This window comes from Lathyrus oleraceus, chromosome 6, assembly GCF_024323335.1.
Source record: "Lathyrus oleraceus cultivar Zhongwan6 chromosome 6, CAAS_Psat_ZW6_1.0, whole genome shotgun sequence".
In the NCBI taxonomy this organism is placed as follows: Eukaryota; Viridiplantae; Streptophyta; class Magnoliopsida; order Fabales; family Fabaceae; genus Lathyrus; species Lathyrus oleraceus.
In genome coordinates this window covers 81472655-81544743 of record NC_066584.1, presented here as the reverse complement: position 1 = coordinate 81544743, position 72089 = coordinate 81472655, and the positions used below count along the sequence as shown (strand labels likewise).

General features: G+C 37.6%; 2 protein-coding genes across 2 annotated transcripts; one reads left to right on the top strand and one right to left on the bottom strand.

The window, feature by feature from the left end:
• Window positions 1-3821: 3821 nt before the first annotated feature.
• Window positions 3822-6104, bottom strand: LOC127094127 (suppressor protein SRP40-like). Its single transcript, XM_051032991.1, has 5 exons — window positions 5966-6104; window positions 4881-4948; window positions 4736-4807; window positions 4219-4647; window positions 3822-4148 (listed from the first exon to the last, which is right to left on the bottom strand). Exons 1-5 carry the CDS (start codon window positions 6102-6104, stop codon window positions 3822-3824), a joined length of 1035 nt encoding a protein of 344 aa, XP_050888948.1.
• A 14960-nt stretch (window positions 6105-21064) lies between these two features.
• LOC127094126 (uncharacterized) lies at window positions 21065-50201 on the top strand. The gene is made up of 9 exons (XM_051032990.1): window positions 21065-21143; window positions 21222-21436; window positions 21533-21865; window positions 21949-22171; window positions 22264-22359; window positions 24074-24435; window positions 24552-24654; window positions 24745-24817; window positions 50018-50201. The coding sequence occupies exons 1-9, from the start codon at window positions 21065-21067 to the stop codon at window positions 50199-50201; spliced, it is 1668 nt and encodes a 555-aa protein (XP_050888947.1).
• The last annotated feature ends 21888 nt before the right edge of the window (window positions 50202-72089 follow it).

The window sequence follows — 72089 nt, the reverse complement described above, 5'->3', positions numbered from 1 at the left end:
TTAGAGATTGTTTTGCTTGGGATTATAATGAAATGCCTGGTTTAAGTAGAGATTTAGTGGAGTTAAAGCTGCCCATAAAAGCTGGAAGAAAGCCAGTGAAGCAGACGCCTAAGCGTTTCGCCCCGGAGATCATGGCAAAGATGAAAACAGAAGTAGAAAGACTCCTGAAAAGCAAGTTTATTCAAACTGCAAGGTATGTCAAATGGTTGGCCAATATTGTGCCAGTCATAAAGAAAAATGGGTCTTTAAGAGTATGCATTGATTTTAGGGATCTAAATGTGGCCACCCCAAAAGATGAATATGCCATGCCCGTGGCTGAGATGCTGGTCGATTCGGCCGCTGGTTTTGAATATTTAAGCATGTTAGATGGTTATGCTGGATATAACCAAATTTTTATTGCAGAAGAAGACGTGCCGAAGACGGTGTTTCGATGTCCAGGAGCCTTAGGGACATATGAGTGGGTTGTCATGCCATTCGGTCTGAAAAATGCCGGAGCAACATACCAGAGGGTAATGAACTCAATGTTCCATGATTTCATCGAAGATTTCATGCAAGTCTACATTGATAACATTGTGATAAAATCCAATGGTCAACATACTAACGTCGAACATCTTCGAAAAGCCTTTTTGAGGATGAGGAAATGTGGATTAAAAATGAATCCATTAAAATGCGCTTTTTGTGTGCAGGCAGGCGACTTCCTTGGTTTTGTGGTGCATAAAAAGGGTATTAAAGTAAACCAAAGTAAAACAAAAGCCATTATGGACGTCAAGCCTCCGTCGACCAAAAAGGAGTTGCAATCTTTTTTGGGAAAAATAATTTTTTTTAGAAGATTCATATCAAATCTAAGTGGCAAAACAAAAGCGTTCTCCCCACTACTTCGACTTAAGAACGAAAATTTCAAATGGCAGGATGCACACCAAGAGGCTTTCGACAAAATCAAAGAGTATTTGACTAGGCCTTCAGTATTGGCCCCTCATGTTAGGCATAGGCCAATGAGACTGTATATTGCAGCCTCAGAATCAACTATAGGAAGTATGTTATTCCAAGAGGATGAAAAATGCATCGAAAGACCTGTGTATTACCTTAGTCGAGTGCTTAATGATCCTGAAACTAGGTATAGTGATATAGAAAAACTATGTCTATGCATGTATTTCTCTTGTACGAAATTAAAGCAATATATCAATCCTGTTGATGTGTACGTATCTTCCCACTTTGATATTATTAAACACATGTTATCTAAACCAATTTTGCATAGTCGAATTGGAAAATGGGCTTTAGCGTTAATACAATACTCCCTGACATACGTACCCTTGAAAGCGATGAAAGGGCAGGTAGTAACAAACTTTCTTGTCGACCATTCAATGGTCGAAATGGCGCAGAATTACGTAGATTTAGCACCATGGAGGCTATACTTCGACGGGTCAAGACATAAGCATGGATCTGGGATAGGAGGAGTCATAATTTCTCCAGATTGAATTCCAGAAGAGTTCAAATACAAAATCGAAGGGATATGCACCAATAATGAAGCAGAGTATGAGTCACTGATCGCCGAACTTGAACTACTGCTAGAATTGGGGGCAAGGAATGTCGAAATTATGGGAGATTCAGAGTTAGTGATTAAACAAGCATCGAAAGAGTATAGGTGTGTTAAAGAAAATTTGATCATGTACTTCATGGTCACCATCAGACTACTCAAGAGGTTTGAGCAAGTCAATCTCCAACACATACCACGGCAAGAAAACCAAAGAGCAAACGATTTGGCGCAAGAGGCTTCAGGGTATAAAACATCGAAAGACCAGGACGAAGAGATCCAAGTAAGAGAGAAAGTACGAGCGACAGTGTTGTCACCGTCAAATCTGGCGATCGTGAAGTTGGGGAAGACGAGGGAGGGAGTGATTGGCGTAAACCGCTAGTCAATTACTTACGTAATCCCGTGGGGTCGACAGATCAAAAGATAAAGTATATGGCCCTTAGCTACGTCTTGGTAAATGATGAATTATTCAAAAAGACAGTCGAAGGAGTGTTATTAAAATGCCTGGGAGAAAGTGAGGCGTACGTGGTTATGTCGAGCATACATAGCGGGGCGTGTGGGGCACATCAAGCAGGTTTGAAGATGAAGTGGCTCTTGATGCGTTCAGGAGTTTATTGGCCTTCAATGCTGAAAGATTGCATTGAATTTGCTAAAGGCTTTCAAGAATGTCAATTGCATGGGGGCATACAGCATGTGCCTGCAAGCGAGCTACACACAATTGTGAAACCCTGGCCATTTCGAGGATGGGCTCTGGACGTTATAGGAGAAATAAAGCCAGCCTCGTTGAAACAACAAAGGTATGTGTTAGTCGGTATCGACTATTTCACAAAATGGGTCGAAGCCGTAGCATTAACAAATGTGGACCAAGAAGCTGTGATAGACTTTGTCCAGAGTTACATCATTTGCAGATTTGGCGTCCCAGAAACTATCACAACAGACCAGGGGTCAGTTTTCACTGGTCGAAAAGTGCAAGAATTTTCAAAAGAAATGGGAATCAAATTACTGACATCTACCCCATATTACGCACAGGCGAATGGCAGTATGAAATACCTTCTGAAGATTACTGGAGTATGATGACAGACGAATTAGTCGACGTAGATGAAGAAAGAATGTTAGCATTAGACTATCTACAAAGACAGAAAGAGAAAGTTGCCAGAGCCTACAATAAAAGGGTGAAAGGGAAAGTGTTTGCCGTCGACGATCTGGTTTGGAGGGTAATCCTGCCTATGGACAGAAATGACAGAGTTTTGGGTAAGTGGTCCCCAAATTGGGAAGGACCATTTAAGGTTTTGCAGGCCTTTTCTAACAACGCCTACGAGGTCGAAGAGTTGGCACCAGAGAGGCGGATTTTAAGAGTGAACGGAAAGTATTTGAAAAAATATAGGCCTCTCCTTCAAGAGGTCAAAATTTTGGCAGACTAAAATAACTGTTGAAAGAATAAGGTTGGAGATAACTATGTTAGAAACCAGCTGCAAAGGTACAGAAAATGAACATACAATACAAAGTAAGAAAGATAACATTAATGTGGCAAGAAGCCATTGTTTAAATATTACAAAAAAAAACAATCAATAAAAAACGGTCAAAGCTGGCCGAACTTGGATTGGAAAGATTTAAGTTCAAAATTATAGTGCAAGGACACAGGCTCCAAGGTGTCGGCATGAGCTTTGAGCTCTTCAAGCTTCCCTTCGACGGCCATAAGCTCTTCGCTGACCGCTAAAGCATAACTGGTGGTTTGCTCCACAGTGGCCTGGGCAGGTTTGAGCACTTCGTCGATGAAGCGTGATTCCTCTTGGGTAATTGATTCCAATTCACCGTCCAAAGTAGCAATTTGACTCCGAAGGGCATCAATTTGTTGGCGTATCTCAATAGCCCGTGTTTGTTTGGAAATCAATTCTTTCTTCCGCTCCTCCATAGCCCCCAACATACTAGTGACTTCCGCGTCGGCATGCATCACCAACTCCCATTTCTCCTTCACAGAGGCCTCAGTATCAGCAATCTGGCACTCAGTGTCCCGAACGTTGTCAATATGGCGCAACATAGGCACAAAGATCTGTTCTAGAGCCGCCATTGCACGTTTGGCATATTTAGAGAGTTGGAGATCTTTTAGTTGGGCAAGTGCGCTAGTTTTCGTCGCCTCAGGGGCCATTTTGCCAGAATGGAACTGCTCAGAGTCTGAAGAAACATCACGCCATCTCACCAGATTGCGGAGTCTGGTAATGGCTTCTAAAGCTGAAGGCTTGATCGTCAGTACCGGGAAGGGTGAAGGAGAAGCTATTTACGGAGAAGCTATTTACGGAGAAGTAATCTGAGGAGGGGGAGAAGCAATCGACAAAGGAGTAGTCTGAGAGGTTTGTTGTTGGTTGGTGTCGATACCTACTGCCCCCCGTGGATCCTGCAAGGAAGCTGAAGAGAGACTCGAGTCAGAACTAGTCGAACTGGAGTCCGGATGCGTTGCAGGACTAGTGACTGAGTCAGAGTCACTGTCACTAATCTGGAGAGGAAATTCAATGGACTCACCAGCGGTGTCGACAGATTGAAATGGGCGAGTTGGAGAAGAAACCGACGATGCGGGAGCGTAGTCGGCAACAGGTTGAGTCGACTCAGTAGAGGCATCATCCTGCAGAAAGAAAATGTAAGGAAAGCACAACAAAAAATTCAAAGAAATAAATAGGAAAATGGGTAGATACCTGTGTCGATGCAGGAGAGACTGCATCCTGATTTGTGTTCCCCAAGGCAGTAGCGGGGGAGAGACCAATCGACGGTGAATCTCCCACGGCTAGAGCAGGGACCGTACTGGGGATGGAAGTGTCGACCACAAGGGTGTCGGCATCTTCAATAGGAGCCTCTGAAGGAGGCATTGTATGGTGCCTCTTATTTTTGTTGTCGCCACTCTTGGAAGGAGAGTCATGTTTCTTCCTCTTGTGGCCATGGTGGCTTTTGGATTTATGCTGGGAGGTGTGTTGGAGACACGAGGAGAGGTTATAAGCAGATAGTCTAGCCAAAAGAGAAGACAAGCCGACAAGAAATACCTCAGAGCCCGCGGGAGTAGAGCGTTTGTGTTTTTTGGATTTTTTGGAGGTAGAAGGGACAGTAGGTTCTGTCGAACGTGGTTGACCCTGCACATAAGTGAAACATTAGCAACCACGTAATATTCCCTTTAAGAAAACACAAGAGCAAATAGAAATGCTTCAGAGAGGGGCATACAGAAGAACTGGGTTTCCTCAAGACTTGAGAAATAGGGCGCCCATCATCGTTAGAAGATTGCTCAGGAGCAGCCTGCAAGAAAAAAGGATGGTTAAGAATAAAAAACAAAAGACCAAAGCAAACAGTAATTCAGCTAGAGTCGAACCTGAGCCTCCTGTGTCGAAGGAACGGGTTGGTTAGCAAACGTAGAACCTGCAGGATTTAGAAGGAGCGCTGCAAATAAATGAAAGAAATGCAAGTGAGCAATGAAATCCAGGTAGAAGAGAGGGTTAAAATTTCCAGAGAAGTGTTACCAAATTGCGTGGTTTCGAACATGCTAACATATCGAGGATCAATATGGAGCGGCCCTGAGTAGTCAAGCAGATAATACTTCGTTGGGACCACTCTGTCGGCCTTCTTTCTCTTAGAGGCGTTTTGTACGTATGAAATGGGACAATAGAACCACACCGGAACCAAATGACCAAAGGCCAATGCCAAAGGGCTAGATGGCAGAGGAGGGAACTTGAGTTTTCCGAAGTGAAGGGCGTAAAGATATTTGTCTTTCACGTAAGCAGGGATTTTGAGTTTTGGAAGTTGGTCGGTTATTTTCGCTTTTAGTTCGACCGCAGCCTCCCAGATGGTCCCACGAAGATTATCTGGTCAATACACAACTTGGAAATAATTCTAGAAAGCACGAATTTGTTTGACATGAAAAGCCTTACACTTGGTCGACTTCGCCTGCAAACAAATAAAAGCCTCAGTCAATTCAGAGAGTTTGGCATCAGGAGCGCCAACATAAAGGGTAAAATATGACTGCCACCAATCATGGAATTCATTGGTACAATAATAGGCTGGTCGAAAGGGAAGAGAAGGAAGACGTGGTCGGTTTTTCTAAATATTTTCAAGTTCCTCTTCGACCTCGCTCCAAGGTTGACCGTAGAGGATGTTGGCAAGTAACTCCTGAGAGGAGAACAAAGACTTGGGAATGAATTGGCAAAGGCCAAATTGCCTGGCCTCAAGGTTAGGCTGATAAGCCACTAGGCCAGGATTGCTGCTGGCAGTCTCAGCCGACAAGAAGCGGGGAACCATAAAAAGCCTCTAAATGAGGAAGGTTTCATCCCTATGTTCCCCGTCAGCCGGAGGGAAAGGTCTGGTGAGCCACTCAGGACCCTCAGTTCGACGGTTAAAAGGGGCCATAGAAGGTAGGAAATCGACACGAGTCAACATGATGTTGAATATGAGACGAAATACTTGAATCTCTAGAAAGTTTTTGTCGATAGGCGTCAGAGGGATCAACCGCTTCCAGATAAGATGTCGCTCTTTTGGGGGACACACAACTCTCCTCATTCCATAAGGGGCTACATATTTGGAGAAAGTGGCATTGAGCCATAATTGCAGAAACCCAAAAGGGCCATGGACCAACACGTTTTTCTTTCTGGAGTTCTAAGGGTAGAAGAGCCTGATCTAGCAGACAACCTCAGATAGAGACTCGTAGAGAGAAGCTAATATCAGTTGGCCCAAAGCAATGTCACGCTCTTGGTGCAGTTGAGTTACCAGAAGAGCAAAGTGTTTGGCTACCTGCATAGATCTAGAGCAGAAGACAAAGCGGTACAGCCAAGGGTCAGGAAAGCCACATGTTCCTCGTCGGTCATAGGGACTGTAGAAGTGGCATGATGATCAATAAAGTTGTTGTATGCTGGCTTGCGAGAGTCACCAACATCGAACCTCAAGGAAATTGGCGCTACAGCTTCGTAGTCAAAAACTTCGCCAGTCGGTTTCAAGTCAGTGATGGCAACAATGTCCAGAAGTGTCGGCGTGATCATGCCACACTTAGTATGGAAGGAGTTGGTCGAACTCTCCCAGAATTGAAGGGCAGCTAATAACATGCCACAAGACTGAGGAGGGCCACAACGAGCAATCTGTAAGAGGGTATAGATGCCCGTCCTTTTCCAGTGGTCGATTTTGTTTGATTCCAATCGGTCCATCCAAGCGCAAAACTTAGGACAATTTATGGGAGGAGCAGTCCTGAAGATCCTGTCGACGTATCGAATGGAAAAGGGTTGTTGAGCGGAAATCACAAGTTCAGAAATGTGACTGGAGGGGAAAAGGGAGGAGTCATTTTTGGTAACCTCTGGGTGTCGGTTTTCTGGGAGAGGACCTAAGAGCGCTAGGGGTTCATTAGCCAGAGAGAGAGGAATCAATACCTGAGAACGCCAGATCTTCTCCTTTTCTTCTACCAATGGAAGCTCAGGAACATACTCCCTGCCATCAATGCTGATGGGGCGCGTGAGTTTAGCAGCAGAAGGTTTGTTAGAGCTTGCCATGGAAAGAACAGAAGGTTTTTTCGTTGTGGAGTAGAACAGTTTCACAAAAAAGGCAGAAGACAGGTGAATGCTGAATCAAGAGAGCGAAAAAGAGAAGAAGAAGAAAGAATGAGGGTTTTATAGCCCTTAAACCCTGAGCAAAGAAGAGGGAGCGGTTGAACTTCCATGGCCGACACGTATACCCATGTTTCCACGCATACAGACACGTGGAGGGGAGAGGGCAAGAGAAAAGGCAAACACGTTCAGTCATGAAGACGTGAAATGACGTAGACTTGATTTTGTGCGGCTCGAGGAGAAAAAGAAACGTCATGATTGTATGACGTCACCCACGTGGGGTAAACAGAGGTCCCACTAAGTAGAAGCGGAAATAGTATTGGGTAAATCGACAGTTTCAGAGATGCCATCATCTCATCAACATCGACAGTCGAAAATGGCATCTCTGGGGGGCATTTTGTTACCACGGAATATTTCTAAGGCATGCTGAAAGCATAATTAATGAAAGAGTCCTGTGAATGTGGGGGTCATACCCTACCAAAAGATAAAGAGACGTCGGGAGCAAGAAAGAAGGAAAAAAACACAAACCAAAGGATGAAGCCGATGGGGAAAGTTGGCCTCGTCGACAGGCCATTCTGTCGACCGACGCAAGGTTCGGGACTTAAAGAATTATAGTCAAATGGGCAGAAGACACCTTCGCCCTAACGTCTGAGCGGGAGAAAGTTGAAATTCAATATAAATAGCAGTTCCAAAAGGAATAAGAGCGCCATAATGTGGAGCAGTTAGCAAGACATGGGTGCGGCGGTTGTGCAGATCGTGTGACATAACACCTGCTAGTTTCTAGGAGTTTAGCTTATGAGTAGTTCCTCTAGTTTAGTATAAATAGAGTGTCCCATAAGGGGTTCGAGGTGTTCATTTTGTACTGAGAAATCACTTGTAAGAAAACTTCCCATTCCCAGCGCGAGGAAGCAAGAGTTTTTCTGAGAGTGCTATGTACGTGAATCACCACATTTATTTCAATGCAACTTCCCTACTTTTCAATTATTCCAGTTGAACATTTTATCTTAATTTCATTTACTTTTGAGTTATCATTTTACATTGTCGTTTACGCTGTCGACATTGATTCTATTACGATAATAGAGTTCACCAAAAGCGTGTTCGTCGTATACCTCTTTTGAATGTTATAGCACTGTCGGTCACGAGTCACCTATAGGCGATAACATTATCTGAAACCGTTCGTATGGAAAAACCCTGCGTTTGTTCGACACTTTGTTAGGAGCCGTTCCCCACAAAGTCATTCTGTTGAAGGTTGGACAAGCCTCACTTGCACTAGCGCATGTCCTAGGATCAACTGGTCGATCCTGCAAGTAACCCTTCGTTTTAAAGCCTATGGAGGACCATCGGTTGTTTACCAATTTCCACAGTAAACACATTCTAAATCAAAATGACATGAAATTGGTGACCATTTTGAAGGTATTTGAAATAGATACAACTTTAATGAAGACACATTTCTCATTTGAAGCTCACATAAAAAGTTAAGCAAGGTGGAACATTGAGATATATGGCTTGACACTTAGAAAAAATTTCAACATGTTGAAATTTCCAAACTTCCACCTCAAAATTCTCCATATTACAAGCTCCAAATGAAAAATTGTTCAACATCAAACTTGTTCCCCTTGATCCAAGCTTTTCAAAGAACCCAAGTTCATGCATTTTGGGAAAAGATTGCTAGGTCTGCGCATGGCTTTAACAAAGTTGTATCATTGGAAAGAATCAATTGTACAAACTTCAGTTCACAATGCCTTGCCATTTAAGCTTCATTCAAATTTCAATTTGAATCATTTTTGGACCTTAATGCATTGCATCATGGGCATGTACATGCCCATGCACTCGTGCCATCCACATTACCAATTTTGGACAGATTTTGAAGTGTGCAAATATCATTCCCTTTGGCTATAAATAGAAGGCTTATGAGCTTACTTGAACAACACTTTGTGCGCCAGCTTTGCCCCCCATTGAAATCCTCTCACTCTAAAGGAAAACTTGAGAAATTTCAATTTGAAATTTGAGTTTGAATCTCAACTGTTGGAGATTCAAGAACTCCAGGATCCAAAGCCTTGCAACCTCTCCAATCACTTCCTACTAGCTTCTCAAGTGTGATCAGATTGTGTTTGGAGCAAGCAACATCAAGAACTACATAGCATTGGAGGTAATTTTCAGAAAACTTCATCTCTTCGATTCTCACTCAATTCTACTCAATTCTCTTGGATCTTTGGTTGTCTGAAGTCCTACCAATGTAGGGAAGAAGATTGAGTTGCTTAGAGAATAAATCGAAGCAACTCAGTTGACACACCTCAAAATTCAACTCCTCATATCTTTCTATATATGTGAAGTTAGTTAAAATTGAGGTTAGATTCGTGCTCTACGCCATTTTTTCTTTCAGATCATGTCCTCCTTTTTTATTTTGGTGATGGTTGAGGGTGGACCAGTCCGGTGAGGTCCACCAGAGAAGAAGACCGGAGTTACAGCTCCGGCAATGTGTTGGCATCTCTCCAGACCACAGGATCCTTTTCAAACGTTTTAATCTCACGCGTTGGTTTTGATTACCATCCCTGCAGCGCATTGACTAGTGTCCATTGTGGAACGCGCGCTGAGGATCACTTGATCTGCCACCTTAATTAATTAGGGAGGTCAAGTGGTCCACATTTTTTTTGTTATTTTCTAATTTTCTTTTAATCCTTTTATTTTCATTAATTCATATTAATTTTAATATTGATCAAAAAAATATGAGAGTTTCACTAAACATTTTCAAATAATTTCCTCTTTCATATTTTGAATTAAAATTATTGTTTGGATCATTAATAATATTTTTCATGATTTAATTGATTTTGTATTTTTTTTAATTGTTTAAAAATATTTTTAAGTCTTTAAAAATTCTGAAATTTTTTCTCCAAGTTCCTTTGACCTTGTTTGACCTATGATAAATTCATGGCCATTTCTTTGGTGTTTTGATGAGGTTTTAGGAATTTGACAAACCATATTTAATTTAAATGTATTATTTTAGTCTTTTTAATTTTAATTAATTCCAATTAATTGTGTTGACCAATTGTGATGACTTGTTTGAGTTTGACTCTTATTGTTGGGCCTTGGTCAAGGTTGATTTGACTTTGTCAAGTTAATATCATTGGATTGGAATGTACATTCCATCTCCCAAAATGAATGGATGATATTAATTTGGTAAAAGTCCTCCTTTGACCAATTTGAGTTTTAATCCACTCCCCTCCCTCTTCATCTTATTCCCATTCTTTATGCATTCATCTCATTTGGCCTATGATATCTCAAAATCCTAAGGCTAGTTGATTGAAAAATCAACATAAGTATGGATGAGATTAGGCCACCTCTTGCATATTCTTTTTGTGTGTGGTATGTTTCATGAGCATAGTCCATTATACTATGTCTCTAACATGCATTAACATCAAAATTTTAATGCCCGACCTCAAATAGTTGTGACTTCTACATAAGTCCAATTACAATTGCTTAACATAGCGCTAAATTTGTGACACAAAAGGCATATCATTCTAGTTAGTGAGATTGTAAGTCTCCCCTCTTTCATGGTATTGTGTGGAAACTTGGCCTCTTTTCCTTCCTTTGGAAGATGTCTTGACTCAAGGATCCATGCTTGTGATAAGTGGGTTGAGTGTTCTCCAAAGAATGACTTAAAAATGAAAAGGAAAACAATACTAACTTCTAACTCATTAACAACTAACTTTTGATTTCAAGCCATTTACTTTAATGTCATTTAATTTTAGTCTTTATTCATTTTCCATTATTCATACCATTCTAATTGTTTATGTTAATGTAGTTTTCCCTTTGTCCATTTGGACCATAGTATGTGATATATCTTACTTGTTTATACTTTGTTTGTTTGTGTGGTCTTTGACCATTAATGTACATAATAACAACAAAAATTCTAAAATACTTTTGTGTGGACTGTTGACTTGATCTTGGACAAATGGACTTAGAACTTAGGCAACATTTCTATGCTAGAGGACTTGGCCAATGCCAACTTTCATGTAACCAAGTGCTTGCAATTTGAAACTTCATCTGATACATCATTCAAGATCCCTTTAAATTCATCTGCAACATGATCATTGTGAAGCTGTTATTTTGAACCTGTGACTTGTGGAATTCATCTGTTACATTGGGCTAATTTGAAGAAGATCATGATGTGGCTAAGCTTGGATGTAGCTATCTTTATTTGATGCCTTGCTCTTCAAGATTGATATAATTATGAATTTGTGTGTTGCTTGATTCTAATATCCAAGGGAATTTGGGGTTTCTATTGACATTCTTGTCTATTGGATCGCTACCCATTGGTCAGATCATTTCAACTCTTAAATTTTAATTTTGTGCTTAGGATTAGTCTCTTCATCTCCTCCTCATCTCTTTAATTTCAAAACCTCTCCCTCCTTTTAACAATTCTTCTTTGCTTGAACTAGTTTTGTTCTAATCTTTAACCACTTTACAAACTAGAAACTTTGGCCTTATGCCATTGCATTTTCAAACTTCTTTTCTTGATCAAACTTGTAAATAAGCTTAATTATACTTGACCTAAACTTTCAAAAATCCAAAAAGAACTAACTCATTCAAACCATTTTTAGGCCTTTGTGCCTTTCAAACTTAATTTTTGTTAAAAGCAATGCATCCACTTTGAAATTTATATCACGAACTACGAGGTTTTGATCCCTCATTTTTATGTTGGTACGTAGGCACAAGTCCGAAGGTCTTGTCAAACAAAAAAATATAATAAAATGAATTCTTTTCTCATCCCCCAATTCTATTTGTTTGTAAACATCACTTTGTACAAAATACATATGCACACAAAAAAGGGCCCCCTAGGAGTACCTAGGACACTTTGGGTGCTAACACCCTCCCTATGTGTAACCAATCCCCTTACCTGTAATCTCTGACATTTTATTAGTTTTGATTTGAAAACTTCTTACTTTTGAGTTTTGTTCGTACTTTTTCCCTTTTCCCTTGGAAATAATAAAAGCGCGGTGGCGACTCTTGTTATTTGATGTCTAGCTTATCCATAGCCTGATGATCATGTATTTACCGCTACAGAAACCCAAAGGCTCGTAATCATATATGGCGTCAAGCCTCTGGCCTTGCACTTCGTCTCGAACCTTATCAGGTGGTTCTAGGTCAAAGTCCTTACCCGGACCCTCTAAGTGAATTTCACTCTTTTTGGCTTCGACAACCATGTATTTAACTTCGGCCTCTAAGGCAGCTTTTAATTTGTTTTCGGCTATATAAGTCAAAATCCTTTCTAATGTCTTTGGATCATACATCATCATCGAATTCGCTTCCCCACCCCGTTGGTTGGATACCTTTCATACCTCCATAGCCCAAGTCTTCTTTTCCTACAACTTCTCTATCCCATTGAAACCCATGGGTTAGGTGTAGATAGAGGAAGCAGAATGCATTATCTGCAGGTGTGAAGTCGAACCCTGCTGGATTTCAAGGTGCTATGTGAGCCCGGTTCTTCTCGAAGTTGCTTTTGTCCACATGATTAACTTTGGCCATGAAATAGCTCTGGTCCGCTTCTATGTTTTTCATGATCCCATCATTTCTCCAGATGGTGATCCTTTGGTGCATTAAAGAAGGGACCGTACCTATTCCATGAATCCACTCTCGACCTAGCAACAAATTATAATTGGCCTTTGATGTTATCACCATAAACATTTTCGGCCTCGTTATTGTTCCTATTATGAGGTCTATTTGTATTACCCATATTGTTGTTTTGACTTTCCCTTCATAGTTTGACAAAACCATGTTGTGAGGCCTTGTATCGGTATCATCTTTCCCAATCCTTTTCAGCATGTAGTGTATCATCAGGTTAACTGCTACTCCACCATCGACAAGAATCTTATTTACTCCCACATTTCCTACTTTACCTCTGATAAACAGAGGCTTCATATGACTTTCCATTGATTCATCAGAACTTTCGAAAAAGGAATTTTGTTCTTCTACATAGCCATTGTTCATTATATAATAACAAACAGGCTTGTGTCTAACCATCTCCATTTTAGTTAAATCTTCTGGCTCTTCTACATTCATGACTTGATCATACTCTCTGGGAAGTACGGATACCACATTGTAAGCAATGTCTAATAAGGCATTTGAATCTGAATCGAATACATATGTCATCATGTCCTCTTCATGATTAGACTTCTCTACAGGCACCTTCTTTTGAGGAGAAAACAACTTCCTCTCGACAGGCTTTCTTTCTTACTTCTTTTCCTGCTTTAGTGGCACGTTGCTACTTGACTCAGGTTTCTCCTGTTCGGCAACCTCCCTTTCAGCTTTTCTTTGTCGTTGTTGCCTTCTCCACTAGGACCTGGACATTCAGTTCTTCCCCTTTCAATTTTTGGAACGATACACCAATTGTTTTGAAGCATGAAACTCCTTTCGGTATGCTATTGAGGACCCCCTTTCGACTTCAAATATTTTCCATTTTTTATGGAATTGTCCTCTTCCTTTGACTGGTTTCACCCACATACCCCTAGGGGCGTCAGCAGTGGGCCTGTAGGTCGAAGGCCTATTTACTTGAATAGGTGGGTCTCTTTGGTCTCCCCTTCTAGGATCCCTTCTGTCGTCGAACATTTGGTTACTTCTGGGGTCTCTCCAGTTTCTCCCTTTCTTGGCCAATCGAACTCCTTCAAGGTTTTCTGCATCTTTCCTATCAAAAACTGAACTGCACCTTGGGCATAATACCACCTCCGATCTTTTCCTCTGGCACCTGTGGAGGAATTTGACCAAACTTTCCTCTTGCTTGGGGTATGCCAGTTTGTTGTATTCCTCTTGTCGGTCTTCTGGGTTATTTCAACCATGTTAACCCCTATGTTGGCACCTCTATTGCAATAGTCTTTTGGGTTATTTCAACCATGTTAACCCCTATGTTGGAACCCTTAGTGATGTCCAACTTCTGCAACCTAACCCTAAGGCCCTCAGTGGCCTCAGTCATGTTTATGTGTATGAAACCTTCAGTGGTTTCATTCGTTGTGAAACTTACAACAGTTTCCTTATTGAGATCCTCAATTACCTCTTTGTTGAAACCCTTAGTGGTTTATGTTGTGAAAATTTGATGGGGATCCTCAATGATCCCTTTGTTGCAACCTTCAGTGACTTGATGAACGAAACCCTGAGCGGTCTCGTTGGTGAAGTCTTTAGTAGCTTCCTGGTTGAAGTTATCAGCAACTTCGACCATCTCAGCATTCTTTCCAGAACCTTCAGATATCTCCACCATATTTACCATGGATGGTTCAATATAGTGAGCATTAACGATCTGAAGAGGGTCTGAATCAATCCTCATTGGAGCGTTCAATTTGTCTCAAAATTTGAGCCTTCCATCCCTAATAGCATTTTGCACCAGATCCCTAAAAAAAACATTGTGAAGTTTTATAGCCCAAAAAATTATGATATTTACAAATCCCCCTCTTTTTTCTTTGTTCTAGAGGAGGCATTTTAGCGCCAGGAGGCACTATCATCTGGCCATATGTTTCAGGTTCATCATCACCTAATTTGGCATAAGTTATTCTATCTTTCCTATTATTTTTCTTTGCTCTGGCTTTCTTAGCCTTCAAACGTTCTACCTGTTAAACTCTATCAGCTAACTGGGTCATGTCTCTTAGTTATTGGGTATCCAATTTTTTCCTAAAAGAGTAATCAAGGCCGCCAGCGGCCATTTCGACCAACTCATGCTCAGACACTTGCGTAAAACATCTTTCCTTAAGCAAACAAAACCTATTTAGGTAATCATCTATTAACTTAGTAAACTTTTGTTTGATGTTGGCCAATTCTTTTAGACTTACCTTCAATTGTCCCATGTAGAACTTCTCATGGAATAATCTCTCCAAACGAGTCCAAGTATCAATGGAATTCACTGGTAATATGGTGAACCATGTGAAGGCATTCCTTGTAAGGGAACTTCAGAAATATTTTATCCTAAGACTCTCATTATTTTCAATTTCCCCTACCTCTATTAGGTATCTGGCCATGTATTCTACAATGGACTCAATAGTGTCCCCAGAGAATTTAGTTAACTTAGGTACTTTCCATCTAGCGGGTAATTCTGATTGTAGAACATACTCAAATAAATATGGTGTGTAATTTGGCCTATGGAGGCCAACATCTAACCCATTTCACGTCATGATTCTTTCGACCATGTCTTCTAGATTATTATCTGCTGCCATATCATCATGTCGAATTTGATGTATGACTTCGTCAGCATTTTGGTGTGTATTTACCATTACTACCCCTGGATCTCTTTCCCTTGGGATTTGTCGCTCAGCCCTAGGGGGTTTGAGTCTTAGGGATTCGACCCTGGGTGGTTCTATTCCTATTCCCTGATTCACCACATTTGCTTGTGGTGCATTTCGTAGGACTTGGTTAATGGTAAGGTCATCCTCGATGGCTAATCCTTGATTTTCTCTTATCCATTCCCTTTGGGGGGTGTCGAGGAGGTTGTGGGACACCAAAGAAATCTACTATGCGCGTCATTTGCATTGCCATTTGTTGGTTTGGTTGGTTAATATTTTAGATCAACGGGTTAAATATTGTATCCGTCGTTTGGGCTAACATCTAGACTATTTCATGGTTATTTTCGTCCATTTGCTGCCTCAACACCGCTACAAAATTATTGGTCAAATTGGACATCTAGGTATGATGACCCATCCCTAAGGGTTAGCTTCAACCCAAATTGTTAACACCGGACCCAGACCCTTGTAATGGCGAAGATGCATTCACCAGTGGGTATGCATATGTTGGCGTCGAATTGTGTAAATTTTCCATCATCGAAGTTGGCATGCCAAATGGTTATTCGCGACCATTTAAAGGCATTGAAAAACCACTCACATAGGGCCTAAAGAATTGATTTCCCCTTGGAGGGGGTCCTTGGTGGACCATGTATTCCTAAGGGATTTACTGGTGGACCTTGCGGCCCCATATAAGATAGAATAGGCGCACTTTAGGCCATCGATTTCACAGGCATCGAATTCGCCGTGGATGGTACAAGTTCCGCAGCGGATGCTGCGACCGCACTTCCCATTGGCGCAGATGATAAGGTTGGTTCTCCATTGCTATTTGAAGGATTTTGGTTAATTGATGGATTCACCATTCTCCATTACTAGTGTTTCAACATGCTAGATACATTGAGTAATTCTGAGTATTTGATTATCAATTGGACACACTGAAATCCTAACACTAAGACCCATATATATACTAAGTCGAAACAACCGCTATCAACGGCTTTTTTCCAAGAAATGACACATCACACTCGGCATGTCTTTAATTCATGATAACGTTCCACGCGTTTTTCTTTAAAACTAGATAAGAATGAAATACCGTTATCCCTCTTTCATTCAAATTCAAACATATGCGTCTAACACAACCTTAAAGTTGCCTCAGTCGAATTACCATTCTAAACTTAGAAGTATTTCTAAGTTTCACAACAATTCCCTCTCACACAAGGTAAACTTTGACTGACTTTCTCATACCATGTTCTTTATGTCGAAGTTCAAAATATCTTCAAAGGTATTCTCTCTTCTTCGCTTATTGGCTCCAGCCCGACGTCGAAACTTCCAGCTAACACATACCCACGACCCATACGAGCTAACTCTAATGGATAGCGGGGTTTTTTTGGTCGGAATAAAAAAATTCTAAAAAAGTATGAACTTTAATTTTAAAGCTCAAGTCCTATAACTTTTTGGACCTGACAGGCCGACCCATATGGACTAACCCATTTTAAAAGCTTACTCGCATTGAACCATTTACTCCTCAATTATGAGATGTGGGATGGGAGGTTTATAAGAAATGTGTTGGACGATAGGGTTAGGTGGATTTGTCAATTTTATGTCCAAGACTCTTCTTTGAAAAATAAACAAATTAAAGAAGTTAATGTGAATTCAAAGGATTCATATAGTATTTGTATATGTCACTGGCATATACATCCAGTACAATGTTTAATTTAGTTAGCTCAATTGATAATTAGGCAATATATTAATTGTAGATAGGGATGTCAATTTGCATTTGTTAACAGGATCTCGTGGAAATTATCTGTTTAGAGTTCTTAAGTCAGGGATTTTTTCCTCCGCGGGGACGGAGATGAAGGGAAAAGTTTCTCCTATGACACTTTGAGGTGAGGATCGGAGAAGTACCCTCCGTTCCGTGGATTCCCCGACCCCGACCATATTATTTAAATTTTATACATAATATATTATATAATATATAATTATATAATTTTACATGTTTACTTTATATAAAATTTATTAATATATTAGGAAATGAAGAGTATAAGTTGATCATTTTTGTTCCGTTTCATTATATAATGGATTGTTTCACTATCCAAGTACCTAATCCTAGAAAAGTGCACTCAATACATTTAGTGTACACACCCTATCCTCTTCTTATTTTCTCAATTCTCTTTGTCTCTTCCATTTCTCATCTCCCTTGTTCTCATCATCATCAAACAAACTATTCTCCTTTATTTATTGTTCTTATGATAATTACTCTTCAATTTCAATATACTTCAATTAGCAACTTGATTTTTATTCAATTAGTAAATTAGTGATTATATTTTTGTAACTGCAAGTGTTTTTGCATTTGTTTGTTATTGATGCAAGAAGTGTTTTTAATTTTTATTTTTTAAAAGAAAGATGCAAAATATTTGTTTTTTTAAAAAAGGAAAAAAATAACTAAATACTAGTGTCATAATTTTGATCAAAAAATATATAAACTTTTTTATAATTCGATCTCTTTAGATCTCCGATTCTCTATGGAAATCTGTGGGAATGGGGACGAGGAAAAATATTCCCCCGTAACAGAGATCGGAGACGGGGATGAAAAAAATATTGGGCGGCAGGACAGAAAGTGAAGAAGCATCCTCCATACATTCTTTGCCACAAGGACATCCCTAATTGTAAAAATGTGAATTTAAATTTGTAACATACTTTTTTAAACAATGAGCATTTTACTTATGATTGATTTTTATTTTTAAAAGCACATCTTAATTAGAGTATTTATACTTTGAAAATAAAATAATGTATTATAAATTTAACAATATTTTGATTCAAACAAGAACTTATAATTTAATTTATTAAAACTTTTAAATTATTTCAAAAATAAATGGACAATAAATTTTAATATTCACTATAAGAAAAAACTTTGTCGTACTGATGTAAAATGATATTAAACAGGTTGGCCAGTAGAAGTCGCATGTGCGCTAGAATGGTGGTTGTAGAGAATAATAATAGAGATTGTGCATTATGCAACGTTGTCGAGGAAATTGAGTAGCATTACTTTTCCGGATGTCAATTTTTTTTTATTTGGAGACAAGTGTGCAACTGGATTGGCTACGGGTAAATGTTTAGTGAATAAGGTTTGATCATTTTGATAAGTTTTACTGTCTAATTAGAGAAAGATGCACTAAAAAGGTGAAAGAGTTGTTATGGCTAGCCACCATTATCTGTCTAATTAGAGAAAGATGCACTAAAAAGGTGAAAGAGTTGTTATGGCTAGCCACCATTTGGAACATTTGGCTAGTGAAAAATGACATCATTTTCAGAGGAGGTAAAATCAATGTACCAAGAGTTTATAACTGTTAGATGCAATCTAAAAGAGGGGATGGGTGAGTTAGGTTTGCTGAATTTTTCTCGCTTTTGCACAACAATTCTTAACTTGTTGTTTTATTGGAAGCAATGATTAGAATGTTACTTTAAAATGAATGTAAAGTGCAAAATTTTAAATGTATAAAGTAAATAATACAAGAGATTTATACTAGTTTCCGTTACCAACCAATGATACATCTAGTCTCTCTACTCCTTAGAAGATTTTCCACTATGTTTTAGATTCTTGTATAAATCTTCACCAGGACCTCTTTATAACCTTCTAATACATAAACAAATATCAGAATGGTGGACTCTGAATCTCCCCGACTCAAAGAACCTTCAGTTACACTTGGATTTTTCAGCTAGTAAAAGGTCAATAAAGAATGTTAACGAAAAGACATTTGTTGTGAGGAAGCATTATTGGAGTGTTTTAAAGAGAATTAATGATGAAGCATCGGCAGATTAATAACGAGGGATCGAACGAGCCATCGGCATAGAGAAATATGGTTTGGAGGAATCTCAAGGATAAATCCCCAAGGCCTAGATCGCTGGGAAACATGACTAGAATCTCAAAAAGGATAGTCGAGAAAGGCCTTTATTTTAGCAAGAAGACCAGTCGACTGAACCACGTAAGGTGAAATACTTAGTAAATTTATAAGTCCAAAGTCCTTAGTCAGCATCGATAGCACGTTGGAGCAGTTTCCATCGAGGGTTCGTGAGAAAGTTGCAAGCACTTACAATTTAACATGGGTTTCAAACACATAGTGACGTGGATGACATATAAACACGCAAGTGGGAGCTTTAAGATTGAATGTGAAGTGAATGCAGTAGTCCCTTAGTGGTCATAACTGTCGTCGACGGTTACTTTGTAAATATAATAAATAGTATGTTAGAAAAATATTTGGTTATGCGTCTATATCTTGAGTTTTGATGATAACAATGTTGTATTTGTTTGAGAATAATTTTGGTACCCTAATGGTTTATTATTATGTAGCTTTAATAGCCAGTTCTGATTCTGAGTATATGACGTGCAACATCATCAGTTTGTGAACATTGTGTTCCAAATTCCGCTTATGCGCTAATCATAAGAAATTCCGAAAGACATCAAGTTGTTGCTGCAATGTTCTTTCTGATTTTATGCTGATTCACTCTTGAAAAGTTTCTAAAGAGACGCTAGATAATTGATGCAACGTTCTCTCCACTTTTGCTTATGGACGTGTCTCTGATAAGTTAAGCTTCTGAAGAATGGCAAGCTTCTGAAATTTTGTTACTTAGTTGAAGATTTTGAAGATCTCAAGCCAAACGTTGAGGTTATCAAGGTTCTGACTGTAGACTCTAAAAACTCTAAAGATACTAAAGATCTCAAGCCAGATTGCTGACACTGTCAAGGTTCTGACCAAAGATTTTGAAGTTTCTGAATCCAGTTTTATGTTTGTTCATTTCATGCTTCATCAATTTTCATCAGAAGCCAATGAACATGAAGATAAGATCAAACGGGTACATGATCAAATAGTACATAGTATAAATCAAATATTCTTTCCACTACCTAATATCGTGGGTAAGGACAGTATTATACATCACACTTATCACTTAATTTGTGGGCAAAGGACAGTACGCAGTATCACTCCTTTCATCATCCAACAGTGGAAAACCGCTCAATTTGTTTCCCCATTTTTCCCTCCAACAGTTTTCTTCTTATGCTATATAAGTAGGACTTGGAGAGTTGAAGAAAAAAAAGAGAATGTTGAAGCGCTACAACAATTTGACAAGTTTATTATTTTGTCAAAAGTTATCAAGTTTATATACAATTTTTATTTAAGTGTTTGTAATTTAGTTGTGTAAAATTTGTTTGTGTAGAAGCAACTTATAACATACAAACTATTATTCAAATTGTTTGTTTGATTCCTTATGGAGACTAGGGTATAATCAGATCCTTGAGAAGACAATGAAGGGTACTCTTTGTGATTCCTTAAGGAGACTAGGTGATAATTGGATCCTTGAGAAGCCAAAGAAGGTTATTCTTTGTGATTATTGTAATAAGTTGATTATAGTGGATTAAGTCCTTGTGTATAAGGCAAAATCACATTGGCGGGTGGACTGGAGTAGCTGTGAGTTTCAAGCAAACCAGGATAAAAATACATGTGTTTTTATCTATTTGTTATTAACATTTAAGTGGTGTTTTTGAGTTGGTAAAAAGCTTTTGTTTTTAAAACCCAATTCACCCCCCCCTCCCCCATACACACACACATACACTTTCTTGTGTTTTTCACACCTTCAATTGACATCAGAGCTCTGGTTCTGATTATGATAAAAGATTTATCAACACTTCACCGTGTTCAGTACCGGTCCAGTTTGTCTGAGAAACAATGGTCGCTGCTAATGTTGTTAACATTGTTAATAACAATGAAAGAGATCACTACAGTGCAAAACCATCAATTTTTGATGGTGAGAAATTTGATTATTGGAAAGATAGAATATAAAGTTCCTTTCTTGGTTATGATATTGATCTTTGGGATCTTGTAGTCGATGGCTACGTTCACTTAGTTAATGCTGAAGGAAATACTATAGCAAGAAGTGCTATGACTGATCAACAGAATAAGTATTTCAAAAATCATCCTAAGGCCAAAATTATTCTGCTAAATTTTATTTCTTATACTGAGTATGAGAAGATAACAAACAAAGATTTTGCCAAATCTATTTTTGACTCTATGAGGATGACTCTTGAGGGGAATGCTCAAGTAAAGGAGACAAAGGCCTTGGCCTTAATCCAGAAGTACGAGGCATTCAGAATGGAGGATGATGAAACAATTGATATTATGTTCTCAAGGTTTCAGATGCTTGTTACAGGACTAAAAGTTCTGGATAAAGGATTCTCTACAGTTGATCGTGTCAAGAAGATTATTAGAAGTCTCCATAAAAAATGGAGACTTATGGTAATTGCTTTGAAGCTAGCAAAGGATATTAATAGCACCAGTCTTGAAGAACTTGTTAGTTTTTTAAAAAGCCGCGAGATTGAACTTGAGGAAGATGAATTTCAGAAGCGAGGTAAATCTGTTTCTTTAAAGTCCAAGCCTGCGAAGACAAGAGTTTATCAAGATGAGGAAGAATCAAATGGTTCTGATGAAGGCTCAGAAGATGATGATGAGTTATCTTTGATTTCTAATAGGGTCAATAGACTCTAGAAACCCAGACAGAATGGGCAACGGAAGTTCAGCGGATTGCTAGTCATTCTGATTCTTCGTCTGGACAGAAGAAGCAAGGTTCTGCTAAAGAAGTTACCTGCTTTGGGTGCAACGAGCCAGGCCACTACAAGAATGAATGTTCTACGTTGAAAAAGGACAAAAGACCTAAGAAATTTTTTTCTAAAGGCAAGAAGGGGCTGATGGCTACATGGGATGACTCAAAATCTGAAGAAGAAGATTTTGACGAAGAACAAGCCAATGTTTCATTGATGACAACAACTGATCCAGAAGGTTCTGAAGAACCAAAATACAAAGAGTTGTTAGAATTAGAATCGGACTCCGATTATGAAGATGTATTTCTGAACTATCTCGCTCTGATTTAGAATCATGTCTCTCTGAAATATTGGAAAAGTACAAGAGTCTTCATAATAGGTACAAGGACCTTAAACAAGTCCAAGTAGCTTCTTCTGGAACTCGCAGTGAGCTTGAGAAAGATATTTCTTCTCTAAATGAAAAAGTATTTTCTTTAGAAAGTAACAACTATGCTTTGAAAAGTAAAATTTCAAAACTAGAGGACGAAATAGTCTCATAAGCTTTTGATACTGATTGCGTCATTAGATATGACAAAGCATTCCAGTACTTTCTGGCTAAAAGCATAGATAGAAGCAAAATGGCTTCTTTGATCTATGGAGTTAGCAGAAAGGGTAAGAAAGGTTTAGGTTGTATACAAACAATAAAACCTGACGAAAGTCAGAAGGTTAAACTAAAACCTCTCTATGAGCATTTTGTGCCTGTTGGCACTGAGCTCGATGTGTCTGCACATACATAAAAGTATACAAAGGGTAAGAACTCAAGTCTAAAACCTAAGTATCATGCATAAATTCCCCATGATTATCCTTCTGCGTAAAGACCCAACGTTGTAAGAAACTCTGGGAAAACTAACAAGAGAGGACCCAGAAAACGGGTATCTAAGGATAAAATAATTTATGTTGCAGAAATCCTTAGCAGCTCAGCTGAAACACCAATAATGGTACCTGGACAGTGGATGCTCATGACATATGACAAGCAGAAGGTCTATTTTCTAAGATTTGGAACTTAAGCATAGAGGCTTCGTTGGTTTCGAAGGAAACCATAAAGGAAAGATCATTGGCTCTAGAACCATTAGTAACGATAAACTTCCTTTTATTACTAATATTCTTTTAGTCAATGGTCTGATGCATAACATATTGTCTATTAGTCAACTTAGTGAGAATGGTTATGATATCATCTTTAATTAAAAGTCTTGTACGACTGTCAGTCTGAAAGATGGTACAATCCTTTTTAACGGAAAGAGAAAGAACAACATTTACAAAATCAGACTTGCTGATATTGAGGATCAAAATGTTAAATTCTTAATGTCTGTTAATGAGGAACAATGGGTATGGCATAGACGTTTGGGCCATGTTAGCATGAGAAGGATTTCTCAGCTAAATAAGCTTGGATTAGTCAAAGGCTTACCCAACCTGAATTACGCTTCAAATGCTCTTTGTGAAGCATGTCAGAAAGGCAAGTTTTCTAAAACTTATTTTAAAGAAAAAATTGTTGTTTCTACCTCTAGAGCGTTAGAACTTATGCACATTGATTTGTTTGGGCCAGTGAAATCTGCCTTTATCAATGGTAAGAAGTATGGATTGGCCATCGTTGATGACTATGGTCGTTGGACATGGGCAATGTTCTTGAAACACAAGGATGAGTCATATTCTATGTTCTATACTTTCTTTTCACTAGCACAAACAAAAATGGATTGCAAAATAGTCAGAGTCAGAAGTGATCATGGTGGTGAATTCGAAAATAAAAATTTTGAAAATCTTTTTGATGCAAATGGAATTTCCCATGATTTATCTTGTCCTAGAACTCCACGGCAAAATAGGATTATAGAAAGGAAGAATAGGATGTCGCAAGAAATGGCCCACACCATGATCCAAGAAACTGACATGGCTAAGCATTTCTGGGCAGAAGTAGTTAATGTAGCTTGTTATATTTAGAACAGGATTTCTATTAGACATATTCTGGGTAAAACTCTCTATGAATTATGGAAGAATAGAAAGCCCAACATTTCTTACCTTCACCCTTTTGGCTATGAGTGTTTTATGTTGAACACTAAAGAGAATCTTAGCAAGTTTGATTCTAAAGCACATAAGTGTTTATTGATAGGATATTCTGAACGCTCTAAAGGCTACATAATCTTTAACACTGAAACACGAATCGTTGAAGAATCAATTCATGTTAGATTGGATGATAAACTTTACCCTGAAAAGTCAAAGCTAGTTGAGAAATTTGCAGATATGAAGATTAACTTCTCAGAATCTGAAGATAAAGACTCAGAAGGAAAATCAAAAGACGCTGAAGCAAAAGACTCAGAAGCGACTCAACCAGAAGCCACTATTGGGTCAACTCATCAGAAGAAGAGTATATTAAAAGCCTCTCATTCTGAAGAATTGATTCTGGGAGTTAAAGATGCATCGGTCAGAACTCGATCCTCATTCAAACCTTTTGAAGAAACTCTTCTGGGTTGGGTATCTCTGGTAGAGCCACATATATTAATGAAGCTCTTATGAATAATGAATGGATTATGGATATGCAAGAAGAATTGGATTAATTCACCAGGAATGATGTCTGGTATCTTGTTCAGAAACCAAAGGATTTCCATGTCATTGGAACAAAATGGGTTTTCATAAGAAAGCTCAATGAGAAGGGAGAAGTCATCAGAAACAAGGCTCGATTGGTAGCACAAGGTTATAGTCAACAAGAAGCTATAAACTATACATAAACTTTTGCTCCAGTTTCCAGGTTAGAGTCTATTCTTCTTTTAATTTTTTTTGCAGTCAATCATAATATCATCGTTTATCAGATGTATGTTAAGATTGCAATATTAAATGGATACATTTCTGAAGAAGTGTATGTGCACCAACCCCCTGGCTTTGAATGTTCTCAAAATCCAGATTTTGTGTTTAAATTTAAAAAGTCGTTATTGTTAGAACAAGATTTTGGTTCAGCAATTTATCTCTAAGTTGTGACGATAACAAAGGATGAAACATTTTGGTACCCTAATAAAATTCTCTAAGTGTGCAGGGCTCTAACGATAAATGAATCTGATGAAATAACCTCTAAAGTCACACAAGTCCAGAACAGTTGACTCAAAGCTAAAAGTATTGGCTCTGACATTTGAAGACTCAGATATTCTGCATCTGAAGGATCCCACACCTAAAGTATTTAATGATCACTACATTTGAGGAACGTCAAGTTAAAGATCAATCAAGAACTTCTAAACAAAACTCATTAGGAAACTATCTGAAGAATACGTGATCTAAATGAAGTATCTGAATTCCGTGCACTCTGATTCACGCCAAGCCAGTCAGATTAAGACTTAACAACGAAGTATTCCAAAAAGGGTATAAATCTCTATATGGAGAAAATTGAGTACTCTCCTAAAACTGCTATGAAAGGACAACATTTTTAATGTCATTAAGTCCCATTATTGATAAGATATCAACATCAATGCTACATTCAACGATATCATCTCCAAGCACTATAAAAAGGTCCAACCATCATCATACCAGTATACAAAGCTAATCTACAAGAATTATTTTCATAAAAAATACAATCATTCACCAATTCTTATTCTACTTTTTCACACTAGTTGTTGCTCTTAGTGTGAGATTCAATTGTTCTTACTGTACTTTTCTTACCTAGAAGCACTAAACACTTTCTTGTATTTTTATAATAGTTGTTGTAAAGTTCCTCAAGTGACTTGTGAAGTCTGTAGATTTGAGAGGGCTAAGAGACCATTGTAATCTTAGACGTTGTTGTAATCTTTCAAGATTATTGAATTAAGTCCTTTTTGAAGGCGAAATCACCTCTGTAGGGTGGACTGGAGTAGCTTTGAATTTCAAGCAAACTAGGATAACTTTTGTGTTGTTTATCTTTGATTTGCATGTGTAGAAACTCCAAAAGTTTTTATTGTCTGTGAAAACAATTCACCCCCCCCCCCCCACTTTCTTGTTTTTCTCTACCTTTAATTGGTATTAGAGCTCCAGGTCTGTTATTGATTCTCAAATCAAACACTTAATAGTGTAGAGAGATCCAACGTAAGAAAAACATAATGACTACCACAAATGAAAGAGATAGCTATAACGCCAAACCTCTAGTCTTCGATGGAGAGAAATTTGATAATTGGAAGGAGATAATTGAAAGCTTCTTCCTAGGCTATGGCGCTGACTTATGGTACACTGTTACAAATGGTTATGAACCACCTGCATCTGCTCCTGGAGTCGTCATTTATAGAAACAAAATGAGTGATGATCAGAAGCGTGACTTTAAAAATCATCATCAAGCCAAAACGATTATGTTGAACGCCATATCCTACAATGAATATGAAAAGATCACCAACAGGGAAACTGCTAAAGAAATACTTGATTCCCTAAAGATGACTCATGAAGGTAACAATCAAGTCAAAGAGACTACGACTCTGGCCCTAATCCAAAAATATGAAGCCTTCACAATGGAGGAGGATGAAGCTGTAGAGGTAATGTTTTCTAGATTCCAAACTTTAATTGCAAGACTCAAGGTTCTGGACAAAGGCTACACAATTGCAGATCATGTCAAAAAGATTATTAGAAGTCTGCCAAAGAAGTGGAAACCTATGGTCACTGCCCTGAAGCTATCAAAGGATCTGAACAACATAAGCCTGGAAGAACTCATCAACTCTCTCATGGATAGAGTTAGAGGAAGACGAACCTTAAAAGAAAATAAATTCAGTGGCTCTAAAGTCCATACCAGAAAGACGCAAGCCATAAAGGACCAAAGCCTTTCAAGCTAAAGAAGAAGACGATGATGATTCTGAAAAGGATGACTTTGATGATGAAGAAGAGATATCTCTTTTTTATCCAGAAGAGTTAAAAAAACTCTGGAGAAAAAGGAATAACAAGTTCAGAAGGCCACGACAGAAGGGAGATTATTCAGAATCTACCTCCAGAAGCCGACCAAGCAAAGAGGTAACTTGCTATGAATGTAAAGAACCAGGAAACTACAGAAACGAATGTCCAAAGCTCAAGAAAGATAGTTCCATAAAAGAAGGATTCAAGAAAAACTCCTTCAAAGAAAGGACTCATGGCTACCTGGGATGACTCTGAATCGGACGCCTCAGAATCAGACTCCGAACTAGAACAGGAAAATGTCGCATTCATGGACACCACATCTGGAGGTACATCCGAAAAAGAATCTGACTCTGAATAGGTAATTTTTTATCTCTCTCAATCTGATCTAGAAGCTTGCTTATAAGAATCTCTAAGATCCTATCTGAAGCTTTGACAGAAATTCAAGATCCTAAAAAGGGTCCATGAAGAAACTGTTGAAGAATGTGATAAGCTTGAAATAAAAGTTTATGAACTTAAAGGAAACATTTTTGTTTTAGAAAAAGAAAATGAATTTTCAACCAAAAAATGTTTAAAACTTGAAGAAACTCTTTCCAAAGCTCTACCAACTTCTGACACCATAATATACAAATATGAAAAGGTGTTTCAGAAATTTCAAGAAAATGGGCTTGAAAGAAGCAAAATGGATTCTACGATTTATGGTTTTAGTTACAATAAGAAAAAAGGAATTGGATATGACTCTGATGAAGATGAGCAAATACCATCTGTAGAGGATAAGCTAAAGTCTCATTTTTCATATCATTACACACATGCACATACAAAAAGTTTTAATAATGCAAGAAAACCCAAAGTTTCAAGAAACTCTGGGAGAACTAATCATAAAGGACCCAAAAGATTCTGGGTACCAAAAGATAAAATAGTATATGTTGCAGATATCTTGTGCAGCAGAGTTAAAACACCAGTCATGGTACCTGGACTCTGGATGCTCGCGACACATGACGAGAAGAAAGCATATGTTCCAAAGCCTGGAACTTAAAGACGCAGGCTTTGGAGGAAATCAAAAAGGAAGAATTAGAGGATCTAGAATGGTTAGTAATGGATCTCTTTCCTCTATTTTTGATGTTTTTAAGTAGAAGGATTAATGCATAACTTGTTATCCATAAGTCAATTAAGTGATAACGGTTATGATATAATCTTTAATCAAAAAACGTGCAAGGCTATTAATCAGAAAAATGGCACAATTCTTTTCATTGGTAAGAGGAAGAACAACATTTACAAAATTAAACTTTCAGATCTAAAAGATCAAAACATAAAATGTTTAATATCTGTAAATGAAGAGCAATAGGTATGGCATATACGCGTGGGCCACATTAGCATGAAAAGGATTTCTTAGCTAAATAAACTTGAGTTAGTTAGAGGCCTACCTAAGCTGAAGTTTTCTTCAGATGCTCTTTGTGAGGCATGTCAGAAGGGAAAATTTCTAAAACAACTTTCAAAAATAAAAATGTTGTTTCTACCTATAAACCTCTGGAACTTCTTCACATTGACTTGTTTGGACCTGTTAAGACAGCCTCAGTCAATGGTAAGAAGTATGAACTTGTCATTGTTGATGATTATAGTCGTTGGACTTGGGTAAAATTCCTTAAACACAAGAATGAGTCACACTCCGTGTTTACTAATTTCTGCTCAAAAGTGAAAAATGAATTTAACTCTAAAATCATTAGAGTCAGAAGTGATCATGGTGGGGAATTTGAAAACAATTTTTTTGAAGAATTTTTTTATTCTAATGGAATATCCCATGATTTCTCCTGTCCTAGAACTCCACAACAAAATGGATTTGTAGAAAGGAAGAATATGACCCTTCAAGAAATGGCCAGAACCATGCTCAATGAAACAAATGTAGCTAAGAACTTCTGGGCTGAAGCAGTGAATACAACGTGTTATATTTAGAATAGAATCTCTATTAGACTTATTCTGGAGAAGACTCCCTATGAACTGTGTAAGGGTAGAAAACCCAACATTTCCTATTTTCATCCTTTTGGATGTTCTTGCTTTATCCTAAATACTAAAGACAATCTGAACAAGTTTGATTCTGAAGCAAAAAAATGTACTATATTGGGATACTCATAACACTCTAAAGGCTATAAAGTATACAATACATAAACATTAATTGTGGAAGAATCAATACATGTCAGATTCGATGATAAGCTTGACTTTGAAAAGTCAAAGCTAGTTGAGAATTTTGCAGAATTTGAGATAATACTGGCAGGCTCTGGGGAAAAGGCTAAAGAATCTGAAGAAGCAGAAAAGGGAACTTCAGAAGAACCTAAAGTCACATTAAATTAGAAAAGATCAAGAACTAGACAAAATGTATCTGAAGAATTGATATGGGAAACAAAGACGAACTTGTCAGAACAAGATCAACATTTAAGGGTTCTGAAGAAACACTTTTGGGACTAGTATCTCTGATAGAGCCAACATCATGTGAAGAAGAACTTCAAGACAAATAATGGATTCTAGCAACGAAATAAGAACTTGATCAATTTGCAAAGAACGATGTCTGGGATCTTGTACCAAAACCCAAGGGAACCCATGTGATTAGAACCAAATGGGTGTACAGAAACAAACTGAATGAAAAGGGTGAAGTGGTCAGAAACAAAGCATGATTGGTGGCACAAGGTTATAGTCGACAAGAAGATATTGACTAAAATGAAACCTTTGCTCCAGTCGCCATGTTAGAAACTATATCAGATGGATGTCAAAAGTACATTTCTGAATGGATATATTTCTGAAGAGGTGTATGTTCATCAGCCCCTTGGTTTTGAAAACTCAAAATGTCCTGAACACATTTTTAAACTGAAAAAATCCCTCTATGGTCTAAAACAAGCTCCCTGAGCTTGGTATGAAAGACTAAGTTATTTTCTTCTGGAAAATGATTTTATCAGAGGCAAAGTTGATTCTACACTCTTTTGTAAAAACATCAGAAACGACCTTATGATCTGTCAAATATATGTTGATGACATAATTTTTGGTTCTGCTAATCCCTCTGTTTGTCAAGAATTTTCTAAGCTAATGCAGGCTGAATTCGAAATGAGTCTGATGCAAGAACTAAAGTTCTATCTGGGAATACAAATCAATCAAACATCAAATGTTACTTATGTTTATCAAAGCAAAATCATAAAATATATTCTGAAGAAGGTTGAAATATCAAAAAGCAAACCAGCAAAGACTCTTATGCACCCCACTTGCACTCTGGAAAAAGAAGAGGTAAGTCAAAAGGTTTGTCAGAAACTCTATCGTGGTATGATAGGTTCTCTTCTCTATCTAACTTCTACACGTCCAAATATATTATTCAGCGTTTGTCTCTGTGCCAGATTCCAGTCAGATCCAAGGGAATCTCACCTAACAGCTATTAAGAGAATCCTAAGGCATCTGAAAGGAACACCTAACCTTGGCCTGATGTATAAGAAAACATCAGAGTATAGGCTTTCTGGGTATTGTGATGTAGATTATGTTGCAGATAGACTAGAACACAAAAGCACATATGGAAACTGTCAGTTTTTGGGAGGAAACCTCATCCTATGGGCTAGCAAAAGACAATCAACCATTGCACTCTCAACTGCAGAAGCAGAATATATTTCAGCTTCATTATGCACCACTCAGATGCTCTGGATGAAGAATTAACTAGAGGACCTTAAGATATATGAGAGTATACAACTTCTCCCAACAAATGGAAGCAAATGAGCAATTTGTTGAAGCTCCACAACAAACCTCTACTTCAACTTCTACAACTTTAACAATGGTTTACAAGGAACCCCACACCCTTGATCGTCCACATCACATAAACCTAGCCACACCCTTTGAAAAGCTGGAGGTACTATGTGAATCACTGGTGGATTTTGATAACATGAAGCTGAATGGAATTGATCTCATTGAGGAACTGAAAAACAAGGTTGGGAAACTTATTTTCAGAGGCTCTATGGTCCCATCTATACCTTCCTCGTCAAAAAGTTCTGGAGATTCACAGACTGCGATGATCACTGCATCGTTTCATATGTTTTGGGTGTGAAGATGGTTATCACCGAAAAATCTATTGCCAAGCTTCTGAACATGGAGAAAACTGGGGGCAGAAGGATTGACAACATAAACCCTAGGGCAAGATACATGCCTCAGGAGATTGTTCCCATTATCTTCAAACAAAGCTTTGAAGGAAGATCCTCCAAGAACCAGGAATTTCACCAGAATCTGAGAGTCTGGCTGAAGATCATTCTGGGTACCATCCACCACCGTCCAGCTTCAAACTCTTCTAACTACATCAGCACCGATCAGAAGTGCATTTTATATTGCCTTCACAAGGGACTGGAATTGAATCTCCAAGCGTTACTCTTCAAGTACCTAAGGGATTCAATTAGGGACATAAGGAATCACATGAGGCCCATAAACTACATTCCTCTAGGAAGGCTCATCTCTGATGTTTTGATTGAAAGCGGGTTAGTGGACCATCTGATATCCCACAATCTGATGGAAGATGTGACTGTAGACATGGGCAAACCTTTGAATTCTAGGAATCTGAAGAGCATGGGGGTCATTGAAAGAGTCTTATCCAGACAAACTCTAGATACATCTTGGGAAGCTCTGAAGGATCAGAGAAAGATTCCAAATGGTCTCTATTTATTCTCCAAGATAGATCCTCCTGAGGTCATTGCCTACTACCTCCAGGATCTAGCAGCTCAAGGAGTGGACATCTCAGAGTTCTCGATGGATTGGCTACCAGAACATCCACCAAACTTCATGAAGAGGATGAGAGATCCCTCTCAAAGGAAGTCAGAGAAGAAGACTCTAAAGCTAGGAGAAACGTCAAAAACCAGACCGCTTGTGCCTCTAAACTCCTCTGCTTCAAGTAAGTCAGTTCCCTCTGAAACTCCCTTATATTCTAATTTAAAGCAACTAACTTCCTCTCTACCTCAACCATCCTCTACCTACACAAACTCTGAACACACAACATTCATTCCAACTCCCTTTGAATCTCACAACTCTAACCTCTCCTCACCCCCCTTTCAACTATTTAATCTTACTACCACCATACTTCTCATCTCTAAGGCATTACTTCTGAATGAACCCATCTCACCCCCTTTTCAACTCCCTCATCACCACCTTACTATGACCTATCCTATGACTCTGACCATCTTGAAATCATTGATCTTCCATCTCCAACATTGGCCCAACTCTAAGCCATCGCACTATCTAACCAACCCCCATCTGCATCAAAAACCTCAATTCCTTCCCCATCTGAACATCCAACAGAACCACAATCTGAACCTCAAACAGTATCACCATTTGAACCTCCCACTGAACCTACATCTGAACCCCCTACTACACAAACCTCTGACCCTCCCATTGAAACCACCCTCACATCATCAGAAACCATTCATCCATCATATGTACATGAACCAACCTTTCCTACCCTGGAAGAGTTAGTTGCTTTATTTTCTGAATCGTCAACTACGAAGCTCAGAATGTTGTCTGAACAATCCAGCCTAAATGATAATCCCTCTGAAGTGAGGAATAATTGGAATGGATTTCTCATATGGATGACAACTATGGTCTTCAAGTTAAAAGGACTCTCTGAGCAAGTCATAGATGACTATATCAGAGAGGCTGAGGAGAAGCTATAGGCTTGTCTGGCCAAAGAAGCTGAAGAGAAAGCATGCCAAGAAGCTGAAGAGCAAGCGAGAAAGAAAGCTGGAGCAAAAGTTGTCGCTGAGGCTACTACTATTGTTGAAGCCAAAGCCAAAGCCAAGGCTGACGCTGAGGAAGCAGCACACATTACTGCAGAAGAAGCTGCTAAGGCGAAGTTGCTCTGACTCAAGGGGAATCTTCTAACTCTGATCCTGCTCCTCTTGTGCTGAAGCCTCTGGAGGAATTCTAGAAAGAACAACGGATTGTAAGAGCCAGACTGGATCAACAACACTCTTTCAACTCAAGTATTCAGAAACTCCTAACTCAGCTGCTTCAGAGGATGCCGCCCCCTCCAAACTCTTAGGCACCTTAGGTTTTCTGTTTTTTTGATTTTGTTCTTCTAAGTATTTTAGCTTCTATGTTTCTCCTTCTTTGTATCTGGTTCCTTTATCCAATGAAGTTATTTTTTTGCTCTATTTTGGTTATGTCTTTTTGAGTCTGACAAAAAGGGGGAGAAATAATTGAACAACCTTCTGATGAAATTAATATCTAAGCCTCTTAATGCAATACTTACATCTAAATATATTATGCCATATAAGTTCTTGCAGGAAGTATCTGAGTAAAACATCTGAGAAATAAGCTAAGTAACGTAAAAGGCTCTGGTAAGAAACTCTAAACTTTATAATGTATCAGATTCAGGGGGAGACTGCTTATCTCAGGAGGAGTCACAGTATATCTGACTCTGAAATTACCTTCCCTTAATCGTTATGAAGTATAATTGTTTCATTAACAGTCTGAAGTTTTGTCATCATCAAAAAGGCGGAGATTGTTAGAACAAGATTTTGGTTCTGCAATTTATCTATATGTTTTAACGATAACAAAGGATGAAACATTTTGGTATCCTAATGAAATTCTATAAGTGTACAGGGCTCTAATGATAAATGAATATGATGAAATAACCTCTAACATCACACAAGTCTAGAATAACTGACTCAAAGCTAGAAGTATTCACTCTAACATCTGAAGACTCTGATTTTCTGCATCTGAAGGATCCCACACCTGAAGTCTTTAATGATCACTACATCTGAGGAACGTCAAGTTAAAGATCAATCAAGAACTCCTAAAGAAAACTCATCAGACAACTATATGAAGAATACAAGGTCTAAGTGAAGTATCTGAATTCCGTGCACTCTGATACACGCGAAACAAGTCAGATCAAGACTTAACAACGAAGTATTCCAAAAAGGGTATAAATCTCTATATGGAGAAAATTGAATACTCTCCTAAAACTGCTATGGAAAGGACACCATTTTTAATGTCATTAAGTCCCATTATTGACAAGATATCAGCATCAATGCTACATTCAATGGTATCATCTCCAAGCACTCTAAAAAGGTCCAACTATCATCATACCAGTATACGAAGCTAGTTTACAAGAATTCTGTTCATAAAAAATATAATCATTCACCAATTCTTGTTCTACTTTTTCACACGAGTTGTTGCTCTTAGTGTGAGATTCAATTGTTCTTATTGTTTTCACTTTGCTTACCTAGAAGCACTAAACACTTTCTTGTATTTTTATATTAGTTATTGTAAAGTTCCTCAAGTGACTTGTGAAGTCTGTAGACTTGAGAGGGATAAGAGATCATTGTACTCTTAGATGTTGTTGTAATCTTTCAAGATGATTGGATTAAGTCCTTTTTGAAGGCGAAATCACATTGGTAGGGTGTACTGGAGTAGCTTTGAATTTCAAGCGAACCAGGATAACTTCTGTGTTGTTTATCTTTGATTTGCGTGTGTAGAAACTCCAAAAGTTTTTATTGTCTGTGAAAACAATTCAAACCCCCCTTTCTTGTTTTTCTCTACCTTCAGTTGTATGGTCTGAAACAAGCTCCTAAAGCTTGGTATGATAGACTAAGTAAATTCCCTTTGGAAAATGATTTTACCAGAGAGAAAGTGGACACAACTCTCTTTTGCAAAACCTTTAAGAATGATATTCTGGTTGTGTAAATTTAAGTTGATGATATTATTTTTTGTTCTACTAAAGCTTTTGTGCGAGGATTTTGCCAAGTCAATACGGGCAGAATTTGAAATGAGTCTGATGGGAGAACTCAAGTTCTTTTTGGGAATCCAGATTGATCAAGTTCAGAAGGAACGTACATCCATTAGAGAAAATATACAAGGGAACTTCTGAAGAAGTTTAACTTGTCATAATGCAAGCAAGCAAAGACTCCAATACATCCTATGCGTGTTCTGGAGAAAGAAAAGGTAAGCAGTAAGGTAAATCAGAAGCTATTTAGAGGTAGGATAGGCTCTCCCCTTTATCTAACAACTTCTAGACCTGATATTTGCTCAGTTTATGCTTATGTGCTCGCTTCCAATCAGATCATAGGGAGACTCACTTAACCGTTGTTAAGAGAATCTTTAGGTATATGAAAGGTACTATTAACCTTGGTTTGTTTATAAAAAATCAAGTGAATATAAATTAGTAGGCTATTATGATGCTGACTACGCTGGAGACAAAATAGAAAGGAAAAGTACTTTCGCAAGTTGTCAATTTCTAGGAAACAATCTGATCTCATGGTCCAACAAGAAACAATCAACAATTGTGCTTTCAACAACCGAAGCTGAATATATTACAACTTCTAGATGCAACACTCAGATACTTTAGATGAAGAGTCAACTAGAAGATTATCAAATATTCGAGAGTAACATTCCTATTCTCTGTGATAATACTTTTGCTATTTTTTTTGTCTAAGAATCTTATCCTGCATTCTAGGGCTAAGCATATTGAAATTAAACATCACTTTTTTTGTGACTATGTTCAGAAGGGTATTTTTCACTTAAAATTTATTGATACAAACCATTAATGGGTTGATATCTTTATAAAACCCCTTGCTGAAGATAGATTTGTTTTCATTCTGAAAAGTTTATTTATGGATTTTTGACCATAATGAAAAGATGAATTTCAAAATGATAAGTCTTCAGAACTCTATATAAGGTTCTGACAATTTATTGATTTATTCGTTGATTCAGAAAGGTTCTTATCAGAAGCAATCTTATCGACTGGTCTTCTTGATTCTGAATAGTTATTGCATTAAATGCTTGTCTTGTCATTTGATAGCATGTGGTTCTTAGTGGTAACAGATGTCCCACTTTTACGTTTCCCCCCATGTTTGCTTATTTTTTAACTTTTCTTTATTGTTTATTTTCTATTTAAACCCACTTCACTCACATCTTCACACTACGGTCACAACTACTCCCACACTTTCAAACCTTCAAATACCCTCTCTACAACTGTTCTTCTTCATCTGCAACTTCCGTCAATGGCTGATCAAAAACAACAACAACAACAACAAGCTCAACCTTAATCTCCTTCTCATCCAGTCACCGATAAGAACATTCCTCTCTCCAATGAAGAAATTTGCGGTAGTAATATCCCATCGGAAAACTATCATATCTTCACCAATATCGATCCTCCATAAATCTTGGCATACTACTTGGAAATGTGCATAGAGGATAATATTGATCCATTGGTGGATCCCCTAAATCTACCGGATGACTACTCAGTTGTTCTGTCGCCTCCTCCCCCCAAAACCCTTGGTTTTCAAAATAGTGTTCACACGTATATGTCCTTATTTTGTCTAAGTGTGTTTGTGTTATGTGTGTGTGTGTGTGCAATTTATGTTGTTTAAGTATTATTTCTATTTCTATTATGTTTTTAAGTATTTCCGTTTGTGAAGCATTATTGTATTATTTCTGCCTTCTGACATTTTTTTAATGAAAATCTTATTTTGTTTCTTTCCAATTTATTCTTTATATTTTATCTTTGTCTTTTTTATTTATGACAAAGGGGGAGAAACATATTTAAGGGGAAGCATAATAATTGATTTTGATATACCTATATTCTTAAATAAGAACCCAAACATTTATTAATGTTTCTGATAATAACTACTTTGAAGAATAGTTTGTTAATTGTTTTATGGGGACAAGTTCAAAACAATAGAAGATCTTGAAGTTTTTAAGATCAGAATATAAGTTACCAGTTTTTGAAGAAATAGTCTTCGATCTGAGTCTGAAATACTTCACGCTGCTGTTTGAGAAAGATCTCAAATCAGGAATCAGAACCAAGCATCAAGTCTTCAAGAATTTAAAAACCAAACTCTGAACTTGGCATTAAGATTTGAAGAATTAAAAATTTGGCATTAGGTTATGAGGAAGTGTAAACTCCATGGTAATTAGACTTGGATATCAAGCTTTAAAGAAGGATACTTAATTAGGTTTTGAGAGCTCTTTTTAAAGATATTTTGTCAAAAGTAACCAGGTTCTGAAAGAGAATTTCAAAGATAACCAGCCTCTGAAGCTTCTTCAAAAGAATTCAATTAAGCTTTTGAAGTGAAGTTCATCAGAATGTTAAGCTTGACAACCAGTGCTCTGGATAAGTTCAAGCAACTTTTGAAGATAAAACAAATTCTGATGGAAGATCATTCTGGTACTCGAAAAAGGTTAATCAAGAAAAAACGTTCTTTCATTCTGATTTTATCTTTTTAGGATTATACATCTCAGGGGGAGCTGTGTGCTTCTGTAAGATGCATCCGTATGTGATTACTCTGTACAAAACTATTTATAAAAATACATGTTTTTGTCATCATCAAAAATGGGGAGATTGTTAAAACAAGATTTGGTTATGCATCTATATCTTGAGTTTTGATGATGACAATGTTGTATTTGTGTGAGAATAATTTTGGTACCATAATAGTTTACTATTGTGTAGCTTTAACATCCAGTTCTGATTCTAAGTATATGACATGCAATGTCATCAGTTTCTAAACATTGTGTTCCAAATTCCGCTTATGCGCTAATCATGAGAAGTTCTGAAAGATATCAAGTTGTTGTTGTAATGTTCTTTCTGCTTTTGTGCTGATTCATTCCTGAGAAGTTTTTGAAGACACGTTAGGTTGCTGCTACAATGTTCTCTCCACTTTTGCTTATGGAAATGACTTTGATAAGTCAAGTTTCTAAAGAATGGCAAGCTTCTGAAGTAATGTTACTTAGCTGAAGATTCTGAAGATCTCAAGCCAGACGTTTAGGTTATCAAGGTTCTGATTACAGACTCTGAAGACTCTGAAGATTTTGAAGATACTGAAGATCTCAAGTGAGAATGATGGTGTTGTCAAGGTTCTGACCGAAGATTCTAAAATTTCTGAATCCAACTTTATGTTTCTTCATTTCATGCTTCGTCAACTTTCATCAGAAGTCAATGAACTTGAAGATAATATCAAATGAGTACGTGATCAAATAGTACATAGTACAAAGGCAGTACTATACATCACGCATGTTACTAAACTTGTGGGCGAAGGAAAGTACACAATATCACTCCTTTCACAATCCAATAGTGGACAACCGATCTATTTGGTTTCCCCATTTTCTCCTCCAACTGTCTTCTTCTAATGCAATATAAGTAAGACTTGGAGACTTGAAGAAAAAAAAAGAGAATACTGAAGCGCTACAACAATTTGACAAGTCTATTTCTTTGTGAAAAGCTATCAAGTTTGTATACAACTTTTCTTTAAGTGTGTAATTAATTTTATGTAAAATCTGCTTGTGTAGAATTAACTTGTAACACACAAACTATTATTCAAACTGTTTGTTTGATTCATTAAGGAGACTAGGGTATAGTTAGATCCTTGGGAAGACAAAGAAGGGTATTCTTTATGATTCCTTAAGGAGACTAGGGTATAGTCGGATCTTTGAGAAGACAAAGAAGGTTATTCTTTGTGATTATTGTAATCAGTTGAATATAGTGGATTAAGTCTTTGTGTATAAGGAGAAATCACCTTAGCGGGTGGACTGGAGTAGCTTTGAGTTTCAAGCGAACCAGGATAAAAATACTTGTGTTTTTATCTCTTTGTTATTAACATTTAAGTGATGTTTTTGAGTTGGTAAAAAGCTTTTGTTTTTACAAAAACCCAATTCAAACCCCTCCGCACTCCCCCCCCCCCCCCCCCATTTCTTGCGTTTTTCACACCTTCATAGTAGACTCATACATGGGATTAGGGTTTGAAAAATTTCATACATACTCTCCATACCACTGGAGTACCCGAGTCAAAGAGTGAAATAATTGAGTGAGAAACATGTATGTGTCTGCATCCAATCTTTTTCATTAGTCTTTTGTTTCCTTAAACGGAACATGAAATTTTACTTTTGCTTTGTTTAATATAATTTATTGTATTTACCTTATCATTTATCACAACCTGACTTCATTTAAAGTCTTTTTTTACGATGTTATCGTTCACGCGACGACTGTATTCAATTCACACAAATCATTTGCACAAATTTCTTTGGATATTTTTTGAGTTAATCTCACATGCTTTACGAACTCATGACTATTTACCAAAAACACCGGTAAATAAATTGGCACACCCAGTGAGGCCCTTTTGTGCGAATGTTTTTGCAGAAAAGAGGTGTCTTACGTTATCTTCTTTGTAGTGTTTCTCCATTTGTGAGGTCTTTTGTTGTATGCACTTGAGGAGTGGTAAGTGAATTTCTGAAATGTCTCGTAAAAACCAAACCCCTTCCCAGAGTAATACTCCAAACCCAGGAGGACAACTAACGGTTACTAGTGTCAATGGTTCTGTGGCTACAACCTCCATTAAGGAAATACCCACCATCATAAGCCAAGTAGTGGTGTATTCCATGCCTCCAGATGTGTGGGTTTCATCACCATAAGCGTCAAGCGCACCAACCTTTTCTAGGGAATTATGGAACTTAGGAGACCACATGCCTTCTTATCTAGGTTTTTTGCTACCTTAGAAGGAACAACTATATGGCATGCCAACTACAATGATGGAAAGCCTGAACCCTAGTATATCAATATATTCAGGAAACACAATGGCAACTTCATCGCCCTTTAATTTGTATTTGGCTTCAGCGTCCACTATGGGCAACTTTGGCCAACTAGGAATCACCAGGAGGTATGAGGTATTTTCCTCCCCAGGGTGCTTTGTCTTTGACCAATTCTCTTCAGGTCATGAGACAGTTAATGGATGAAAGCAACCATGATATAGTCACAATGATTACGCAACAGACATGGAACATGTTTATCCCAATTATAGAAAACATAAATAGGAGTTATCAACAATTAACCCACCAAATGGGTAGGATTGCTGATTTTTTCGGCGTGTCACCAACGCCACCGACTCTAGTGCCTAACATTCCTCAGGGGGATAATCACATATAAAATATAGTTATCGAACACTCTCAAGGGCCAAAAGGCCTCGATATGGCCCTAGTTCAACGAAACCAAGATGTCGACCAAGTCCTTAGACAAGCCGAAAAGAAAATGCAAGGGTACATGATAATATCACTAATGTCGTCGAACACATTTTGGTCCAAAATGGCCTCAACGTAGGCCTTCCCAGACCAAACTATATATCCAGATTGTCTAAGTATGTAAGGTGAATTGAATTTCCTAGGGGATGGAAAGTCCCAAAGTTCACCAAGTTTACCGATGATACTAATGAATCCACCATCAAACACATCGCCCGGTACCAAACTGAGGTTGGTGATTTAGCGAACAATGAGAATCTGAAAATCAAGTATTTTCTGAACTCATTGAATAAGAACGTTGTGCATGGTTCACCATCATTCCCCTAAATTCCATCTTTACTTAGTCCCAATTAGAAAGGGAATCCCACAAGAAATTATACACAGGACAATGTAAGATTAGTCTCAAGGAATTGGCCAGTGTAAGTCGAAAGATGGCTGAGAGTATTGATGATTATCTCAATAGGTTTAGAACCTTGAAAGCGAGATATTTTTGAAGGTGAGAAAAACAAGAAAGAGGGGTTTGAATTGTTTGGAAAATAAGCGCTTTTTCAAAATGAAAATCACACAAGGATTTTTATACTGGTTCGCTTATAACACAAAGCTACTCCAGTCCACCCGGCCAAGGTGATTTCGCCTTCAACAAGGACTTAATCCACTAATCTTGAAAGATTGATTACAAACAACGTCTAAGAGAAAAATCTCTTAGTCCTCTCAAGTATACAGACTACACAGAGTCACTTGAGGAAATACAACAAAGATAAAAGCTTATGTAATCTAGAGTGCTTCTAAGATAAGCAAATATTACAACAGTAAGAACAAAAAGTGTTTCACGTTTCAAGCAAAAGCTTCGTGAAGATTTAGAGAGCAAGAGTGTTTTCTTGAGCGTTGATGTTTCAGTATAATTTTTGCTTGTATATGTTGTACACTGAATGTTGATTTTCAGTCCTTTATATAGAAGAGAAGGATCCGTTGAAAAATCATGGCAGATAATAACTCTTGAATAATAATTAGTGCCATATCTTATGTTGCTTGTTGTCAAAGCAACTTTCACTTCTTGAATGACTACTTACCACAAATAGTTCCTTATCATTTGTATTTTTGGAGTTAACGTCTCTTCCTGTATTAGGAAATCCATTTCCATAACTTTATTTGAAGTTAACGTTACTCTTCCTTATTTAGCAATTCCATAATCAGAGTCTTCATGTTTCTGGAGATCTTGGAATCTGCTATCTAGCTTCTGATGTTGATCTTTTGAGTTCTGATGATTTCTTCAGATAGCGCCAAGAGCTTCTGAAGTTTGACATACTGTTGTTCAGAATCAGAATTTCTAGAGCGTACTTCTTGTTCAGATGCTTCTGATATTTTGCTGTTTTGCTCAGAGTTAGACTTTCTTGAACGTGTTTCTACTTCAGATGCTTCTTATCTTCTGATAATTTGTATCTGATCTGGTTCTGTATCTGATGACATCATCAGATCTCTTCCTTCTTTCTTTAGAACCCTGCACACTTAGAAACTTTTCGTTAGGGTGCCATTTTTGGTTTCATCCTTTGTTATCATCAAAATCATGGAATCTGTTGTAGAACAATTTTTGTTCTTACAATCTCCCCCTTTTTGATGATGACAAAACAATCTTAATTAGCAGATGAAACATATGAAATATCAGATCAGATAGACAAGAGCTCCCCCTGAGATAGTGCTAGGGAGTTCAGAAGTTCTTACCAGAGCTTCTAAGTAAAGAGGTTTCTTGATACCTTCTGCAATTTCTTAAGTCCAGGTTAGATAAATTTATTTTTAAGAAAAATATGTTGCAGAATGCTTAAGGTATTTAGACAATATTTTCATCAGAGCTATTAATGACTTCTCCCCCTTTTTGTCAGAATCAAAAAGACATAGCAAAAAATAAATAATTGAAGAAAAAACATTGTATTTAGATAAAAAGCAACAGAGGCAAAAAGAACAAGTTAACATCAGAAACAGAGAAATCAGAGCAACAAGCAATAAGTCCTAAGTGCCTAGGGGTTCGGAGGCGGAGGCATTCTCTGTAGCAACATAGCCAGCATGTTCTGAATGTTGTCGTTGACAGTGTCTTGTTTATCCATTCTGGCACGGAGTTCATTCTGATCTTGCTTAAGTTCTTTCAGCGTCTGGAGAACCATAGGGATAACAGAAGAAGAAGACTCCCCCTGAGTCAGAGCCTGCTGTGCTTCAGCAGCAGCCTGTGCTTCAGCAGCAGCTTGTGCTTCAGCTTCGGCAGCAGCAGCAGCATCAGCCAGAGCTTTAGCTTCAGCTTCCTTTATCCTTAGAATTTCAGCTTCTCTTGCTCTTTCTTCCTCCAGCCTTCTAGCCTCTTCTTCAGCTTCTCTTGCTAATCTCTCTTCTTCCAGCCTTCTGGCTTCAGCTTCTCTTGCAAGTCCTTCCTGGAGTCTTGCCTCAGCGTCTCTGATGTAGCCATTTATGACTTGTTCAGAGATGTGCTTCAGTCTAAAAGCCTCAGAGGTCATCCAGCCAATGACTCTGTTCCAGTGTGTCCTTACAGAGTCAGGATCATCACTGACTTCAGAGTTAGTGGTCAGAGACTTGACCTTTTGTACTGAAGCCCCTGCGACCAGCATTATGGCTTCCTCAAGGGTAGGTACAGAAAGGTTTGGTTCAGAGGTTTGAGGTGAAGAAATTGGAGGGCTGAGATTTAATGTGAGAGGTTCAGATTCTGCTTCAGGTTGAGGTTCAGATCTTTGGGGTGAAGCGTAAAGAGGGTTTAAGTCTAAAGGTTCAGTTTCAGGTTCAGGTTCAGGTTCAGCGGAGGTGTTTGGAGGGGTGATATCAGAGGTGTGGAGGTCAGAGGGTTGAGTTTCAGAAGGTTGGTCTTCAGAAGTAATGTTGGTTGTTTGTTCTGGTGGAGGTGAAGTTGCTTCAGATTGTGTTTGTGTTGGTTGTTGTGAAGCAAGGTTTTGAGCCTGAATTTGGGCTAAGGTTGGAGAGTCAGGGTCAGAGTATTCTTGGTCAGAGGAGAGGTCAAGATATGGAGGTGATTCTGGGGCTGAAGATGATGAAGAGGAAGTGGTAGAGATTATGTGGGGTGCACGGTCAAGAACATGGGGTTCCTTGTAAACTGGGGTGATGGAGACTCCTGTAACAGTTGGAGTTGGAATGCTTGAAGTTTGAGCAGTTGAGCTTGATTCCATTTGTTGAGAAAAGTTGAAAACTTGTTGTTGTTGAGCATCCATGGTTGAAGAAGAAGATGAAGATTGATGAAGATGAAGTGTTTGTAGAAATGCTTCAGAGAGGGTTTAGAAAGGGTTTGAGAGTGAGTGAGAGTGATAAGTGTGTGAAATGTGAGAAAAGTGTTTAAATACCCTAAGTTAAAACACATGCAAAACGACACATCATTCAACGTTAGCACAAATTTCAAGTTAGCACGCTTGGGGGAGAAATGATTAAGGCTAATTAATGAATGTCTAATCCCAACAGTACGCACACTGCTCGAGGAGATCTCAAACGTTTCACCTTTGATCTTCTTCTGGACAGCTGTCTAGAAGTTCTAGGGTTAGACGCTAAGTGCTCCACGTGTTGATATATCTGATCTTCAGGAATACCAAAGGATTGGTTCCTGGAGATTTCTAACTCAGATATCTTCTTAACTGGTAGAAGTATCAGAGTCAGAGGCAGAAATACATTTGTTTACATCAGAGTCTCATTTTACATTCTCAGAGGCACAATTCATTCAGGACAATTTTGAATGTTCAGATTTTTTAAGATAAAAAGAAATCTATCTTCAGCTAGAGGCTTAGTAAAGATATCTGCCCATTGATGATCTGTATCAATGAACTTCAATGTTACTATCCCTTTCTGAACATAGTCTCTGATAAAATGATGTTTTATTTCAATGTGTTTGGCTCTGGAATGTAGAATGGGATTCTTACTTAGACAAATAGCAGCAGTATTATCACAAAAGATAGGAATGTTACTCTCAAAGATTTGCAGATCTTCTAACTGATGCTTCATCCAGAGCATCTGAGTTGTGCACAGTGATGCTGAGATGTATTCTGCTTCTGCAGTTGATAGAGCAATTGTTGACTGTCTTTTGCTAGCCCAGGATATCAGATTGTTTCCCAGAAGCTGGCAATTTCCAGAAGTGCTTTTTCGTTCTATTCTATCTCCTGCATAATCTGCATCACAGTAACCCGAGAGTCTATACTCTGATGTTTTCTCATACATCAGGCCCAGGTTAGGAGTTCCTTTCAGATACTTGAGAATTCTCTTAACTGCTGTTAAATGAGATTCTCTAGGATCTGATTGGAATCTGGCACAGAGACAGACGCTAAAAAGAATATCAGGACGAGTAGCAGTCAGATAGAGAAGAGAGCCTATCATACCTCGATAGAGCTTCTGACAAACCTTTGTGCTTACTTCTTCCTTTTCAAGAATGCATGTTGGATGCATGGGAGTTTTTGCAGAGTTGCAGTCAGCCATGTCAAATTTCTTCAGAACATCTTTAATATATTTGCTTTGATGAACATATGTAACTTCTGAAGTTTGGTTAATTTGAATTCCTAGAAAGAACTTTAGTTCTTGCATTAAGCTCATTTCAAATTCTGCCTGCATTAACTTAGAGAATTCTTGACAAACAAAGGCGTTAACTGAACCAAAAATAATATCATCAACGTATATCTGGCATATCATAAGATCATTGTTAAGGTTCTTACAGAAAAGTGTGGAGTCAACTTTCCCTCTGATAAAATTGTGTTCCAGAAGAAAATTGCTTAAACGTTCATACCAAGCTCTGGGAGCTTGTTTAAGTCCATATAGAGATTTTTTAAGTTTAAAAACATGTTCTGGAAAGTTTGGATTTTCAAAACCTGGAGGTTGGTTGACATACACTTCTTCTGATATATAACCATTAAGGAATGCACTCTTGACATCCATTTGATATAATTTAATAGAATGGTTAATAGCAAAAGATACAAGAAGACGAATAGATTCTAATCTTGCGACTGGAGCAAAAGTTTCATTATAATCAATACCTTCTTGTTGACTATAACCTTGAGCTACCAGTCGAGCTTTGTTTCTGACGACTTCTCCTTTCTCATTCAGCTTGTTTCTGAATACCCATTTGGTTCCAATAACGTGAGTGCCTCTGGGCTTTGGAACAAGATCCCAGACATCATTCTTTGTGAATTGATCTAATTCTTCTTGCATGGCTGAAACCCAGTCGTTATCTTGAAGTGCTTCATCACAGGACGTAGGCTCAATCAGAGACACTAGTCCCAGAGGAGTATCTTCAGAGGTCCTGAAGGTAGATCTGGTTCTAACAGGTTCGTCTTTGTTTCCCAGAATCAAATCTTCAGATACATTGATACGACTTTTAACTTTCTTTGGGATTTCTGGGGATTTAATTTCTTCAGAGTTCTGAGTGACAGTTGCTTCTGGAGTTTTATCATATCCTGCAAGAGTGATTTCTAAATCTGCAAAATTTTCAACTAGCTTTGACTTTTCAGGGTCAAGCTTATCATCAAATCTGACATGAATTGATTCTTCCACAATTTTGGTTTCTGTGTTGTATACTCTGTAGCCCTTAGAGCGTTCTGAGTATCCTAACATAATACCTTTCTGTGCTTTGGAATCAAACTTGTTCAGATGTTCTTTAGTGTTTAAGATAAAGCAAGAACATCCAAAAGGATGAAAATATGAAATGTTTGGTTTTCTTCCTTTACACAGTTCATAGGGAGTCTTTTCCAGAATAGGTCTTATAGAGATTCTATTCTGAATGTAACACGCTGTATTTACAGCTTCTGCCCAAAAATGCTTTGCCACATTAGTTTCATTGATCATGGTTCTGGCCATCTCTTGGAGTGTCCTATTCTTCCTCTCTACAACTCCATTTTGTTGTGGAGTTCTAGGGCAGGAGAAATCATGGGATATTCCATTAGAGTCAAATAATTCTTCAAAATCTTTGTTTTCAAATTCTCCACCATGATCACTTCTGACTCTAACAATTTTAGCATCAAATTCTTTTTGCACTTTGGAGCAGAAACTAGTGAATACAGAGTGAGACTCACTCTTGTGCTTTAGGAATTTCACCCATGTCCAGCGACTGTAATCATCAACAATGACTAGTCCATACTTTTTTCCATTGACTGATGCTGTTTTCACAGGACCAAATAAGTCAATGTGGAGAAGTTCCAGAGGCTTAGAGGTAGAAACAACATTTTTCTTTTTAAAGGATGTTTTTGAAAATTTTCCTTTCTGACATGCTTCACACAGAGCATCTGAAGAAAACTTCAGTTTAGGTAGGCCTCTGACTAACTCGAGTTTATTTAGCTGAGAAAGTTTCCTCATGCTAATGTGGCCCAAGCGTCTATGCCATATCCATTGCTCTTTGTGAACAGACATCAGACATTTACCATTTTGTTCTTTTAAATCAGAAAGATTAATTTTATAAATGTTGTTTTTCCTCTTGCCTATGAAAAGGACAGAGCCATCATTCTGATTAATGGCTTTACATGTTTTTTGATTAAAGATTACATCATAACCGTTATCACTTAATTGACTTATGGATAACAAGTTATGCATCAATCCTTCTACGTAAAGGACATCAGATATAGAGGGAAGAGTACCATTACCAATAGTTCCGGAGCCTCTGATCCTTCCTTTCTGATCTCCTCCAAAGCCTACAAATCCAGCGTCTTTAAGTTCCAGACTTTGGAACATAGACTTTCTTCCCGTCATGTGTCGCGAGCATCCAGAGTCCAGGTACCATGACTGGTGTCTGAACTTTGCTGCATAGGATATCTGCAACATAGACAATCTTATCCTTTGGTACCCAGAATCTCTTGGGTCCTTTTTGATTAGTCTTCCCAGAGTTTCTTATAACTTTGGGTTTTCTAGCATTTTCAAATTTTTGTTCTTGTGTGTGTGTATAGTGATATGAAAATGGAGATTTAAGTTGGTCACTAGAAGAAGTTTTAACTTCCTTAGGATCATACCCAATTCCCTTTTTATTGTTCTGACTGACTCCATAAATCATGGATGCCATAATACTCCTACCTATTCCATTTTTCAGAAATTCTTGAAAGGCTTCTTCGTATTCAAGAATTATTTTATTTGAAGTTTGTGGTGCTTGAGACAACGCTTCTTCTAATTCTAAGCTTTTTCTTTTTGCTCCATCTCTTTCTAATGTTAAAGATCTGATTGTATCTTCTCGTGCTAGAATTGTCATCTCAAGCTTGCCACATTCTTCAAATTTTGCTTTAAAACAGCCTTTTATGTTTTTAAGCTTTTGTTTTAATTTCTGATATGAGCTAAGAGTTTCTGACAAGCATGATTCTAGATCAGATCGAGAGAGTTCAGAAAATACCTCTTCAGATTCTTCATCTGAGCTGCTCCTGGATGTGGTAGCCATAAGTGCCACGTTGGCCTTTTCATCAGAGTCAGATTCTGATGACCCAGATTCACTATCATCCCAGGTAGCCATTAATCCTTTCTTTGTCCTGAAGGTATTTTTCTTGAAACTTTCTTTTCTAGGATTGTCTTTCTTTAGCTTGGGGCATTCATTCTTGTAGTGACCTGTTTCTTTACATTCATAACAAGTAATATCTTTGTTAGTTTTACCTTTGAAGGTTGATTCTGATCGATCCCCTCTGGGTCTTGATCTTCTGAAGTTGTTGTTTCTCTTTTTCCAGAGTTTTTTAACTCTTCTGGTCAGGAGGGACAATTCTTCTTCATCATCAGAATCTTCTGGTTCAGAGTCATCAGTATCTTCAGTTTCTGCCTGGAGAGCTTTGGTTCTGTCAGGTTTGCGTCTTTCATATCTGGACTTTAATGCTACGGACTTGTTCCTTTTCTGAGGCTCATCTTCCTCTAGTTCTATCTCATGGCTTCTGAGGGAACTGACAAGTTCTTCAAGACTTATATTGTTCAGATCCTTTGACAGCTTCAGAGCAGTAACCATGGGTCTCCATTTCTTTGGCAGACTTCTGACTATCTTTTTGACATGGTCTGCAGTTGTGTATCCTTTGTCTAGAACCTTGATACCTGCAATCAGAGTTTGGAATCTAGAGAACATTGCCTCTATGGCTTCATCATCCTCCATTTTGAAGGCTTCATATTTCTGGATAAGCGCCAGAGCCTTTGTCTCTTTGACCTGAGAGTTTCCTTCATGAGTCATCCTCAGAGAGTCAAGTATGTCTTTGGCTGTTTCTCTGTTGGTGATCTTTTCATACTCGTTGTAAGATATAGCATTGAGGAGTATGGTTCTGGCCTTGTGATGATTCTTGAAAACTCGCTTCTGATCATCTGACATTTTACTTCTGGGAACTTCAGCTCCATCCTCTATGACAGGAGGTTTGTATCCATCTGTGACAATGTCCCAGAGATCAGCATCATAGCCTAGAAAGAAACTTTCGATTCTATCTTTCCAGTAATCAAATTTCTCTCCATCAAAGACAGGAGGCTTAGCATTGTAACTATCCTTTTCATTTGTGTGGGCCATAGTTTTTCTCGTTCTGGATCTCTCTACACTGTTAAGTGTTTGATTAGAAAATCAATAACAGAGCCGGAGCTCTGATACCAATTGAAGGTGAGAAAAACAAGAAAGGGGGGTTTGAATTGTTTGGAAAATAAGCGCTTTTTCAAAATGAAAATCACACAAGGATTTTTATACTGGTTCGCTTATAACACAAAGCTACTCCAGTCCACCCGGCCAAGGTGATTTCGCCTTCAACAAGGACTTAATCCACTAATCTTGAAAGATTGATTACAAACAACGTCTAAGAGAAAAATCTCTTAGTCCTCTCAAGTATACAGACTACACAGAGTCACTTGAGGAAATACAACAAAGATAAAAGCTTATGTAATCTAGAGTGCTTCTAAGATAAGCAAATATTACAACAGTAAGAACAAAAAGTGTTTCACGTTTCAAGCAAAAGCTTCGTGAAGATTTAGAGAGCAAGAGTGTTTTCTTGAGCGTTGATGTTTCAGTATAATTTTTGCTTGTATATGTTGTACACTGAATGTTGATTTTCAGTCCTTTATATAGAAGAGAAGGATCCGTTGAAAAATCATGGCAGATAATAACTCTTGAATAATAATTAGTGCCATATCTTATGTTGCTTGTTGTCAAAGCAACTTTCACTTCTTGAATGACTACTTACCACAAATAGTTCCTTATCATTTGTATTTTTGGAGTTAACGTCTCTTCCTGTATTAGGAAATCCATTTCCATAACTTTATTTGAAGTTAACGTTACTTTTCCTTATTTAGCAATTCCATAATCAGAGTCTTCATGTTTCTGGAGATCTTGGAATCTGCTATCTAGCTTCTGATGTTGATCTTTTGAGTTCTGATGATTTCTTCAGATAGCGCCAAGAGCTTCTGAAGTTTGACATACTGTTGTTCAGAATCAGAATTTCTAGAGCGTACTTCTTGTTCAGATGCTTCTGATATTTTGCTGTTTTGCTCAGAGTTAGACTTTCTTGAACGTGTTTCTACTTCAGATGCTTCTTATCTTCTGATAATTTGTATCTGATCTGGTTCTGTATCTGATGACATCATCAGATCTCTTCCTTCTTTCTTTAGAACCCTGCACACTTAGAAACTTTTCGTTAGGGTGCCATTTTTGGTTTCATCCTTTGTTATCATCAAAATCATGGAATCTGTTGTAGAACAATTTTTGTTCTTACAATTTTACGCTAGTGCCAGAACATGAGTTAGTCGAACTGGCAACAAAGGGTTTTGACTACTCCATTAGGAAGAAATTAGACACCCAATACTTAAGAGACATGGACCAGTTGACCGATAGAGTTCGACAAGTCAAATTATTGAAGACTGAGAAAGCTAGAACCTCCAATTTTAGTAAAAAGAAGGTGGTTTATGTCGAAGTCGATAACATAGGGAATTCATTTGAATCAGAGTATAAGAATATGGAAAAAAAATGAGGTTAATGTGGCATAACTAAAGCCAGCGCCTCCTTACACATGCAAGTTGCTAAAACCCTCAAACGGGAAGAATCCTGTCGAGTCCAAAAATGAAAAATTCATTGTTAGAACATATACCTTCGATGTTACTAATTGTGATAAAATATTTGATCTATTGGTTGTTGATAGAAAGATTGTTGTTCCTAAAGGGGCTAAGGTCCCACCATTATAACAAAGGAAGAAAAAAGGTTTTTGTAAATTCCATAATTTTTGGGTCAAAAAACTTCTCAATGTGTACTTTTCAGGGATCCGGTGCAAAAAGCTCTCAAGGATGGAAGACTTGAGTTTGTTGATAAGCAGAAACCACAACTAGAAAAGGACGTTGAGACAAAGGTTGAAGCTCTCTTTATTGAGCCAGTAGACATCATGGTAGTCGACATTGTCGATGAAGCTGGCGCTAAAGACATCAAAGCAAGCTATGAAGATTGAGAAGGTCAACCTCAAAGCTGAAGAAGAATTGGTCAAAATTTTGAATCATTGCATGTTGAAAGATCCAAAAGTGATGTTGTGTCATAGGTGCAACTCTTTGTTTAACAAAGAAACTACTAAAGAGATGGAGAGGATAAATCCTTACCAAGCTAAAAGAAATTTCTGATAGGGTAAGCCCAAAGAACTTTTCTCCAGAAAAGGAAAAGGTCTAACAAAATTCCAAGGTAGGACTTATGTCCCCTATGTAGATGTCTCCTAAAGAATGGTTACACCCTGATAGGAAATTGAGAATTGACAGGGGGAAATGGAAAGTATTCAATGTTGGTTCTGGTTCCCCATACAGAGATAAATCTAAAGTTTCAAAGAAGTACTCTTATGTCTTGTAGAACTACATGGGAAAAAACCCCATGACGAGGACTCGATGGAGGAGACACCGAAGAAATAAGAAAGTTGCACGAGAGGCTGGAAGCTCCAACGGAAGTGATAACATCCAAACTGTCGATAAAGGCCAATATAGCCGACGACCTATTAAGCTATGCTTGTTTCCCCCTCTGACGCCAATAAAAGAGGAGAAAGTAACAAAGGATAAAACAGTTGAAGACGTTGAAATGGAGACATACATCTTCGACTCAAGAACTAAACTGGAATTAGATATCATTTGCAATATGATATATGTTTTTCCTTTAGATTACTACACGGTCACAAAAGTGATTGAGGAAGAAGGTCTTAATGAAGAGCTAGCTACCCACAAACCTATGTGTTACTACATAATGAATTAAGGTCCAGTTAATGAAGATTGCACCATTTTTGAAAGGCCAAACATGACCATGCAACAGCGCCTGAAGCCTTTGTATATAAGGGCCAAGGTAACTGGCGTAGGGATCAAAAAAATTGATCGATTATGGATTGTGTGTCAATGTTATGCCACAGTCCCTCTTGGAGAAAATAGGTAAATTTACCATTAATTTAGCATGTAACAACATGGTATTGTCCAACTATAAGGGAAAAACTAGCAAACCCTTAGGTGTTATTAAAGTCGACGTAGTGGTAGAAACTACCACAAGGCCAACATTGTTCGTGGTGGTGCCGACAAAAGCAAACTACAACCTATTATAAGGTAGAGAGTGGTTGCATAAAGTAGGATGTGTACCCTCGTCTATGCATAAGAGGATCACCATCTGGAAGCCTGATGGGATTTTCGAACACATCGAAGCGAATCAAAGTTTTTCAAAGCCGATGTCAATCACATCGACAGACTTAACTTTGACCAGAAATTGGCGAACATTTAACCATGTAAACCTGTCGGAGAAGGATTTAACTTTGAAGGGTGTGAGGTATGCTACATAGTGAACCTACACCCTCAGTACGAGTTTACTTGGGAATATGAAATTTTTGAAGGGTACAATCGATGATCTGAATCTGATGAAGATCATGATTAAGTCAAGCGCGTTAGCTCGGATTTTGGCCTATGTGGATGAAAATAAGATATTAGTGGCCTTGGAGGCCGAATCTCAACAAATATTGGTTGTGGAGCCATTAAGTCTGAGAACTCTCGGGAAAATCAAATTGGCTCTATCGGCCAAAAAACAACTTCAGAAATTTAGAGGCTAGATTGCATTTATGATGATGAGCCTTTAGGGTTCGAGAAAAACCCAGTGATCTCGACCAAGAAAATTCAGGTGCATGATCCTTTGGAAGAGATAGACTTGGGAGGTGGGACCACGAAAAGGCCGACACACATTAGTGCCAAAATCGCTCCACACTCGAAAATAAAAGTAATCAAGGTGCTGAAGGAGTTCAGAGATTGCTTCATCTGGGACTATGATGAAATTCCTGGACTTTGTCGCGATTTAGTAGAATGCCGAATAGACCGGATAAGAAGCCAGTGAAGCAAACCCCAAGAAGGTTCGTGCCAGAAATCATGTCGAAGATCAAAGTTGAAACCGAGATATTGCTATGGAAAAAGTTCATCAGACCTGCCAGATATTTCGAATGGATAGCTAATATTGTTCCAGTTATTAAGAAAAAAACACCCTTAGAGTATGTATAGACTTTAGAGATCTTAATGTTGCAACTCCTAAAGATGAATATCAGATGCCAGTGGCTAAGATGATAATGGCATTGAAAGAGCCATATATTATTTAAGTCAAATCATGAATGTTGTTGAGACTAGATACCCTAGGGTAGAAAAATTGTGTTTCTCATTATATTTTTCTTGTACCAAACTCAAGCATTATATAAAATTTTCAGATGTTAAGCACATGTTGTCAAAACCAATTATACATAGTAGAGTTGGAAAATGGGAATTAGCCCTAACTGAATACTCTTTAACTTACGCGCCCTTAAAGGTCATGAAAGGCCAAATTATTTCTGATTTCATCGTAGATCATGCAGTAACATAAATAACAAAAAACTATGTCGAGTTCCTGACATGGAAATTATATTTTGACGATTTTATTCATTCCAAGGGAACAAATATGGGAATTTTCATCATGTCCCCGGAAGGAATTCCGACTAAGTATAACGGTTTCTTCCGCATTAAAGGGTTTGGATTCAGCCATAAGTGAAAAGTAAATGAAATCACCATCATCACTAACCTCATTGTCACGAAACAGTTCACAATCTTGGAGTCTCCAAGGAAAACCCCTTTTCCTTGTTGACCTCCTGACATTTCCTTCATTTAGGGCTTCGACGACATGATGTTTTGTACTTCTTGCTACCTCAAAATTAGAAATTTTGTGCTTGTAACTGGTTATAGATTCTGGTAACCGGTTACATTCTGCTGGTAACCAATTACACACTGCTGGTAACCGGTTACGCCCTGCTGCAACTGATTCATTTCATTGATTACAACATCCCGACTGATCATGATCCTCCTATTAACAGCATCAAAAAATTTGTAACCACCGGTAGAGTGATATCCAACAAGAATCATCACCTCTTTCTTACCATCCAACTTCTTTCTAAGTAGACCTGGAACATGTCGGCATGCAATGGAATCAAAAACTTTCAAGTGGTTCAGATTTGGCTTGAACCCCGACCATGCTTCTTCCGGTGTTACATTTTCCAGCTTTTCTGTAGGGAACCTATTCAACAAATAGATAGTTGTGGATACCTCTTCTCCCCACAGCTTATTCGGAAAGTTCTTCCCCTTCATCATGCTTCTCACCATGTTCATAATCGACCGATTCTTCCTTTCGACTACACCATTTTGTTGTGGTGTATAGGGTGGTACTACCTCATGTACAAAGTCATTTGAGACATATTCACGTCCATCATTCGTTTTGAGAACTTTGAGCTTGTGACACTTTGCCTCTCCATCGTGGACTTGAACTTCTTGAACACTTCGAATACCTCATCCTTTCTCTTGATTAGGTGTGTCCGTAGCTTCCTACTATAGTCGTGGATAAAAGTGACAAAATATTTATTGCCACCAATGGAATCTACTTGCATCGGTCCATAAACATTTGAACACACCACCTCAAGGTGATTCTTGGTTCTTCGGTCTGCATCATTGTTGAATTTTCCCTTATGTTGCTTAGCTTGCACATATTCTTCACACATTTAAGCTGGTATGTTGATAGATGGCATCCCCGTTACCATACCGTTCTTTTGCAAATTCTTGAGATCTCTAAAATTGATATGTCCAAGACGATAGTTACACATCCACTCTTCTCTACTTGCTGTAGTAGCAAGACATCTATGCTTCATAACCTTCAAATAAACCATGAAGATTCTATTGGCAGACATAGGTGCTTTAAGGACCGAAACTCCTTTTGAATCCAAAACGCACAACCCCTTGTTTTCCATATGAATCTCGTAACCCTTCTCAAGAAATTGGTCAATCCTTAGAAGGTTACATTTAATTTCCAAAATATACAATACACATTTGATCAAGGAATGCCCACCATCCCTTCTCATGATCAAAACATCACCAATATCGTCGGCCATTTGAGTGGTGTCATCCGAAAACTTTACTTTGTTCTTCATGGCACGATTGATTTTGACAAACCAATCGTTTCCTCCCGTCATATGAGTTGAACAACCCGAGTCCAAATACCACTCCTCATTGCATTGAAGTCCTTTCATACTCATCATGGCGTCTTCCTCTTCATGCAACCAATCAACTCGTATCATTCAATCGACTGCAACCCAATTTTTCTGCATTCTTTGAGTTGATGCAGCTTCTGTCCCGCAATTGTATATTGCTACAATTCGCTTCCGTGATCATGAGCAAGAGTGTATTATCTTCATTAAACTCTTGCCTTGCAACCTTGGCTTCATCCCCTTGAGATTCCTTCTTGTTCGCATTGCATTCTTTCACAAAATGACCGAATCGTTGACGCTTATAGCATTGCTCATTTCTCTTGTCAAATCTCTTTATTTCGCTTCTAAAGTTTCCATGACCACCATGTTTGTTATAGTTGCTCTCCCCCCTTTGACTAATCTAATCTTTGAATTTGGGGACTCTTTTCCACCAAAATTCTGAAAATTCCCTATGTTCTTCAAGTGTCATTTTCCTTTCGATCTCTTGTCCTTCTCATTGAAAGGAGCTTGCAAAGTGATCTCCGTCTTTGACTTATTGTTATTCCTCTCATCCATCATTTTCTCATGAGACTCAAGAGAACTTTGCTGCTTCTTTATGCTCATCGTCGCAAGATCCTTTGACTGTTCAATCGCCACAAATATGTTGTCGAATCTTGGTGTTAAAAAACACAAGATCTTAGAAACAACATACTGCTTTGTAGTGGTTTCTCCACACGTCTTCATTTGGTTCACCAACCGAGTGGTTCTTGCACCACTTATCGTAGTTCTTCTTATCAAGAATGGATAAAATTGCAGGAACTCTTTCATTGGAAACTGAATTCATGTTGCACACAAGGTGTTTGTGGATCTGAATCAGGCTCTTGATGACAAATGTTAGAACAAGCAACCATAAAGTTGGTTAAAACAATGGTGGATTAATTTTGGTGTATGAAGGGTAAAAGAGTAGAATTGAGAGAGAGGGAGAGAGAGAGAGAGAGAGAGAGAGAGAGAGAGAGAGAGAGAGAGAGAGAGAGAGAGAGAGAGAGAGAGAGAGAGAGAGAGAGAGAGAGAGAGAGAGAGAGGGGGAGAGAGAGAGAGAGAGAGAGAGAGAGAGAGAGAGAAGTAAGGGTGAGGGTGAATACCTGCATTAACTAGGGTAAGAGTGCACCTTAAACACTTATATACATGTTACAAAATGATTGGAATGTGATTTGACCAAGTATAATAGCAAAAAAGTCAAAAACTCATACTTGTAACCGGTTACACCAAAATGTGTAACCGATTACATTTGACACTGAAAATAAAATAAATTAATCCAGCTTCAATGGTAACCGGTAACCGGTTACACCATTTCTGGTAACTGGTTATGTAGCGGTAAATTCATGACCAACAAGCTATGGATAAGCTTAACGTCAATAAAACCAGAGTCGCCACCGCGCTTTTATTATTTCCAAAGGAAAAGAGAAAAGTACGAACAAAACCCAAAGATAAGAAGTTTTCAAATCAAAACTAATAAAATGTCAGATATTATAGGTAACGGGGTTGGTTACACAGAGGGAAGGTGTTAGCACCCAAAGTGTCCTAGGTACTCCTAGGGAGCCCTTTTTCATGTGTGTATATGTTTTTTGGTATAAAAGATGTTTGAGAAAAATAGAATGTGAGGATGAGAAAAGAATTCGTTGATTATATTTTTATGTTTGACAAGACCTTCGGACTTGTGCCTACGTACCAACATAAAAATGAGGGATCAAAACCACGTAGTTCGTGGTAACAATTTAAAGGTGAGTGAATTTCTTTTAACAAAAATTTAATTGAAAAAGGGCACAAAGAGTCAAAGGTTTGAATGGATTTGTTAGTTCTTTTTTTCTTTTTAAAATTTTAAGTCAATATGATTAGATTTGTTTACAAGTTTGATTTAACAAAAGGAGTCCAAAAATCCAATGGCATAAGGCCAAAGTTTCTAATCATTCAAACAAAGTCTAAGTTTTAAATCACAAGCAAAGAAAGTTTTTGAAAAGGGGGAGATATTTTGAAATTTAAGAAGTGGGAGGAGATGAAGAGACTAATCCTAAGCACAAAATTAAAAGTTAAGAGTTGAAAAGATCTGACCAAAGGGATGCAATTCAACAGACAAGAATGTCATATAGAAAACCCATTTTCCCTTTGGACTTTGAATCAGGCAATAATCAATCAGGAAATTAGCAATATCATACATCATGAAGATCAAGCCATCAAATAAAGATAGCCACATACAAGCAAGCAATTCCCATAGCTAGCAGTCTTCTTTGTCTTCTCATGTACCAGATGAAATACTCATTGATAACTCAGAATAAAGCCTTAGACACAAGATCAAAATAACAATTTACACCAAGATAAAGTAGCAGATGAGTTCAAATAAATCCCAAGACTTGCATCAGATGAAGGCTCAGTTCACAATAACTTGGTCTCAAAATGTTGACATTGGCCAAGTCCTTTTTGCATAGGGAATGTTGTCTAGTTCTAAGTCCAAAAGTTCAGATCAAGATCAACAGTCCACCAAACATTTTTTAGGGTTTTTTTGTTTATTGAGTATTTTAAGGTCCTAAGACCACAAACAAATATATACAATCACAAGATATGGCTCAAATGAGCAAAAATGAAAATGACATAAACATAAACAAGTTTAATGAAATGTAAATGGCAATGAATGATAAGTGACTAAAAATTAAATTGCATAAAGTAAATGACTTGAAAAGTAAAGCAATATTAATAAGAGTTAGTCAAATGTTAGTCAAGTGTTAGTGGTATTTTACTTTTTAATTGATTAAGTCATTCTTTGTAGAACACTTAACCATCCATTCACAAGCATGGATCCTTGAACCAAGACATCTTCCATAGGAAGGAAAAAAGGCCAAGTTTCCACACAATACCATGAAAGATGGGAGACTTACAATCTCACTTACTAGAATGATATACCTTTAGGATCAAATTTAGCTCTATGTTAAGCAATCGTAATTGGACTTATGTAGAAGTCACAACTATCTGAGGTTGGGCAATAAAGGTTTAGGTGTTAATTCATGTTAGAGATTTTGTATGATGAACCAAACTCCTAAAACATACCACACTAAAGAAAAGATCAAGAGGGATTGACCTATCTCATCCATACTTGTATTAGTTCATCTGACACAAGGTCATTGATGAACCAATTAGCCTTAGGATATTTGAGATTTCACTGGTCAATGAAAGGAATGGGGAAGAATGGGGATGAAGATGAAGGGGGAAGGGAATGAGAGAAACACAAATTGGTCATTGGAGGAATTTTATCAAATTAAAATCATTCATTCATTTTGTGAGATGAAATGTACATTTCATCAATCCCCTAAATCCAATGATTTTAATCCAACAAAAGTCAAATCAACCTTGACCAGGGCTCAAACAAATAGTCAAACATCACAAGACCATAAAAATGGCTCAACATAATTTTTACACAATTAATCAATTAAAAATCAATTTAAAAATGCATAAAAATACAAATTAGTTTGGTCAAAACCTAAAACCTCTTCAAAACACCAAATAAATGGCCAAGAGATTTATCCTAGGTCAAACAAGGTCAAAGGAGCTTAGACAAAAAATTTCATTATTTTTGAAAAGTCAGAAGTATTTTTAAACAATTAAAAATATGCACAAAAATAATTAATTCATGAAAAATATCAAAATAATCCAAAAAATAATTTTAATTCAGAAAATGAAAGGGAAAAATATTTAATGATTTTTGGTGAAAGTCCCATATTTTTTGGATTAAAAATGAAAATATTATGAATTAAACAAAATAAAGCAATTAAACATAAATTCAGAAATTAAAAGGAAATTAAAAGGAAATTAAAAAAAAACTAGGGCCATCAGATCTCCCTCATTAATTGAGGTGGCAAATCTGATGCCAGAAGCGTGCATTCCACCAACACGTCAGTCAACGCATGTACACGCGTGGTATGCAAAAGCAAGGGCTAAGATTAAAACGTTGGATTCAGATCAGATGGCTTGGGATTTGTCAACGCACCACTGGAGCCCTAGCTTCGGTCATCTTCTATGATGATCACCACCAGACTGGTCCAACCTCAACTTCATGAAAAATGAAAAATAAGGACACTATTTCAAAGAGAAAATGCTCAGGAGCTCGAATCTGGTCTCAATTTTCTCCAATTCCAAGTATATAAAAAGATACATGGATTTGAATTTCGAGGACCATGAACTAAGTTGCTTCGATTTGACCTCAAAGCAACTCAATCTTGTTGCCTACATTGGTAGGACTTCAGCCAACCAAAAATCAATCAAAATAATTGAGAAATGAGAGAGACTCGAAGAAGAGAAGTTTATGAAATTTTACCTTAGAGTAGCTTCAATTCAGCTTGATCTTGATCTGGATTTACTTGATTCTTCCTCCTCTTGCTTGCAGTAATCAATTGAGATGGAAAAGGCAATGAATTCTTGGAGTTTGAACTTCAAAACATAAAGTGAAATTCAAACTCGATTTCAAAGAAATCCTCAAGAAATTCTATGGTGTGAGGGTCTGAGTTCTCTTGGCAAAGCTTGGGCAAGGTGTTGATGTTAATTCTGAGGCCATGAGCTTGTTTAAATAGGCAATAGAATTAATTTTTACACCAGTTGAAAATTTCCCAAAATTGGAAACTAGGTTGCATGGATGCATGGGAAATAGTTTGGGCCTAAAGAGTGATGCAATCCATCTCCAATTCATGCACAAAGTGTACTGAAGTCATCATATGGAAGCATGCAAAGAAGAAAAATCATTTGAATCCAAATCTTGCCAAAACAAATCCAACAAAGGAGCCATGCACAAGTCCCTCAATTTTTATCCAAATGGGATGATCTTGGACTTTTTGAAAAGATGAGATCAAGAGGAACAACTTTAATGTTGAACACTTTTCCATTTTAAGCATGTATCATGATGAATTTTGAGGTAGAAGTTTAGAAAATCAAACATATTTGAAAATTTTCTAAGTACCAAGTCAAATGTTCACTTCTTCCACCTTGAATAACTTTTGTTGTGGACATCAAATGGAAAACGTTCCTTCATCAAAATTGTATATATTTCAAACTTATTCAATTTTGTCACAAATTGGACCTCATTTGGATTTGGCATGAAGGAGTTATACATTTTAGAAGTTGAGGAAAATCACTTGTTCAATGGTAATGGCCTAAAATGACCTATAATGTTTCCTCTTGGCACATGTATTTTCTAGTTGAATTTAAACTTATTACAAACATAAAAGTTGAAAATTATATCTTGAATTTGATCATGGAACTTGGATGGATTTCATATCATAAAAATTGAGCAAGTTATGGTCCTTGGAAGTTGACCTCTTAACTAGGATTCAGACAAAATGACCTATAATCTTTCACCATAAAAAATGACTTTCCAAGAAAAACTAGATCTTGACTTCAACACGAAAGTTGTTTGGAATGTCATAAGGAGTAACCTTTCTCTGGGAATCATTTTTATATGACAAATATTATAGGATATAGGGTCTAGGGAACCCCAGTTTTGACTAGTTGACTTTCTTTGGTCAACCACCATGAACCTTCTTGAAAACTTGACATTCTCTTGATATTTGGGACTCATGGAGGATCATATATGTGTAATATGATATAATATGAAGTATCCCTTGATATATTTGATTAAATATTGAAGAAACTTGTTGAGGAAGTCACACAAGATACCTAGATGAATTAGGGCTTCCAAGGCAAACAAGCTTCAAACTCTTGATGAATTCTTGATCAAAATGATATGTGAAAACAATGGGGTTCCATATATGATGTCTAGAACCAATTTAAACCATCTCTTGTTTAGTCTCCTTGCATTGAATATCTTAAATCCTAGATATGAGCTTGATGGAGCATGGGTGAACACACACACTACCTACAAAAGTGAAAAACTATACATAGACATATTTTTGGAATTTTGGTTAATAAAATAATGAAAAACAAAGTATGATACAATAAAATGTGCTTGGTGATCTCTCTCAATGCAAACCCAATGAATGAGGTGTAAGGAGGATACCAAGGTGTGATCCCAAAGCCAATGCAAATGATGAGATAACATGAGGGATCTTAGGGTCAAAATTGGGGTCTTACAACTGCCCCTATTTAAGGACATTCTGAATGAGGATGTGAAGGTTAAAATCTTTGTATCAACTCAGCAGAATGGGCTTAAATAACAACATAGAAATAAACTTTGCTAGGGAGACAGAGACTCTGGGGGATAAGTTGTTATGCGTAGGCCAGGCTACGACTTGAAGACTATTGAAGACACGAGAGGAATTCCATGGAAATAAATCAATGGAGGGACTCGTTTAGGGATAAGGAAAATCTGCAAGGGAAATGGGTAGATCAGAACAAAACTGAAATACCATACCAAACAGGGGATTTGCGACTTCACTGAGGAAATACACGCTCAAACTCAACTGGGGAAGAAGGAACTTCAACATAGGAGTACCAGAGGTATATTATCTATTACCAGTTACTGGGTAGGAAGATAATATACCCTGACAGAGGGACATCCGTTACCGATTAGGGTAAACATATCAAGGATGACTCGCTGAGAAAAAGGAGGTGCATTCGTTACCGGTTACTGGGTAAGAATGACCTGTTGGGAAAAATAGGATTTATAACTACCTGTTACTGGGAAGAAGACCAAAGAGAGAATATTCGTCACTGGTTAAAGTGAACATATCAAGGATAAACTCAAAAGGAAGAATATCAATCATCGATTAGGATGAACATATCAAGGATAGACTGCCGGGGGAAATAAGAATCATATCTATCAGTTACTGGATAGAATACCAAAAAGAGAATATCTGTCACCGGTTAGGGTGAACATATCAGGGATATACTCAGTAGGGGGAAGCAGGATTTACATTTACCGGTTACTGAGCAGAACACCACAAAGAGGAGAAAACCCGTCATCGGTTAAGATGAACATATCAAGGATTAACTCTGAGGGGAGAAGTAGGATTTATATCTACCGGTTACTGGATAGAATACCACAAAGGGAGAAAAAACCGTCATCGGTTAGGATGAATATATCAAGGATTGACTCTTTGGGAATGAAATAGGGATTACAACTACCTTTTTACTGGGTAGAAAATCACAAAGAGATAATATCTGTCATCGGTTAGGATGAACATATCAAGGATAGACTCAGTGAGGGAAACGTGAACACGAATCCGCTGGGGAAAATAAAGGGAATAGATTACATTCTATCGGGAATTGGGCAACAGTAACGTACTTAAAAATCGAGAAGAATATTACCAGTTACTGGGTAAAAAACTCTCAAGGGACAAAAAAATATCTATCTAGGTAAGAGTTAGAAAGAAACGGTCAAACAAGGACTCAACCCAAATGAGGATATAACTCAAGGGGAGTGGTTCCATCTAGATAATTAACCGGGGAGGAAACTGAAACAATAATCATCCACGAGGAAATAGCTCAGTGGGGAATAGGAAAGGTTAAACTCTTTCTGTTTAAGGGGATGACACTCTATAAATGAAGGAGGACAGATGCACCAAATCTGCATAGGGAAATAATATCACCATAGCAGGGAATCAGAAATAAGGAACCAAATACAATAAAATGCATAATGAAATATCTGATGTATGAATGTGTATGTATATGATTGATGATTATGCTGATAAAACAATCACAAAGGATACAAATATCACAGATTTGAATCACCACTGCAACACTCGGCTAATCTCAACAGGATGGAAACATCAACTGGAGTAAAGATACTGGGGATGAACACAAATAATCTGGCTCTGAATAACTCAATCCTGGTTAGGGAAGGAGAACTGATTTGCTGAAGATCCAAGTTGTCAACTCTGTGGGGAATTATAGGTCAACACCATATCAAATGGGAGACAACCTTGCAGGGGACCAAATCAAATACTTCTCCAAATCAAACACTGCTGGGAACCCGAGATCTTCGATATCTAAAGATGAACTCCGTCGGGGAGTACAAGAGATTAGACTATGCATGGATGATCTATGCAAATTGCTAAGAATGTGAGCCTACAACTCAGCTTGGGAAAAAGTTTGCAAAAGGGAGCGCTTACCAGCTCAACTCTACTGGGGAATAAATGATGAATTGTTTGGGAATTATCACCAAACCATCTGCCTGGGGAAAACCAACAAGGCTTCGCATATTAAAACTTACCTGTTTTCAAACTGTTGTTGATATTCTTTGCTGAAATCGATTTCTTTCAAAGTAATTGTTTTTATATTCTTAATAAAAATGATTTTGATTTATTAATTCCTTTCAAAATTATCATCATAAAAATTCAATTTTATTTAGCTGAAATAAATAAGAGTAGAAACAATTAGAAAAAAAGCTCAACTTCATTTAATAGAATGGTAGTCTGTAAATGACAAGACTCCATAGATCTTTACAAAAAGTTGAAAAATGGTAATTTACATGTAAAAGGGCTACATTGAACATAATGATCACTACTCTCCCTATCCATTTCAATATCCACTGTGTTCTTGGCTTTGGTTGAGAATGACGAATCAAAACCAAACGACTTGCTCAAAACTGCTTCAATGATTAGGGCCAACCAAATGCAGTTAATTCCTCTAAACACACGAGGCTTGACCTTTTTATCAAAAGCTTTCTTTATTCTTTGCTGCAATAATGACCATGACACATAGCAGTTAATCTCTTCTCTTCAATCAAATTCAACTGATCATATCTGGTTTGACACCATTCAGCTTGAGTCAACGTGGCTTCCATCAAGACACGCAGTGATGGGATCTCAACCTCCACGGGGAGCATAACTTCCATGCCATAAACAAGAGAGAAAGGGGATGCCCCTGTTGAAGTGCGGATGGATGTACGGTACCCATGCAAAGCAAATGGGAGCATCTCATGCCAATCTTTGTAGGTTACCACCATCTTCTGAATGATCTTCTTGATGTTCTTATTTTCAGCTTCAACAACCCCATTCATCTTAGGCCTGTAGGGAGAAGAATTATGATGTGCAATCTTGAAGTCTTTGCAAAGAGCTTCTACCATACTATTGTTCAAGTTAGATCTATTATAAGTAATGATCTTACTTGGCACACCATAACGACATATAATCTGATTCTTGATAAACCTCACATCAACTTGCTTTGTTACATTTGCATATGATGCCGCTTCAACCCACTTTGTGAAGTAGTCAATAGCCACTAGAATGAAACGATGTCCGTTCGAAGCTTTGGGCTCAATCATGCCAATCATATCAATTCCCCACATGGAGAAGGGCCGTGGAGAGGAAATGACATTCAACAGTGTCAGAGGAACATGAATCTTATCTACATAAATTGGATACTTGTGGCATTTCTTTACAAACTTGCAACAGTCAGATTCCATTGTCTGCCAATAGTAACATACTCTTAACATCTTCTTCGCCATAGCATGTCCATTGGAATGAGTACCAAAGGAACCTTCATGGACTTCAGTCATTAATAAGTCTTCTTCGTGTCTATCCACGCATTTGAGCAAAACCATATAGAAGTTTCTCTTGTAAAGAACATCACCATTCAGGTAGAAGTTTCCAGCTAATCTTCTCAAAGTCTTCTTATCTTTCAAAGATGCCCTTGACGGGTAAATCTGACTTTGGAGGAAGCACTTGATATCAAAATACCAGGGCTTTTCATCTTTGACTTCTTCAACAGCAAACACATGAGTTGGCCTATTAAGACACATTACAGTCAAATTGGGAACTTCATTCCAAAATTTCACCACAATCATTGAAGCCAATGTTGCAAGAGCATCTGCCATCCGGTTTTCATCTCGAGGGATATGATGAAACTCAACCTTTGTAAAGAAAGTTAAAATCCTCCTCGCGTAATCTCTGTATGGTATCAGACTAGATTGATTCGTCTCCCATTCACCTTTGATCTGATTCACAACCAAAGTTGAATCTCCATAGACGTCAAGATGTTTGATTTTGAGATCAATGGCTTCTTCAAGCCCCATAATGCAAGCTTCATACTCAGCCATATTTTTTGTACACTTGAAAGTTAATCTAGATGTGAATGGAAAATGTGTAATAATCATTGCCCCAATGCCATTACCATACGAATTAACAACTCCATCAAATACCATGCCCCAAAGGGAACCAGGTTCTGGCCCTTCTTCCAGCAATGGTTCATCACAATCTTTCATCTTCAAGTACAAAATCTCTTCATCAGGAAAATCATACTACACTGACTGATAATCCTCAATCGGTTAGTGAGCCAAATGGTCAGCCAAGACACTACCCTTGATAGCTTTTTGAGATTGGTACTCGATATCATACTCGGATAACAACATATACTGGCGCAGACGCTTAGCAGCCCAAGCCAATGCGCAGCATGTCTTCTCAAGCATAGAATACTGAGTCTCACAGACGGTGAACTTCTTAATGAGGTAATAAATTTCATATTCTTTCTTTCCAGATTCATCTTGCTTACCAAGAACACAACCCATACTCTCTTCAAGCACAATAAAATACATGATCAAGGGTCTTCCTTCAACATACGGAGACAAAATCGGAGGCTCGAGCATATATTCTTTGATACTGTCAAACGCTTTCTAGCAATCTTCGGTCCAATCAAAAGACTGATCTTTCCGAAAAAGCTTGAAAATAGGTGCACATGTGGCAGTCATATGCGATATGAATCTCGAGATGTAGTTCAAGCGTCCGAGAAAACCTCTGACTTGCTTCTCAGTTTTGGGCGCAAACATTTCTTGTATTGCTTTGACCTTGGCAGGATCAACCTCAATACCTTTTTTGCTGACAATAAAGCCCAACAACTTACCAGAATGAACACCAAAAGTACACTTATTGGGATTCAAGCGGAGTTTGTACTTCCTCAAACGCTGGAATAATTTCAACAAATGCTCAACATGTTCTTCTTCCTCACTTGACTTAGCAATCACATTATTGACATAAGCTTCAATCTCTTTATGCATCATATCATGAAAAAGAGTGGTCATAGCTCTCTAGGACGTTGCACCAACATTCTTTAAACTGAAAGGCATCACTCTATAACAGAATGTTCCCTAGGGTGTAATAAATGTGGTCTTATCCATATCTTCAGGTGCCATCTTGATTTGGTTATAACCAGAAAATCGATCCATAAATGAAAAGACTTTGAATTTAGTTGTATTGTCTACCAACATATCAATGTGTGGTAGAGGAAAATCATCTTTTGGACTGCTTTTTTCAAATCTCTATAATCAACACACATGCAGACTTTTTCATCTTTCTTAGGAATAAGCACAATATTGGCCACCCACTATGGATAATCGGAGGTAACAAGGAAGCCAGCATCAATCTTCTTCTACACTTCCTCTTTGATCCTTACTGCCATATCGGGATGAGTTCTCCTTAACTTCTGCTTGACCGACGGGCATTCTGGCTTCAACGACAATCTATGCTTCATGATCTCAGAATCCAAACCAGGCATGTCTTGATAGGACCAAGCAAACACATCATAATACTCTCAAAGAAGATCAATCAACCCCTTCTTAGCCTCTGGACACAGTTGAGACCCAATCCTGACTTCCTTCACATCATCTTCGGAACCCAAGTTGACTAATTCAATCTGCTATTCAAACGACTGAATGGTTTTTTCCTCATGCTCAAGTAAACGAGATAATTCATCAAATACTTCATCATCATCAGTCTCTTCCTCAGTTTCAAACACATGGAAATTAAAGTTTGAAGAGGGAGTTGGATCATTGTATTCAATGGGTTTGAGAACCAACCTGTATAATGATTTGATATTTTGATTTTAGAGAAGTTAATTGTGACCAAATATTATGAAGATGGAAGATTATTATTTATTTATGTTTTTTGTGATTACCATTTTCAGAAAAGCAAAAAGTACAAATAAAACGTCAAAGATGTGGATGAATAAAATTGCATTTTATTGGTGATAATAGAAATGCCCAACAATGTTCACTTTTCCTTTAGGAATAGGAGAAGGATTTTTCTTTAAAAATGAAAAATAAGATTACTTAGAGCGATGGATAATAGTAGGAACATCAACAGCAACCCAATTGTTGCAAGTCTGGCCATGCATCACAAAGTTGATGCAAGCTTCGTCTTCATCATCACCATCCTCAATCACAATAGTTGAGTGTTGATCATTCCCATGAATGAACCCTCCACTACAGAAACTCGATTGCACAACTTCAGTTTTGATGTTGAATGGCCCTGGTTGAAAACCCAATCCATCCTTATTCTTATTCTCAGCAATCTTTATCATTTTGCCCCACTAATCAATGCCGACAGCCTCAATAGCCTTTTATGCATCCTTTAAAGAAGACATGGGTGCCCCAATTTTATTCTCCTTAGAAATAGACAAGGCTTAGAACGGCGTTCCAACTTCCTCCTCAACATCAACATAACTGAAAAATGATAGATGGCTCACCAACAATGCCTTCTCTCCACCAACAAACAAGCTTTCCGTTCTTCACAAATTTAAGCTTTTGGTGTAAAGTAGACGTCATAGCTCCAGCTTCATGAATCCATGGCCTTCCCAATAAACAACTATAAGTCGGGTGGATATCCATTACCTGGAAAGTAATTTGGAAATCACTCAGACCTATCTTCACTAGAAGGTCCACTTCACCAATGACAGTTTTACGAGAACCATCAAACGCCTTGACAATCACGCCAATGTACCTCGTTGGGGCGCTTTGATAAGAAAGCCTAGACAAAGTTGACTTTGGAAGCACGTTCAGTGATGACCTAGTGTCAACCAACACATTGGACATAACGTCCTCCCTGCAGTTCATCAAAATGTGTAGCAATTGTAAGACCCCAATTTTGACCCTAAGATCCCTCATGCTATCTCATCATATGCATTAGCATTGGGATCACACCTTGGCATTCTGCTTACCCCTCTTTCATTAGGTTGTTTTGGGAGAGATCACCAAACACCATGTGATTATATCATACTTGTATATTATCATTTTTTACTAACCAAAATACCAAAAATATGTCTTTGTATTTGCCTGACTTTTTGTAGGTAGGGCATGATCCTCATTGATCTATCAAGTCCACACCTAGGGTTTGAGACCCTCATGTGTAAGAGCACAACCAAGGATTAATCCACAAAGTCTCAAAGCATCATATATGAGTACCCATGAGCTTCACATGTAATTTTGATCATCAAATCATCAAGAGTTTGGAATTGGTTTGCCTTGGAAACCCTAGTTCATCTGGGTATCTTTTGTAACTTCTTCACCAAGCTTCTTCAACAATTAATCAAATTTCTCAAAGGACACTTCAAAGTTCATAATATTATGCATATATGATCTACCATGAGCCTAAAAAGTCAAGAGAATTGAAGGTTACCAAGTTGGTTGATGGTGGTTGGCCAGATGAATTCATCTGATCAAAACTGGATCTCCCTAGACCCTATATCCTACAATTTTCACCATATGAAAATGATTCCAAGAGAAACGTTACTCTAAATTACACTCCAAACAACTTTCGTGTTGATACCTAGAGCTAGTTTTTCTTGGAAAGTCATTTTCTATGTTGAAACATTATAGGTCATTTTGTCTAAACCCTAATTTGAAAGTCAACTTTCTAAGGCCATAACTTGCTCAATTTTCATGAGATGAAAGATTTTCAATTTTCAAAATCAAATTGAAGATGTCTACTTCAACTTTTATGTTTGGAGTGAGAGCTAATTCAACGTTTATGAGCATGTGATATGAGAATACATTATCGGTCATTTTTGACCTATACCATTGAACAAGTGATTTTCCTCAACTTCAAAAATGCATAACTCTATAAATCTAAATCCAAATGATATTAAATTGGTGACAATTTTTAAGTTCAATGAAATAGCTACAACTTTGATGAAGACACTTTTCTCATTTGAAGCTCACATAAAAAGTTAAGCAAGGTGGAATATTGAGATATATGGCTTGACACTTAGAAAAAATTTCAACATGTTGAAATTTCCAAACTTCCACCTCAAAATTCACCATGATCCAAGTTCCAAATAAAAAAGTGTTCAACATCAAACTTGTTCCCCTTGATCTAATATTTCCAAGGAACTCAATATCATGCTTTTTGGACAAAGTTTACTTGGTCTGCGCATGACTTTAATAGAGCTACATGATTGGAAGAAATCAAATGCCAAAAATCACATTTCACATTGCCTTTACATCCAAGCCTCATTTGAACTTCAGAATGATTGTACATGGATCAAATTGGATTGCTTCATGGGCCTGTACACGCCCATGCAAGCTTGTGCATCACCATGTCCAAATTTAGCAATTTTTCAAGTGTGCAAATATCAGTCCCAATTGCCATAAATACAGGCCCTTGGAGCTCAATTAAAAGACACCTTGCACGCCATCTTTGCCCCCCAATTGAAACCCTCACCATTCAAAGGAAAACCTGAGAATTTTCAACTTGAAAATTGAGTTTGAATCTCACTGTTTGGAGACTTAGAAACTCCAGGACCCAAAGCTTTGTACCATTGTTAAACCTCTCTTGCAAGTTTCTCAAGTGTGATCAGATCAAGGTTGAAGCAAGCAAGATCCATTTTTGCACAGCATTGAAGGTAAATTTCAGAAAACTTCTTCTCTTCGATTCTCACTCAATTCTCATCAATTCTCTTGGATCTTTGGTTGTCTGAAGTCCTACCAATGTAGGCAACAAGATTGTGTTGCTTTGAGGTCAAATCGAAGCAACTCAGTTGACACACCTCAAAATTCAACTCCTCATATCTTTTTATATATTTGGAGTTGGTTGAAATTGAGGTCAAATTCGTGCTCTACGCCATTTTTTCTTTCAGATCATGTCCTCCTTTTTTTATTTTGGTGATGGTTGAGGGTGGACCAGTTCGGTGAGGTCCACCGGAGAAGAAGACCGGAGCTCTAGCTCCGGCGGTGTGTTGGCACGTCTCCCAGCCACAGGGTCCATACAAATTGTTTTAATCTTAGGCGTTGGTTTTGATTACCACGCGTGTGGCGCGCTAACTAGGTTCCATCATGGAACGCGCATTTGTGTCCACTTGATCTGCCACCTCAATTAATGAGGGAGATCAAGTGGCTCATATTTTTTTGATTTTTTTATTTTTGTTTTAATTCATTTGATTTTCATTAATTCATACTAATTTTAATATTGATCTAAAAAATATGAGAGTTTCACCAAAAAAATTTAAATAAATTCCTCTTTAATATTCTGAATTAAAATTATTTTTTGGATAATTATTAAAAAATTTCATGATTTAATTGATTTTGTGATTATTTTTAATTGTTTAAAAATACTTTTAGGTCTTTAAAAATTCTGAAATTTTTTCTCCAAGGTCCTTTGACCTTGTTTGACCTATGATAAATCTCATTGTCATTTCTTTGGTGTTTTGATGAGGATTTAGGAATTTGACAAATCATATTTAATTTAAATGCTTTATTTTAGTATTTTTAAATTGAATAAATGCCAAATATGTGTGTTGACCTCTTGTGATGGTTTGTGTATGTTTGACTTGTGTTGTTGGGCCTTGATCAAGGTTGATTTGACTTTGCTAGGCTAATATCATTAGATTTAGGGGATTGATGGAATGTACATTCCATCTCCCAAAATGAATGAATGATATTAATTTGGTAAAAGTCCTCCTTTGATCAATTTGAGTTTTGATCCATTCCCCTCCCTCTTCATCTAATTTCCCTTCTTTATGTATCCATTTCATTTGGTCTATGATGTCTCTAAATCCTAAGGCTAGTTGATTGCAAAATTGACATAAGTATGGATGAGATTAGGCCACCTCTTTTGCATATTCTTTTTGTGTGTGGTATGTTTCATGAGCATAGTCCATTATATTATGTCTCTAAAATGCATTAGCACCAAAATTCTTTTGCTTGACCTCAAATAGTTGTGACTTCTACATAAGTCCAATTATGATTGCTTAACACAACGCTAAATTTTTGACACAAAAGGCATAGCATTCTAGTTAGTGAGATTGTAAGTCTCCCCTCTTTCATGGTATTGTGTGGAAACTTTGCCTTTTTTCCTTCCTTTGGAAGATGTCTTGGCTCAAGGATCCATGCTTGTGATAAATGGGTTGAGTGTTCTCCAAAGAATGACTTAAAACAAAAATGCAAAAGAAAAACAATACTAACTTCTAATCCATTAACAACTAACATCTAATTTCAAGTCCTTTATTTTAACGCACTTTAATTTTTTTAAGTTCTATTCATTTTTCCATTTATTCATTCCATCCTAATTGTTTATGTTAGTGTCATTTTCACTTTGTCCATTTGGAACATATTGTGTGATATATCTTTTTTGCGTATATTTTGTTTCTTTGTGTGGTCTTAGACCATTAATGTACATAATAAGGACAAAAACCCCCTAAAAGACTATTGTGTGGACTGTTGGTTTGATCTTGAATAACTGGAATTAGAATTTAGGCAACATTCCTATGCTAAAGGACTTGGCCAATGCCAAGTTGTGTGATACCAAGTGCTTGCAATTTGAAAATTCATCTGACACATCATTGAAGATCCCTTTGAGTTCATTTGCAACATGATCATTGTGAAGCTTTTATTTTGAACTTGTGACCTGTGGAATTCATCTGTTACATGGGCAAATTTGAAGGAGATCTTGGAGTGGCCAGGATGGATGGGGCTATCTTTATTTGTTGCCTTGCTCATCAAGATAATACTGTATGCATTGTTTGTGACTTGATTCTAATGTCCAAAGGGAATTTGGGGTTTCTATAAGACATTCTTGTCTATTGGATTTCTACCCATTGGTCAAATCTTTTCAACTCTTAACTTTTAATTTTGTGCATAGGATTAGTCTCTTCATCTCCTCCCCATTTCTTTAATTTCAAAATCTCTCCCTCCTTTTTTAAAATTCTTGTTTGCTTGAACTAGTTTTGTTCTAAACTTTGACCACTTTACAAACTAGAAGCTTTGGCCTTATGCCATTGCTTTTTTCAAACTTCTTTTCTTAATCAAACTTGTAAATAAACTTAATTATATTTGACCTAAACTTTCAAAAAGAAAAAAAGAACTAACTCATTCAAACTATTTTCTTTAGGCCTTTGTGTCTTTCAAACTTAATTTTTGTTAAAAACAATGCATCCACTTTGAAATTTGTATCACAAACTACGAGGTTTCGATCCCTCATTCTTATGTTGGTACGTAGGCACAAGATCGAAGGTCTTGTCAAACACAAAAATATAATTAATGAATTCTTTTCTCATCCCCCCATTCTATTTGTTTGTAAACATGACTTTATACAAAATACATATGCACACAAAAAAGGGCTCCCTAGGAGTACCTAGGACACTTTGGGTGCTAACACCTTCCCTCTGTGTAACCAACCCCCTTACCTGTAATCTCTGACATTTTATTAGTTTTGATTTGAAAACTTCTTACGTTTGGGTTTTGTTCGTACTTTTTCCCTTTTCCCTTGAAAACAAAAAAAGCGCGGTGGCGACTCTTGTTATTTGATGTCTTGCTTATCCATAGCTTGATGATCATGAATTCACCAAATTATGATTCCTGCCTTCCTCGGGAAGCTCTTCATCATAAAAACTCAAATTATTGCAAGAAATAATGTTAGCAGCAATATGGTCAAACTGATCCACAGTAATGTCGTGCTCAACATAATCTTGCTTAAGCACTTTCTACAACGCCTCCCTATGTGCCTTAGAGTTCATCAATAATGACAGCACGAAGATCTTTGAAGGGGTTTAGAGCAGCTGCTCCACCACATTAAACTCACTTATTTTTATCAATTTCAAAACTTCGTCATCATCACTAACCTTCAGTTTGCTGGATTCACCAGACTGACACACTAGAGT

What these genes read in the sequence shown, in the direction of transcription:
- LOC127094127 (XM_051032991.1), bottom strand. Translation starts at nt 6,104, where the DNA reads ATGGCTCAATGCCACTTTCTCCAAATATGTAGCCCCTTATGGAATGAG. An exon ending in TGAGGAAACCCAGTTCTTCT is followed by an intron (nt 4,648 to 4,735) that starts GTATGCCCCTCT and finishes ACTTATGTGCAG; the next exon opens with GGTCAACCACGTTCGACAGA. An exon ending in TCTCTCCTGCATCGACACAG is followed by an intron (nt 4,149 to 4,218) that starts GTATCTACCCAT and finishes TTCTTTCTGCAG; the next exon opens with GATGATGCCTCTACTGAGTC.
- LOC127094126 (XM_051032990.1), top strand. Translation starts at nt 21,065, where the DNA reads ATGGTCGCTGCTAATGTTGTTAACATTGTTAATAACAATGAAAGAGAT. An exon ending in AAAACCATCAATTTTTGATG is followed by an intron (nt 21,144 to 21,221) that starts GTGAGAAATTTG and finishes GGGATCTTGTAG; the next exon opens with TCGATGGCTACGTTCACTTA. An exon ending in GGATACATTTCTGAAGAAGT is followed by an intron (nt 24,818 to 50,017) that starts GTATGTGCACCA and finishes TGTACTTTTCAG; the next exon opens with GGATCCGGTGCAAAAAGCTC.